General features: G+C 47.0%; 1 protein-coding gene across 1 annotated transcript; it reads right to left on the bottom strand.

Moving 5' to 3' along the window:
• Window positions 1-3,404: 3,404 nt before the first annotated feature.
• S1PR2 (sphingosine-1-phosphate receptor 2) lies at window positions 3,405-51,168 on the bottom strand. Its single transcript, XM_055003714.1, has 3 exons — window positions 51,107-51,168; window positions 20,932-21,041; window positions 3,405-6,901 (listed from the first exon to the last, which is right to left on the bottom strand). The coding sequence occupies exon 3, from the start codon at window positions 6,758-6,760 to the stop codon at window positions 5,708-5,710; it is 1,053 nt and encodes a 350-aa protein (XP_054859689.1). The 5' UTR covers window positions 6,761-6,901; window positions 20,932-21,041; window positions 51,107-51,168; the 3' UTR covers window positions 3,405-5,707.
• Between the last annotated feature and the right edge of the window lie 12,461 nt (window positions 51,169-63,629).

The raw sequence follows: 63,629 nt of genomic DNA, 5'->3' as shown, positions 1-63,629 counted from the left end.
CCCGCTCCCTGCTCATCTCTCATCAAGCGACTAGACCATGTTCATTGTCTAAATGCATTTTTTTAAATCCCATTTCTGGAGCAAAAGAGTTGCATCTTGTTGTGTCCTATGAAAAGCGTCAAAGCCCCTGGCTCCTGAGCCATTAGGAGAAAGGTGGGCTGGGGGGGGGGGGGCGGCAGATGAGCAGAAATATGTGAGAGTCCAGGTTGGGCCTACAGGTTCTCCAAGGCACGAAAACTAACAAGTGTTCTCTCACATGTTACAATCCGCACAAACTCATGGGCAAAGAAAGAATGGCACCGAGACTACATTTAGAAGCAAACATTTTAATACATACAAATCTCCATTAAAAGGGAGAATTATTTTTTTAAAAAAATTAACCAAAAAGTTATTAGTGTTTCCACAGGCAAGATTCTGCTGTGGTAGGGATAGCAGAAACTAATAGCCAAAGGCCGTACCGTTTGGCGTGTGCAAGAGAGAGACTGTAACAGGGTGGCAGTTGGCCCCGTTCCTACCTTCCAGGGTCTTTCTGCGATCCAGCTTGCCCCAGACTGACCCAGGGCTTCCTAAGGCCATGTTGGCTCTGCATATACTGGCAAGTCCACACCACAAACTTGTATCGGTTTTATTCCCCCTCCCACCACCATTACAATTCCTGGAATTTTCTGTGTCAAAGGAAGGAATAAGAAACCAGGAAGCCTGTGCCGTAGAGATGCCTTTTGGTTTGTTTCTTTTCTGCTCTGCTACATGCAGGAATGGGAGTGGAACGGCCAATTCCACTTCAGGGTAGCTTCCTGCACTCCTCACGTGGGGCTTGCATTCCTGTTCCCATTTTCCAATGCCAAAATGTTCTGCAGAATCAGAAAAGTTGGATAGAAGCTGTTTCTAAAACTGTCACCACTTAAGGTGTAGGAGGAGCTGTCTGCCTGGGGGAGCGGGGTCTGGGGGCAGGCCAATGCAGGCATGGAAAACGGCAAATGAACACTGTACAGATGTGCAACTTTGCTCACACCTGCATGACGACAGATACACACACAATGATACACTTCAGTGCCAGAAGCAGCAGCGCAAGTGCACACATCCTTCACAGGATCCATACGTTGGCTTCTACACACTGGACAATAAGATTTGGCTTTACATAAAAGAACATTCACAAGTATGAATTTTCCCTTCATAGTGTTGCTTGGCTGCTCGCGCCCATCTGCAAAACTGTGACTGCCAGTTCTGGGGGACAGGCGGTCCTTCCCCGGCTTACAAGCATGCCCATCTCCCCCACCCATCTTTTCTTTATGGGGTATGGTCAGTTAGCAAATAGTGCAGAAATCAACTGTATACTACTTTGGCAAGGCAAACTGTGCACAAACTGGATTTTTGACAAGCATCTTAGAATTTCCTTTATAACAGACAAGGTTCTCGGCAGCCAGGCTCTATACGAAATGGATGACTTCGCTGTGAGGGAAGGCTGGCTGCTCACAGCATGAATCTCTTCTGCCTGAGCAGAGAAACTGATCCCAGTCAAAGGCATTCATATCCCAGTTCACATGTTCTGGAGCCGAAACAGGCACCAGAACCCAAGTCAAACGATGGACAATTTTCCTGCATGCATTTTGCAAGCATCATGGGGCAGGGTGCCAACTTTCTGCCCTGTACACAATAGACCTTTGCATACTCCATGTGCAACCACTGCATCTCATATGAGATCGTGCACGGAACCCGTAGCTTTAATAACCAGGTTTTTTTCCAACTTAAATTTTTCCCTCTTGATTTTCAGCTAGGAGAACTCTAAAGGGATTTTTTTTAAAAAAAAAACAAGCAGAGTTTTGCTCTAAAATTCCTATGGCAATTCAAATCCCTGCAGGATGTTTTGTGGGGCGAAGTAAACAAGGAGGAGGAGGAGGGTTGGTTATTTAAAGCAATTACCCGCCTCCTCCAGCCCTGGGCTTCGTCACCCGTGCCCTAGGAGGAGGCATCATTCCCACGCCTGCATCTCATTCCCATTCACAGAAACATCCCCCACACTCTTTCCGTGGCATGTTCCTGCACATCACGCTGGGCAAATTATTGCACTGGGTGAATCTTTCAGCTGTAGGCCTCATGCCGGCAGGAAACACACCCACTCCTGGCTTTTTCCTTGAAGGAACATTCCCCCCCCCTTCACACACACACACACACACACACAGAGTGTGCCTCTCCTTTACCGATGCTCCCAGCCTGGCCCACCTTCTCAAACCCACAAGGAGTCTTTGTTCCCACACTGCAGAAGGAAATATTTAACTGAAAAGGGCTGGAAATTAAAGGGCTTCTATTGCAGACTGGAATTTCAGGTTGGGAAGGGGGGATGTATTCTCATGGAAAGTGCCTGGGTATACAAACCTAGCCTCCCCCCGCCCCCGCCCCCCATGCTTAGCGCTGGAAAGAGGGCTCTTCTGTTGGAAGAATGCTGCTGGAGTCTCGACTTTGCTCATCTGGCAGAATGATCCCATTACAACACGCACACACAAACACACAGTTCTAAGACTGCAGAGTCAGAAACAGCAGCCAAATGTAGCAACAGCTGGCCAGCCCTCCCTCCCCAAGCCAGCAGTTTTTGTGGGTCAGGCACAGGGAGGGGATAAACTGGGGTGGGCCAGAGCCCCACTGCTGTTCCTGAAGCGCACTGCTAGCAAACTCTTTTCCTCGCCACACACTTCTCTTACGTAAGTGGGGCCAGACGGCTCTGCTCAGAGTCTAGATTTAGCTATGTCGCCTTCAGCTGCCAACCCCTAAATCTAGCCCATTTTCGCTAACCCTCGCTGATGGGGGGAATACGGCTTTCCTTGGGCTTGCTAAGGCCCTAACAGAGATGCCAGGAATTGAATTCGGGGCACCTGCTCACTCCCTTGCTCCCAGAAGCCAATACCATGGGTGAGTGGGGATAGGGGGTGTAACGCCTATAGAGGGGTCAGACTTTGGTGCTTTACAGGTTTCAGACTCTGGATGAGCAAGCCCAAGTTGCAGGATGGAGGGGTCTCACACAAGCGAGCCCATCCACACCTTGGTATTGCTCCTATGCAAGGCCGCATGTGCAACAGGATTACCCACATGGGAAAACACAGTTTTGAATAACTGGTATAGTGCAATGGTAGTGCAACAGACAACGATGTGCAGAAGGAGCCCTGGTGCCTCCTTAACTCATGCTAACCTCGACATTTGGGAGAGGGGAGTGTTGCCAACCTCCAGGTGGGCCTGGTGCCCCCCCCCCCAGAATTACGGTTGCTCTCCAGATGACAGAGGTAGCACCCCTGGAGGAAATGGAATATTCTCCGGTGTCACATCCCCCACCTAACTCCCTCCCCTCCCTCAATTCTGCCCCTCCAGGGCACCGCCAACAAATCTGGAAGGAATACACAAGGAAACGCTCAACTCTGGACATTAATGAATAAGCCTAAGGGCGCTGCAGCACTTTCTGGACCGTCTAAAGAATGTGACTTTGGGACGCTGTTTATACTAACCCCTGACTGTATATTTACTTGCCAATTTGCACTTTATAATTGTTTACACTTATGCACTTTATGGAGGCTGGAATCTGCTTCTGGAGATTTCTGCTTGAGAATTGTTAAATTTGGCTGGTCATTTGGCTTGCGGGTTCCCCCCCCCCCGTAACAGAATGGTGGCTGGAATTGGGAAGGGTGGAGTGGGAAGCACTGGGGTATGTGGCAGGATAGGGAAGGAGTAAGTGTCAGGCATTTAATAAGGCCAGAATCACTCACACATTGCAACATGCCAGAACGCTTCTTGTACAGCCAGCCATTGATTCAGAAATGTGATACGAGCACCTGCAGAACTGACTGCTTTTCATCTCTGCACACTGGGGACTGGAACTGTGAGGGTTTTTTAAAAAAAAGTTTTATATACTGAATGCTTTTCACCGCTGCAAATGTTCCCTATAATCCTAAAAGGGATGCAGTCAAGCTTATTTACTTAGGGAAGTTCAAGATAATTTCTGAAACGCAACAGGAGTGACTTCAGCCCGCAACACAGTCTCTCTCTACACAAGATGCCTTGGTATGTGTTTGTCAAGTGTAGAGAGATGCAATGTTAGCTGGGAAGCGTAGTTGAAAAAGACAGAGCCAATGGAGATCGCTCCTCAGAGGGTTTGTTAATTTCATCTCCACCTCCCGGAAGGCTCTGGCAATTTCACCTCTCCAGTTTAAAACTGTGTGAAATTGCAACCAGAGGGCAGCGAGGAATGGAAACGGGCTGGAGCTGCCTTCCAGAGCCGGGCTTGGACCTGGAGAGGCTATCATGGGCTGAAGTTTCCCTTCTGGCATTTCGTAGCCCTTTCACACAGCTCCAGTGCCCCTACCACTGGCTCTTTCTAAACTACCCTTCCTAGGTATCATTGCCCGACACCGTTTGGTGTAGTGGTCAGAGCCAGTTTGGTGTAGTGGTTAAGAGCGCGGGACTCTAATCTGGAAAACCGGGTTTGATTCCCCACTCCTCCACTTGAAGCCAGCTGGGGGACCTTGGGCTAGTCACAGCTTCTAGCTCTCTCAGCCCCATATTGTGAGGATAATAACTGACATACTTTGTAAACTGCTCTGAGTGGGTGTTAAGTCATCCTGAAGGGCGGTATATAAATCAAATGTTGTTGTTGTTGTTATGTTCTTCATGTGTCAGATGTCTTGCGTAGAGAGACTCACAGGCAGCTGTTTCACTCAGAAAACAATGCCTTAGGGTGGAACGGGGAGGGGAGTGAGGGGTGGGCGCAGCAATGGAGGCACCTTTTAATTCGGATCCCAATTCCAATTTGAAGTTTGCAATTCAGAATGCTCTTATGCAGAGGCCTGTATAAGTAACTTTACTTCCATGAGAATTTTTCCCGGTGAAAATGAAAAGGCCCTTGAATTGCAGTGCCCTGTTGAGCAGGAGCCTTCTGACTTACCACGCTCGGGTTGCCAAATCTGGGCTGGAAAATCCCTGGAGATTTGGGGGTGGAACCTGGGGCACAGCAAGGACTGGGGAGGGGAGGGGCCTCAGTGGGGTACGATGCCAGAGTCTGCCCTCCAAAGCAGCCATTTTCTCCAGGGGAACTGACCTCTGCAGCCTGGAGATCAGTTCTAATTCCGACAGATCTCCTGGCTCCACCGGGAGGTTGGCAAGCCTGCCCTGAGTTTCCGATAGCTGGGTATTCCCACCTCTGATCTCTTTCCAAAAAAGCTAGACTGTGCCTCACGTCGAGGGAAAGGGGGGGCTGCTGGCCTTTGACCGTTTCCCTTTCAGGCACCTGACTATTTTGGGCGGGACTGGAGGGACCACCGTTACCAGCAAAGTCTCCCCCCTTGATACCTTCAGAGCAAACTGAAAAAGGGAGTGAATGACTCGATGGGGATGGAAGCAGGCGCACACGCTCTCAGAGGCAGGCGGGAAGGGAATGGGGGTGGACAGGCAGGTGAGGGCACCTTCTAGGAAGAAGAATCGTACCAAGTCAGGTATCCGTCGCTCCACTGCTACCTATTCCCCAAACACACCTGCTTTCAAACAGAGGAAGTTATAATACTGTGCAGGTCCAGTGACCAAATGGACACCATGCACCTCCACGGTAGGTGACTGACAATATGTTCACACCACGTACCGCGTCTTTATTGTACCGCTCTCTTGGGCCTACCAAACCCTTTCTCTCTGGGGGGGGTCTACCCACCCCCAAGGTCCCCCCCCTTGTGCCTCCTCAAACAAAAGTGGAACGTTCCTTCATGAAAGGAGCAGTGGTGAGGTCCTGTTTGGGGCTGCACCGTTCCAGGGAGCTGGAGCTGCGCAGCGGGATCATGCAGCGTTCCGCGGGTTTGCCCTGCCCCATCATGCCCCAACAGCAGAGCACTCGGAGGAACTCCTTCCGCATGTCCTTGCTGCGGAGGGTGTAGATGAGGGGGTTGATGGCGGAATTGAGGGTGGCAAAGGCAAAGAAATACTTTGACTGGTAAAGGATGGTGCATGACTTCCTGGGACACAAAGCATCTATCAAGAGGACGATGAAGGCCGGCAGCCAACACACAATGAAGGCCCCCAGGACGAAGGTCACAGTCCTCAGTAAGGCCATAGTCTGGGATCCGGCCATCTCGGCATGGCTGGAACGGACAATGCGGTAGATCCGGACATAAAGGACCACGATGGACAAAAGAATGAGGGTGAAGATGGTGACCACAAAGAAGACGTAGCGCTTGGAGTAGAGCGGCAGGACAGTGGAGCACGCCTCGAGGTTATTCATGCAGTTCCAACCCAGAACGGGCAGCCCCCCGACGATGGCCGAGATGACCCAGCACGCCCCGATCAGGAGCACCATCCGGCAGTTCTTGTCGCTGCTGTAGACCTTCACTTTGGTGATGGCCACATGCCTCTCGATGGCGATGGCCAACAGGCTGAAGACAGAGGCTGCCAAGGTGGCAAAGGCCGTCCCCTCCCGCACAAACCACTGCAGCGGGGTGAGGAGGAAGGTCGCCGGGCCTGACAGCACCACGTTGGCAATGAAGGCGGCGCCAGCCAAAAGGTCCGAGAAGGCCAGGTTGCCAATGAAGATGTACATGGCCGAATGGAACTTCTTGTTCCTCCAGACAGACACGAGTACCAGCAGGTTCTCCAGGATAATAAAACAGCAAAACACGATGATGACGACCGTGATGGGCCCCAGTGAAGGGACCCCGCCTTTCTCCAGCTTGTCCTTGGTGTAATTGTAGTGCTCCAAGATTTTGCAGGAGTTGAAGTAGTCCTTGTAGAAGCTCCCCATGGTTCTGAGACACTTCCACCTCCCCAGACTGGTTACACGGGTGCCTGCCTGGGGATACTTGCATGAGAGGGCACAGAACCGGACTGCGGCCAGGATACATCCATTGAGAGCAGAAGGAACAAAGGGGCAATGTGGCTAACCCTAGAAGTGGAGGAGACACAAAATCAACAGAGTTAGGAGCTTGGAGAAAAGACTGGGGAAAGGGACAACATTTTAGGGTTGGCGTTCTCCCTTAATTATGACATCTCCAGTCTACAGAGTTTAGTCCCCCTGAAAAAAAAGTAACTTTGAAGAGTAGACTATGGCATCACATCCCTGCTGAGCATCCTAAATCTTGCCCCTCTTGGGCTCTACCCCCAAATCTCCAGGAATTTCCCAACCTAGGCCGTTTCCAGACGGCTTACCTGCCTCCGGAACGTCGCGCCATGTTGTGGGGAAAATGTGAAATACCGCGTTTTCTTGTGCGACATCGCGCAAAACTCACGCAAGAAAACACGGTATTTCGCGTTTTCCCCGCGTGACGTTCCGGAGGCAGGTAAGCCATCTGGAAACAGCCCTAGAGTTGGCAACCCAGCCAGGAGCTATAGGAATATTCAGGCCTGTGCCCATTCAAAGCATTTCTTTTGGGGACCTGAACTTTCGTGTAAACAACATCTGGGACACAGCCAAAGAAACAGAAGCTAAAGGGGCCCCCCTCTCGGATATTGGAGGCTCCCTCTCTACATGTTTAGCCTTCATGAGGATTCAGTCTCCAGTCCTTTTATTTAAATCCCGCCCCCCCCCCCCCAAACAAGCAAGCAGACAACTGCCCACACATGACATTTACTTTATGGGAAAGAACAGTTTAATACACTTTTTAAAAGTAAGTAGATATGTTGGTCCAGGGGTCATTTCTTAGAAAAAGAACTGCAGGAACTCATTAGCATATGCCACACCCCCGGACATCACCGGAAGTGTGTCAGAAGGCCACACCCACCCCTCAGGCCCCTTTCCGCAAAAGTCTCCAGGTATTTCCTTAAAGCAGAATGAACTCAAAGCAGCTGACCCTCCTCTGGAGAGCCAGCCCTGCTTGCACCCGCTCACTCACTCACTCTCTCAAGTCACAAACGAAAATAAAGCAGCATGAATTCCAAGCAGCTTGCCTTCCTTTGGAGCCCAGCACCACTCGGCTTGCGCTAGGAGGAAAAGGAATCACGTGGGCAGGGCTGAAACCCACGTGACCTCTTTTTAGACCTACCAGAACACCGTTCCTGTGCGTTCCGGCTCCAAATGAGCCCTGTGTTGGTCCATAGCAAAATCAGATGAGCTGGGGCACTTCATTCCAACTTTTCATGGATTTTGCCTCCACAAAGCAAAAGCATTTTTGCCCTGCTTGGATTTGCATTTGATATTTAAGGATCCCGGTGGGACTGGGACGCAGAGAGGGAGGGGAAGGGAAGAAACCATGCTGGGGACAGGAAAGCTGTTCTCCCACCTCTGGCCTTCCAAGCACGGCGTCCCACAGGCGGATCATTTCCCCTTTGCTACTGTGTTTCCTGTCTGGCAGGCAGACCCCCCAGCCCTCCGAGCGTGAGTGCGCACGTGCGTGGGGGAGAGGGGTCCACAGTCTAATGGGTGCATATCCCATTTACAGCTTACTCCCCTTCCCCAGACATTCCTGAGCATAAGCTACAGACAAAACGCTATGCATGTTGAAAGCCATGTGTTGGCTCTTGAGCACAAGAGTCTATACACAAAGGAAGCGTCCACAAACAGGCACCCTTCTCATGACTGGGAACAGATTGAGACCGGTAGCCGTATTCGTCTGTTTGTAGTGGTAGAAAAGAGAAAGAGTCTAGAAGCACCTATAAGTCTAACAAAATTTGTGGTAGGGTATAAGCTTTTGTGAACCACAGCTCACTTCTTCAAATATCTATCTTCAGATACCTATCTGAAGAAGTGAGCTGTGGCTCACGAAAGCTCATACCCTACCACAAATGTTGTTAGTCTTATATCTGCTGCTGGACTCTCGCTCTTTTCTAATGATTGGGAGTGTTTGGGAAAAAATTATTTACTTCTTTTATACCTTGCTTTTCTCCCCAATAAGGGTACAAAGAGGCTTACATCCTTCTCCTCCATTCCATTTTATCCTTACAACAACCCCGTGAGGTAGGTGAGGCTGAGTGTGTGTGTGTGTGATTGGAGCAGAAGAAACCCATCAAGCTTCGATGTCAGACTGGAGAATCAAACCTGGGTTTCCTGTATCCTACCCAGACACCTTTACCTGGCTCTGGTTTCCCCAGTCAGGCGTGTAGGCTTCATGCTCATGTGCTGGCGCTAGCAAATAGTCAGGGCCAGTGCGCTTATGCCTCTATCCTCTCTGTGAGCACTGATTTCAATACATTTAATGTCAACTTAGAGAGCCACTGAAATATTCTAATGTGAAGCCAACCAGCACTCAGCCGTGGATACTTCCATCTTGCTAGACTAGAACCCCCTCCCCCATTTTTAGGATCCCAACAATGCCATTAGGTAGGTTAGTCTGAGACAGAAACTGGCCGGTGGGTGGGTGGGTCACCCAGCGAGCATCATGATATTTGGATCTCCCACATCTTAGTCTGACGCTCCAACTCAGTGATTGTTAATGGCAACCAGACTACAAATCTTGGCCAACATTTAGAACTTGAGGGGAGGCAACAGAGAGGCAGCCGATATTTTAGGCAGCTCCTTCTGCATTACCTTCTGTGTCAGCAGAAAAAGAGATTATTCATAATATTCATCTAGCCACAAGGATAACATCTCAGATTTCTCCTCAAAGGCGTTTAAAAATTGGCACATGGCAAATGGAAATCAAATTAGGGACTGGTGGAAGTCTAAGGCCCGGGGTGGGGGGAAGAGATTGGATTGGCATGCCTCTCTAGGAAATGCCAGAAACCGTATGGTTTTATTCTAGAGTTTCTCGTGATTCTAAAAGAGAGCACTGACCTCAGGTCCAGATTTCCCCAAGTGACATAACAGTGGCCATTTTCACACGCTTACTGGCCATGGAATATTGCGCCAAGCTCCCGTAACAACAGTGTCTTCCTGGCGCGATTTCGCGTAAGAACGGCGGTTCTTGCGCGAAATCGCACCAGGAAGACGCTGTCGTTTTGGGAGCTTGGCGCAATTTTCCGTGGCCAGTGAGCAGTGTGAAAATGACCAGTGTTGGTTTATTTTGCCAGTGGGAGGTCTCCCGCCATTGCAGAAGAGTTGGCAACCATGAGTCAAACTGAACACTGGCTGACTGCCGTTAGACACAAGGGGCGCATGGAATGGATGCCAGAGATCTATGGATCAGATCCAAACATTTTAAAAATACCTCTATGAAGTTGCCTTGCCTAGAGCGCAGTTTTTGTCTTGTAGGTCACTTGTGCAATTAGATATTAATGTGGTATACATAGTGGTGGTTGTGGTAGCGAGTTAAAATGTCGAGAACCACTGCTCTCACCACCACACCACACTGGCTTTCACTCTTCTCACAGTTTTGCAGCAGAGCTCAAAATGGTAGCCACTCTGCGGACTAGTAGCAGTTAAGTGGCTACTAGATGCAACTGTCAACAAATCCTCTCTTTTCCTACCCTTGCCCTGAGTAAGATCGGCCACGTAAAAGCCATCAATGAGCAATCCGGAGGGATTCTGTTTTCCGCATGGAGCACCCTCCATGCAGTGCGATATCTCAATGTACAACATCATAGGAAATTTCCATTTTTCAGAATTTAATTCAAGAAGTCTTATTGGTCCTCCCCACCCCACCCCACCGTTGACTCTTTATGACCCATCACACAATTGGTGCAAATGTCTCAGTTTACATCACGGGCAAAATCATCTGTCCAAGAAGTCTCCATAGATAAACGACAGTAATTCTTTACCTGACTGCTTTGTGTTGTTAGGTTAAAAAAATAAGGTCCTGCTTCTGCCCACGTACACATCCTATTTTCCCCAAACGATATAAAGAACCTCCTGCCCTTAGGCCCTGAGAGAGCCAAACTTCAGTTTCCCTCAGTGCAGCTGCAGGGTCTGACAATGTTCCAAGACTAATCTTTTCTCTCAGATGTTGGAATGTTTGTAAATATTCCAAGACATTACAGCAGGTCAAGCAAACAGATAAGGGTGTGGAGGGGCAGTGCTTGCCAAATACAGGAATCTTCCAGTAGGCTAGTAGGATTGTTAAAGGTGTTTTCAAGACTTTCAGGCTCCCTCCTATTGTTGCCAACCTCCCAGTGGGGCCTGGAGATCTCCTGGAATTACAAATGATTTCCAGATGACAGAGATGATGATGTTTAACCTTATTTATGGTCCACCTTTCTCTTCTTTTCAAGAGCAAGAGTCCAGTAGCACCTATAAGAGTTACAAAATTTGTCACAGGGTGTGAGCTTTTGTGAGCCATAACTCACTTCTTCAGATACCTGAAGCTCACGAAAGCTCATACCCTACCACAAATTTTGTTAGTCTTATAGGTACTGCAGGATTCTTGCTCTTTTCTACTGCTACAGACAGACTAACACGGCTACCTATTTTAATCTATCTTTTTTTCAAGTGAGTCAGGTTAGACTGCCAGGGAATAGCTAGCCGACGGCCAGTAAGTTTATACTTGGTCCAGATAACAGCTGGTAGTTGAGATATTGCGGCCAATTCCAAGTAGCACTGTGGGGTCAGGTTGTATTCCACATAAAGCATGCAGCAACTAGCTACTGCCACTGAAAACCAGCCTCTCTGTTTCATCTTCCAGTTTACACAAATCACCGCTTTGATATTTCTATAACATGCCGTTATAGAATATACAGTCTACTGGTAATGAGATCCTTATGTTTAGTTGAACATCCCTATAACAATTAAGGTGTGCCGCTTAACAACATAACATTACTGTCAGCAAAACACAACAAAGCATTCAAGTAACAGGGTTATTATTTTTTTTACTCCATTAAAACATATTACATTTCAACTGTTGCTTTAATACTAGGTTTGGAGCCCCACCTTCCCCTTCCAACAGAACTCTCCTGAAGACAGAGGTCTAGCTCTGGGGTAGGGTGGGGAGAAAAACAGGCTGCTGTGGCCCCTCCTCAGGTGGAGGGAAATGGGAGGAAAGGAACCAGCTTCCCACAAATGAGACGCGCACACACACTGACTGCCTGGACATCTCCTGCCCCCAATTCTTCGTTACGTTCTTGAGAAGTTGGCAAGTGTGAAACCCACCAAGGTCCCAGAAGTAAAGCTGAAGGCCAAGAGGATCGGTGGGGATCATGAAGGTATTTGGAGGGCAGCCCCCTGTCATGTTGTCATGTATACACTAAGCAACTGTTTAAGTACACACACAACAACACACAAAGCAGAATCCATTAATCAGAGCTGAGTAAAGCGCCTTTCCCTCCCACCCTCTGCAACCGAAGCATCGGGATGTGATTCCAGTTTGCTCGGCTGGGGTTGGGAAACGCCTGGCGATTTGTGGGTGGAGCCTGGAGAGGGCGGGTTTGGGGGAAGGGAGGGACCTCAGTGGGGCAGGGTACCCTACAGCCCATCCTCCAGACCAGCCATTTTCTCCAGGGGAACCCTCGGTGCATATGGACTGGGCTGCCAGCAATCCAACCGAAACCCCACCGGATGACTCGAGAGTGCAGGAGGTCTTGAATCTAGTCCAAGGATGCCAGGGAGCCATTTGGCCTAGACACCCTCATTAAACTCTTGCCAAAGAACAGACTTATAGGGCAACTACCCAGAACAGAAAGAAGCCCTTGAACAGCAACAGGCAAGGGTTCTTGCCACAGAATCACCTGCTCTATGCCTGCTGCACCATGTTTCAGTCCCAGGGCATCGCCGCCCTCAGCTTGGCAGGAGTCCTGCGTGCTTAAAGGGGCATTGGTCAAAATGCACTGGGAGTTCCTCAGGAGCCACAGCTTGGCTGAGAGGAAGGGCTTTCTTGCCACCAAATGGCAGTTGTGTGCCCTGGCACTAGAGAGAGTGCCCAGAGCATAAAACGAAAATGTGCAAACTGTTTATGAATGACCAGGGGCTGAGGAGGGAAAGCAAACACCCTGCGAACACTTTCGAGTTCCCAAGCCTCTGAAACAGTCACAAAAATATGTTTTTTAAGCAAACAACTTGTGTGTGTGGGTGGGTGGGTGGGGGTTTGCGCTACAGGGAATTGCCAGAGGGGATCTCCTGGAATTTCCACCCACCCAGATCTCCCCCTAGAAGATTCCCCAAGTTCTCAACAGGCCAATTTCTTGTCTCCAAACCTTCTTCTTTAGCTGGTTTTCAGTGTTATGAATCACGGAAAGCGTCCCTCAGGCCATTTTTGAGTGTTTGGGGTTTTTTTCCTAGTTAATTTATAACGTATTTCCCCCCCTGCATTACCAGGGCAGACCCTTAAGCAGGGTGGGGGAACGATAAGGAGGGAGAGTATACTTCCTCAAGTAACTAGAAGCCAACAAACGGAAAAAAGGAAGTATGCCAAAGCGTAACTCAGTACAATATTATTGTCTGTACCACAATACAATTATCAATGTATCTACATTGAGTTTACAATGATCTACAGCAGTTCAAAATACATGCATAGAGAGAGAATAAATTTCAATATAGTAAAGTTCTCTCAAAATTAACTTATAGCGCCCGAAGGTATACAGTTCCAAAAGAGCTGGTTGGTGACATCCAAGGTTGCAAAGTTTGCAAAAAACGGGTGGCAAAGCAGGTGGCAACGAGCTACACCGGTCTCATTCCTTCGGCTCGTTTCAGAAATGGTCCTTCGTCAGGCCACAGTTTTCCTACAATTCATATTAGAAGATGTCAATATCAAACCATTCAGGAGTATCCCGGTGGTTTCATATCTCCAGCCATACTTACTATTTCATCAGGCGAAATTCATGTAGAGAGTCAACCATCAGACAATATCAAATGCTGAAATCAGGTGACCAGGGCACGCACTTCATCAATTAAATACAAAAGCTCAAGGCTAATTAACAATTAACATTACATTATTTCATTTAAAGGGACTTGACTACCAGATCTATTGCACTTTTCCCAAACCCATTTCAATATTCCATTAATCTCAGCAAGGCCAACATGAATTGCACATCAACCCACAATCAGGAACTTGACCAATAAATACATTGCACTTTTTCCAGAACCGTTTCTATATTCAACTATCTCACACGCAACCAATATAGATTATGCAACAGGGTGGCTCTCAAAAAATCCGTGGGAGAGTAGCCTTTCGACCGATTACATCACCAAACTACACGAACTCACTGCATTTAAAGAGGTATATCTGATGAATATATTGCACTTTCCTCATTGCACATTCCCCATTGCAAGGTAGAAAACCAAAAATAATTTCAGCCAGAGGGAAACAATTAGGTGGGAGGGGGGGAGGGAAAAAACCCAAATTTAAAGAAACACCGAATAATCAATGTCATTATTCAAACCCTCTGGTATCATGGTGTGTAATTTGAAAATCCACCTGATTTCAGCCTGTAGGAGAAGGCGTTTGTTAAAACCAGTTCTCTTTACCACCTCCAAGACAGAGTACCTAAAAGTTCTATCAGGTCCATGTCTATTCCGCAGATGTTGATAGAGGGGCGTATCTTCACTCTGGTTTCTGACCCTCGATATATGTTCCTGTATGCGTAAACGCACTGGGCGGCTGGTACAGCCTACATATAGTAATGGGCAACTGCATTGCAAGAGATACACTACATTATTAGTGTTACATGTGGAGAAGTCCCTAGGTGTTATAGGGTGCCGTAGACTGGGGAGTTTCATCTTCCTGAGGTCTACACAGAAGGCACACACACTACAATGCCCGCATGGAAAGTGTCCAAGCGGTAAATTATTTTGTTTAATCGGACTCAAAAGATCTGAATGTACTAAGAGGTCCTTTAAACTCTTAGTCCGACGGTATCCTATTTTGGGCGGAGTTGCACAGCCTGGAATATCTAAAAGGACCCGCCAGTATTTTTTGATAATTCCCACTATCGATTCGGCCAGGGGAGAGTGGTCAATTGCCCAGGTGATACCCGTTCTCTCTGTATCGCGTTGCCTATAGGAAAGCAATTGTGAGCGGAGCGATCGATCTGCTCTTTGTTTGGCCCGGGAAATCACCCAAGATGGGTATCCCCGCGCCATAAAATCGTTTGCCATTCTACTAGCTTCTTCCTGATAATGACATTGAAAAGAAGCATTTCTTTTGATACGCAAGAATTGCCCCACCGGGATGTTCTTTTTGAGAACTGTTCGGTGGTAGGAATTATACTGTAGATAGGCTGCCCTGTCTGTGGGTTTCTTAAAGGGCCTCACTCCTAATGACGTGGCTGACCTCTTAAACACCACAACATCCAGGAAAGGGATGCTATCCCCACTGCCCTGATGTGTGAATCGTATATTTTCATCCAAGTTATTCAGCCATTCTACAAAGCTCTCCACTGCTGCAGGAGTGCGCATTATGCAAAAAATGTCATCTATGTATCTCTTTATGCAAATGATCTGTTCCAAAAATGGATTAATTTCCGGGTCATATAGGTACTTGTTTTCCAGAGACGCCATAAATAAAATTGCAATACTTGGGGCCGCGGGGCACCCCATCGCGACCCCTTTAATTTGAAAGAAAAATTGGTTCTCAAATCTAAAGTAGTTCTTTTCAGTTATGAGGTCCAAAAAATCCAAAAGAAAACTGGTCGGGGGAAAGAGGGTGGACCGCATATTTAATGTCCCTTCTATTACTGTCCTAGCCTCACAATGGGGAATGGAAGTGTAAAGTGACTGCACATCTAATGTTAGCAGGTAAGCCTCTGGTGGAACTTCCATATCCTCTATTAATTTAATGAAATCGGTGGTATCCTTTATAAAAGACTTAACTGTTGTCACGAAGGGTTGTAGGAAGCTATCCAAATAGATCGCCAGCGGTTCGAGGACCGAGTTACACGCAGAGATAATCGGGCGTCCGGGGGGAGGACGCCCAGGTTTATGAATTTTGGGCAGGCAATAGAAGACCGGCACCCGTGGGTCTTGGTTAAATAAAGCCTGATGTAACGATTGGGATATAACATTATTAGCCAATCCATTATCCAGTAATATTTTAATAATTCTTTGGATCTCAATCGTAGGATCGTGATCGATCGGGGTATAATACTCCCGGTCTGAAAGTTGTCGTAGGACCTCCTGTCGGTAGTCCTCTCTATCCAACAGGACAATCCCTCCCCCTTTGTCTGCCGGTTTTATGATAATTCCCTCGTCTTTTTGTAAAGATTGTAAAGCTGTCCACTCAAGTCTAGTCAAGTTCTGCCGCGTTCTTTCAGGCTGGCTCTCCACCTTTGCTACCTCCTTAAGTACTAGTCTCTCAAATGTCTCTAGTTGGGTATCTGTCACTTGTGGGGTAAAGGTGGATCTACTCTTCAACCCAACACATGAAGAGCCCAAGGGAGTGTTGCCAAAAAACTTTTTTAATTTTAACTGTCGAAAAAGTTTATACAAATCAATCCTAGTATTAAGAGCATTATATCTAGGACGAGGAACGAAGCCCAATCCTTTGTTCAAAACCTGCACTTCTAAATCCGTGAGTGGCCGACTGGATAAATTAAAGACTATGTTCTGAATCTGCCTCTGCGCGGGAGGCGGCCCCTCGCTAAAAAAGCGCGTCTTGAGGACTGATTAGGTATCGTTCGGTTCCTAAGGGTCCGTCCCTCGTCACTCGATTGGTCTGTATCTGAGGGATCAGTGGTATCAAAATCAGTCGTTCCTTCCCAAGATTGGGACTTGTACTTGGAACAACGCACTAAAATTACCAAACTGACCCTCCATGCTTCCTCCCTGATAGAATATAGTAAAGAAAATATCATCCCAAGAGGTTTACGATTACATAAACCACCAGGGATGTATACCAATGACGAGCCCTTTAAGAAAAAGTGGGCTCAAATTTTGAATAAGTGCTCGTTTGATCTCATGTTATTGTTAATTGAGCGTATCGCACAAGAAAAAGATGAAGTGGGATTGAATATCGAGCAGGTAGAGACTGAACTTAAAACTAAATTTTCTGAGGAGGAGTTCAAGGCTAGATCTAATGAAATAGGGAGACTTATAAAGGAATGTGAAACTAAGCTCAAGGATTTGAAGTTAAAGAAACTTAATAGGGACAGACATGACTATTCCAATGGGAACATTTATAATTGGAAGGAACGGACCCCTAAAAAACGTGTTACTTGGGCCCCTTCGGTTCCAGGAACGACTGATTTTGATACCACTGATCCCTCAGATACAGACCAATCGAGTGACGAGGGACGGACCCTTAGGAACCGAACGATACCTAATCAGTCCTCAAGACGCGCTTTTTTAGCGAGGGGCCGCCTCCCGCGCAGAGGCAGATTCAGAACATAGTCTTTAATTTATCCAGTCGGCCACTCACGGATTTAGAAGTGCAGGTTTTGAACAAAGGATTGGGCTTCGTTCCTCGTCCTAGATATAATGCTCTTAATACTAGGATTGATTTGTATAAACTTTTTCGACAGTTAAAATTAAAAAAGTTTTTTGGCAACACTCCCTTGGGCTCTTCATGTGTTGGGTTGAAGAGTAGATCCACCTTTACCCCACAAGTGACAGATACCCAACTAGAGACATTTGAGAGACTAGTACTTAAGGAGGTAGCAAAGGTGGAGAGCCAGCCTGAAAGAACGCGGCAGAACTTGACTAGACTTGAGTGGACAGCTTTACAATCTTTACAAAAAGACGAGGGAATTATCATAAAACCGGCAGACAAAGGGGGAGGGATTGTCCTGTTGGATAGAGAGGACTACCGACAGGAGGTCCTACGACAACTTTCAGACCGGGAGTATTATACCCCGATCGATCACGATCCTACGATTGAGATCCAAAGAATTATTAAAATATTACTGGATAATGGATTGGCTAATAATGTTATATCCCAATCGTTACATCAGGCTTTATTTAACCAAGACCCACGGGTGCCGGTCTTCTATTGCCTGCCCAAAATTCATAAACCTGGGCGTCCTCCCCCCGGACGCCCGATTATCTCTGCGTGTAACTCGGTCCTCGAACCGCTGGCGATCTATTTGGATAGCTTCCTACAACCCTTCGTGACAACAGTTAAGTCTTTTATAAAGGATACCACCGATTTCATTAAATTAATAGAGGATATGGAAGTTCCACCAGAGGCTTACCTGCTAACATTAGATGTGCAGTCACTTTACACTTCCATTCCCCATTGTGAGGCTAGGACAGTAATAGAAGGGACATTAAATATGCGGTCCACCCTCTTTCCCCCGACCAGTTTTCTTTTGGATTTTTTGGACCTCATAACTGAAAAGAACTACTTTAGATTTGAGAACCAATTTTTCTTTCAAATTAAAGGGGTCGCGATGGGGTGCCCCGCGGCCCCAAGTATTGCAATTTTATTTATGGCGTCTCTGGAAAACAAGTACCTATATGACCCGGAAATTAATCCATTTTTGGAACAGATCATTTGCATAAAGAGATACATAGATGACATTTTTTGCATAATGCGCACTCCTGCAGCAGTGGAGAGCTTTGTAGAATGGCTGAATAACTTGGATGAAAATATACGATTCACACATCAGGGCAGTGGGGATAGCATCCCTTTCCTGGATGTTGTGGTGTTTAAGAGGTCAGCCACGTCATTAGGAGTGAGGCCCTTTAAGAAACCCACAGACAGGGCAGCCTATCTACAGTATAATTCCTACCACCGAACAGTTCTCAAAAAGAACATCCCGGTGGGGCAATTCTTGCGTATCAAAAGAAATGCTTCTTTTCAATGTCATTATCAGGAAGAAGCTAGTAGAATGGCAAACGATTTTATGGCGCGGGGATACCCATCTTGGGTGATTTCCCGGGCCAAACAAAGAGCAGATCGATCGCTCCGCTCACAATTGCTTTCCTATAGGCAACGCGATACAGAGAGAACGGGTATCACCTGGGCAATTGACCACTCTCCCCTGGCCGAATCGATAGTGGGAATTATCAAAAAATACTGGCGGGTCCTTTTAGATATTCCAGGCTGTGCAACTCCGCCCAAAATAGGATACCGTCGGACTAAGAGTTTAAAGGACCTCTTAGTACATTCAGATCTTTTGAGTCCGATTAAACAAAATAATTTACCGCTTGGACACTTTCCATGCGGGCATTGTAGTGTGTGTGCCTTCTGTGTAGACCTCAGGAAGATGAAACTCCCCAGTCTACGGCACCCTATAACACCTAGGGACTTCTCCACATGTAACACTAATAATGTAGTGTATCTCTTGCAATGCAGTTGCCCATTACTATATGTAGGCTGTACCAGCCGCCCAGTGCGTTTACGCATACAGGAACATATATCGAGGGTCAGAAACCAGAGTGAAGATACGCCCCTCTATCAACATCTGCGGAATAGACATGGACCTGATAGAACTTTTAGGTACTCTGTCTTGGAGGTGGTAAAGAGAACTGGTTTTAACAAACGCCTTCTCCTACAGGCTGAAATCAGGTGGATTTTCAAATTACACACCATGATACCAGAGGGTTTGAATAATGACATTGATTATTCGGTGTTTCTTTAAATTTGGGTTTTTTCCCTCCCCCCCTCCCACCTAATTGTTTCCCTCTGGCTGAAATTATTTTTGGTTTTCTACCTTGCAATGGGGAATGTGCAATGAGGAAAGTGCAATATATTCATCAGATATACCTCTTTAAATGCAGTGAGTTCGTGTAGTTTGGTGATGTAATCGGTCGAAAGGCTACTCTCCCACGGATTTTTTGAGAGCCACCCTGTTGCATAATCTATATTGGTTGCGTGTGAGATAGTTGAATATAGAAACGGTTCTGGAAAAAGTGCAATGTATTTATTGGTCAAGTTCCTGATTGTGGGTTGATGTGCAATTCATGTTGGCCTTGCTGAGATTAATGGAATATTGAAATGGGTTTGGGAAAAGTGCAATAGATCTGGTAGTCAAGTCCCTTTAAATGAAATAATGTAATGTTAATTGTTAATTAGCCTTGAGCTTTTGTATTTAATTGATGAAGTGCGTGCCCTGGTCACCTGATTTCAGCATTTGATATTGTCTGATGGTTGACTCTCTACATGAATTTCGCCTGATGAAATAGTAAGTATGGCTGGAGATATGAAACCACCGGGATACTCCTGAATGGTTTGATATTGACATCTTCTAATATGAATTGTAGGAAAACTGTGGCCTGACGAAGGACCATTTCTGAAACGAGCCGAAGGAATGAGACCGGTGTAGCTCGTTGCCACCTGCTTTGCCACCCGTTTTTTGCAAACTTTGCAACCTTGGATGTCACCAACCAGCTCTTTTGGAACTGTATACCTTCGGGCGCTATAAGTTAATTTTGAGAGAACTTTACTATATTGAAATTTATTCTCTCTCTATGCATGTATTTTGAACTGCTGTAGATCATTGTAAACTCAATGTAGATACATTGATAATTGTATTGTGGTACAGACAATAATATTGTACTGAGTTACGCTTTGGCATACTTCCTTTTTTCCGTTTGTTGGCTTCCAGACCCTTAAGCAGGCAAAGATCCCTATCACATCTGCGGGTGGCCTTGCTGCCCAGCTTTCATCATACACACAAAGGCCAGCCTCTTTATTATTAGAGACAGCAATTTGTTCAGCTGTTCTTTGGGGGCGCAGTGTTTGCTAATTGTGTAACGGACAAAAGCAACAAGAGCGTACACTTTTCTCCAAGCTGCAATGTTTCCTAGCAGCCAAATAATGCCGTGCAATGCATTTTTAGGGGGAAGGAAGGGGGAAATTGCTTGCCGTTCCGTACACTTACTGGGTACAGTTGCATATTTATAGCGCAGCGGAACAGCTCCCTGCAACAGGTTTTCCCAGCCACGCTGGTCTCTGCGGACGCACCCTGCTGGGGGTCAGGAAATGGGCTGCGCTGTCTCTGGTGTGGGAAGGCCCCCCTCCCCCAACCCTTGGAGCGATTCAGCTGACAGATGGGCCAAGCTAGAAGGGACGAATGACACTTGAACGGCAAGTGAACAGACTCGTGTGTATTCCTCCCTGTTCACTTGCGCTCCACTCGACCATGATTGAGGGAAGAATCCACGCGAGTCTGTTCACTTGCCATTCAAGTGTCATTCGTCCCTTCTAGCTTGGCCCAGAGGAAATGCAGTTTACCTACCGAGGCTCAGCTCCTTACGGCTGCTCAGGAAAGACTTGCCAGACTGGCTCAGGAGATGCTCGATACAGTCCAGAATTCCTGTCTTCAGCACCAGTCAGGATCAGGCTCTTCTGAAGGAATGCACCAAACAATAAAAAAGGAACTTGGTGTTAAGGGTGCAACATTTGCTCACTGATATACACAATCAAAATTTAAGGATACTCGAAGTATAAGAGCTTTTGAATATCTGGGAGCACACCAACCAACAGCAGACCACCAGAATCACTGTGGAGGGCACGGCATGCAGTTTCTTAAGGCCCAAACTACACAGGGTGGCAGCGGACTAGGATTGCTAATTCCAGGTTGGGAAATTTCTGGAGATTTGGAGGTGCATACCCCACCATATTCAATCACACCTGCCTTTGTCATTCTCCGGCTCTTATCATTTGGCTTCTGCAATCACTCCACTCTCTAAGAGATGGACTCACATTCTAGCTGTATCTGAAGAAGTGAGCTGTGGCTCGCGAAAGCTCAAACTCTACCACCAATCCAGAGGATTTAGCCGTGTTAGTCTGTAGTAGCAACTGTTAGAGTCCAGTAGCACCTTTAAGACTAACCAACTTTACTATAGCATAAGCTTTTGAGAACCACAGCTCTCTTTGTCAGATGTATCATCAGCTTTCAAGAACCACAGCTCTCTTTGTCAGATGCACTGTCAGAAGAGAGCTGTGGTTCTCGAAAGCTTATGCTACAGTAAAGTTGGTTAGTCTTAAAGGTGCTACTGGACTCTTTACTGTCCTGAAAGAAATGAGGGCTTCAAAGTGTGGACTCTGTAGCATCACATTCCCACTGAACTCCCTTCCCTCCACAGACTCCATCTTCCCCAGACACCATCCCCTGATCTCCAGAAAGGTCTCAAGCCAGAATTGGCACCTCTGTGAGTCACAGAAGAACAACAACACCCAGCCCTTTCACCTTTCCAGACCTTTCATCAGACTTTTTCCTGTCTAGGCCAGGGACGAATGAGAACACAGAGAACACCAAAGGTTCCGGGGTGGATCCCACGTGTTTTTCAAAGGACTTGCAGTTACCCTCCTGTAGGAGCCTGAAACACCCCTGGAAACCTGTCACTGGGGGCTCCTCTTCCTCCCTGGGTAAGATTGGGGGGGAAGCATTTCAGGCTGCTGTAGGAAGAGGGAACTACAAAAATTGTACCCTGCAGCCCGAAATTCTTGCACCTGCAGAAACCCGCCACTGGATCCAGCACCATATCAGACATGAAAAAAAGACCTTGAAACATGTATGATACCAAGCGGCCCCCATGGCTTGGAGCACTATTGGGGGGTAGGTGGGAAGGGTTAAAGTAACCTCCTTCCTACTGTAATGCTTGGCCCTCTGGGTGCCTGCAGCAATGGGGGACGGCATTTCTGCTGCAAAGGTGGGCTCTGCTTTCCCCTGCCTCGGGGTCTAAGCTGTTGCACACTGTTGCGCACCCCATTCAAAGTTCCCAGCAATGTCTTAATTTTCAGGTGTGTGCCCCCTACAGGTAGGGTTGCCAGCCTCCAGGTAGTAGCTGGAGATCTCCCAGTATTACAACTGATCTTCAGGTCACAGGCATCAGTTCCCCTGGAGAAAATGTCAGCTTTGGAGGGTGGAGTCTATGGCATTATACCCTGCTGAGGCCCCTCCCCTCCCCAAACTCCACCCTCTCCAGGCTCCACTCCCAAAATCTCCAGGAATTTCCCAACCCAGAGCTGGCAACCGTACCTACAGGTGCTCCTGAAAATCAAAATTTTAACACACTGCTTGGGGCTTCAAACCTGAAATTCCCAGGAGACATCCAGTTAAGCCCTCAGATCTGATTGCTGCTTTTTAACCCTGCCTCTTTCCCTGGAAAGGCTGTTGGCTTTTCGTTTTTCAAGTTACCCTTTTTTCAGGCACTCAGCATGTTTATTCAACGCTTTTAATTAGAGTTTAGTTTGTCTGGGAGGCTTTTTGTCAATTGTTACGTGGAACGTTGCTGGGAGCAACTTCAGGGCTCTGCACCACTGGGGCTGGGGCGGAAAGTGGCGCTGCGATGGGCTTGGTCCTTGCGTCCGTCAACACTCTGCACAGGCTGCTTGTGCTGGACGCAGGAAGAACCTGCCACTCGGGATCTCCACTTGTAGTTTGCATGCCTGTCCCAAAGCCGGTAAGAGCAAATTCATGGGAGGTTCATTATGCAACACACGCTCACTTATACGCAGCCTTAGGGGAAATTCACACATGATCAAGTCATAAACTGATAAAGTCCTTGTATTCCCCACACGCCCAGCTGACAGACATGGTCTGGGAGTTCTGTGCCCAGAACTTAATTCCCCGTCCCCCTGGGTTCAATCTGTACCAGGACTCTGGCATGTGGGGAGGGGCTTTAAACACGGCTGTGAGCCCTCAACTTGCAGCCCCTTGGAGCAATTCAGGGTGGAGCCTGGGGAGGACTGCACCCCAAATGCTGAGACATCATTTCTGGTTGAATGGGCGGAAGTGCCATTGCAGCACCAGTGATGCTCTAGGACCTCCCCTAATAAATACCACTGAGGTTAGGGAAATTCCTAGACTGTCGCTGATGCTGTGATGTCACTTCCCTCCACTTAACTGGAAGTGATGTCACAGCATCACGCTGCCCCCTCATTTTTCTTCCCAATGCTCCACAGAGCAGGGCGGAAGCTGGAATGTGTGTGTGTGTGTGGGGGGGGCAATTACTTAAGGCTTGGCTTGGCTTAAGCCTTCCCCACTGCACTGTTTTTGTAGTTTTAAACAGCCCCAAGGAGGCACTATTTGCTCTCTTGGGAAAAGTTTCATGTATCGGTATAAGAGCACCAGGGAATTAAATCCTCATGGCAGCCAGGAGGAGCATCCAATGTGCAATTTAGCCCTCCGAGGCCGGCTAGCCATTCCTCCTGTATGACCACCGAGGGCTGTTAAATCGGGACCAGAGGGACCCACACCCAGTCCTAGAAATTCTGCTCTCCAACTCAGGTTTGCTGAGGTCCAGCGGCTTGAGCGGGAGAAACAAAACCATGACGAATTAACTGTATGTGGCCATAGGCCTTTACAAGTTAAAAACGTATTTACAACTCTAACATTTTAAAATTTCTAAAATTACATCTCTCTCTAAAAGCTCACATCCAGACGCATCACCGAGAAACAAAATGTGGCCTGCTTTTCCGAACCAGGGAAGACAGAAAGTATTTATAACACCCTCAGCCTGCGCATGACAGGGGTCAATGTGGCAACCCCTTACTCTGTTCACTTGCCATTCAAGAGTAATTCGTCACTTCTAGCTTGGCCCTCAGGCCCTCGAACAACTGGGATAATTTCACTATCCTTCACAAATGACAGAGACTTTGGGGGGTGCAGGGCATATTCAAGGGGAGAACTGGCCGGCTGCAATCGCTCACCTCACGATGCCAAGCCAAGGAACCGTCTCTCCCCCGGCTACAACTAATACACTGTCAGCAAAAGCTTTTTGTTAAAACAGAAAGTTCAAGTAAACAACCATTTCCGTGCACTTAATTTAAAAAAACAGCATTGTCTCATTTAGGCCGAACCAAATGGGGGCACTGCAGATTTTAAGCAACGAAACAGATTGGAGGTGCTGATCTCAGCACAACTCCAGCCAAGCAAGCCCACGTATGTCCCACAGCCAAAGGTGTGTGTGTGTACATGGAGAAAGAGAGAAAGTTAATAACTTGAAGTATTTTCAAGCAGTGAAGGTGAAGACATCTGTTTCTTTTAACACATAAAAAATTATGAACTTAGTTAATAGGTCATGCTAATAAGGGAGGAAAAGCTGCTTTTAATTTAGAATTGACACTCCCTAGAAATGTGGCTGTTGTGAAAACAAGAACATTGTGTATGTATTAACAGTTGCCAGTTTCTAGCCATAGGCCCCAAGCTACAATTTCTCCTTTGCAACTTTTCTTGCTGATCAGGGTTTGAGGAGTGCATTCTTTACTTTAGGTTTTATATTTATTTACTTGCTTTTAGTAAACCGTCTCTTTTGCTGAGACTCAAGGCGGGTGACAGATTAAATGCAACGTTCTCACACAGTTTATGAAATCCAAGGAACAATGTGACAGTACAGAATTAAAACACAATGCAACCAACCAGTTGCCTAAGGCAAAATATGCTTCAAACAGTATAGTAAGTGGAGCGACAAAGGCAGAGGACAAGACAGTAAAAGTAGAATAATACTCAGTAAAGTACATCCCTATTCCATTTTTAAGGTGCCCTCCCAGACTGGTCCATTCTGCTGCAGTTCAAATCCCTTCCAAATATGTCCTCATGAACATCTCTCATAGATTGCATATTTGGAATGAATGAAAGAAGGTGCTTCCCTGACCTCTGGAAAGTGGGAGCCACCACTGAGAAGGCAGAATGCACAACTGCCCATTTACCCAACTTGTATGGTGGTGGTACTTTCAAAAGGCTCTGCTCAGATTAATCAAAACATCAAAGGTGCCTATTTATAAATTTTCTGTGCCATCTCACCCGTGTCCTGCTCAAGATGGTCACAAACTAAAAAAATAAAACAATAAAAAATATGAACAGCAATAAAATACGCCAGGGATATAAAAGCCAGCATTCAAGAGAAGAGCCTGAAAGGATATCCAGAAGACAGGCTAAGAGCAGATCGTAACAACAGGCAAAAGACAGAACACACGAAAAAGTAGGGCCACCAACTCCAGGTTGGAAAATCCCTGAAGATTTGGGGGACGAAGCTTGAGAATGGCAGGGTTTGAGGAAGGGACGGGCCTCAGTGGGTATAATATACCATGGAGTTCACCCTCCAAAGCTGTCATTTCAGCCACAGGAATGGATCTCCCATAGCATGGAGATAAACTGTAATTCTGGGAGACCTCCACTCGTCCTCACCTGGTAACCATCCCTAAAAGACTGGGTGAAAATAAATGTTTGGTCAAGTGGGACCCAGCGATGGCCCCAAATCACATCTCCCTTCCTGAAACAGCTTGTAAAATAATATAAAATAAACCATGCTTTTTAAAAAAATGGATAAATGTACATTGAATTTGGTAATAATATTAATAACATTTGATTTATATACCGCCCTTCAGGAAAACTTAACGCCCATTCAGAGTGGTTTACAATGTGTGTTATTATTATCCTCATGACAATCCCCTGTGAGGTGGGCGGAGCTGAGAGAGCTCTGAGAGAGCTGCGACTGACCCAAGGTCACCCAGCTGGCTTCAAGCGGAGGAGTGGGGAATCAAACCTGGCTCTCCAGATTAGAGTCCTGCCGCTCTTAACCACAACACCAAACATCCATGCAGTGACAGACAGCCCCCCGTTCAGTATCGAGACAGTTATAAGACAGAATCACTAGAAAAGAGCAAGAGTCCAGTAGCAGCTCTAAGACTAACAAAATTTGTGGTAGGGTAGGAGCTTTTGTGAGCTCATACCCTTCTTCAGATAGGTATCTGAAGAAGTCAGCTGTGGCTCACGAAAGCTCCTACCCCACCACAAATTTTGTTAGTCTTAGAGGTGCTACTGGACTCTTGCTCTTGTCTATTGCCACAGACAGACTAACATGGCTACCCATCTTGATCTATCTGACAGAATCACTATTTGATTCCCTGATTTGTATGTCTGTCATTTGAACTCTGAAAAGAGGAAGAAGCCAGTTTCACCCTGCTGGGGGGGAAGTGTCCTGCAATGCCTAAAAGACACAGCAACAGCTGTCTGCACCCACTTTTTTCTTTATGTGAGGGGCCATTTTCACACTGCTTACTGACCACGGAACATCGCGAGAAGCTCCCGGAATGCCAGCATCTTCCTGGCGCGATTCCGCACGAGAACGGCTGTTGGCACGATGTTGTGTGGCCGGTAAGCAGCGTGAAAATGGCCAGGGACAGAACATTGTCCAGTGCTTTATTTTTCTATATAAAAATGTTTCATTTTGAAAGATTTATTTTTTCATAAAACTATCAACAATAAATGGCTGCTACTGCCAAGCTTGGCCCTTTCAAAGTTGTAATAAATGATTTCCAGCTACTTATCCCAAAGAATTGCATGAAAGGCTGTAAGCAGGGCTTTTTTTCCGGGAAAAGAGGTGATGGAACTCAGTGGGTTGCCTTCGGAGAAAATGGTCACATGGCCGGTGGCCCCGCCCCCTGATCTCCAGACAGAGGGGAGTTGAGATTGCCCTCCGCCGGAGGGCAATCTCAACTCCCCTCTGTCTGGAGATCAGGGGGCGGGGCCACCAGCCATGTGACCATTTTCAAGAGGTTCCGGAACTCCATTCCACCGCATTCCGGCTGAAAAAAAGCCCTGGCTGTAAGTATGTTTTATGTATCGGTAAATCTGGGGTGAGGGAGGATAAAAACAAAAATCTATATATAGTCCAAATTTTAAAAAAATAAAGGTATGAAGTCACCTGACCGGGTGTTCAAGTTAAATCGAAACCAATGCTAAATTTTCCCTTCTCTCTTTGCACATAGTGGAAGGGCTATTGAAATCCTCAATCCGCTATGAAACCAACAAGTAAAGTTAGAGAGAGTGACAGTGAAATTGAGGTGACTAGAGTTAAATACTTTTCCAATAGGGGAAGGGGCAAGCAAACCACTGCCTATCAGGCATAGTTCTTTCAACGCAGTAAAATCAGTGTGTCAACAGTTTTCAGAGCAAGATTCAGATCCAGTAGCACTTTCAAGACCGACGAGATTTCCAGGGTATGAGCTTTCGAGAGTCACAGCTCTCAAAACTCATACCCTGGAAATCTAGTCGGTCTTAAGGATGCTACCAGACCTGAATCTTGCTCTTCTATTACAGACCAACAAGGCTACCCACTTGAAAGAGTTTTCAGCTACTTTGGTTTTCAGTCTGCTAAATTTTACAGAACAGGTCCCGGGAACATGACATGGAGTTGCCAGTTTTGACAGCAACCTCGTCTTTTCAGATCACATCACTTCACCTTCTGAGACCAGTGTTTAAAACATTTAAGAGGACTTAATGCTCACTTTAATTAGCTGCAATCTTGCACCCCACAATCACTTATTTAAAGGTCCATCCGGATACATACCAACGGAAGTCACCGTGTCACATCAACAGCCGGAAAAAAATAAGCTATGGTTTAATCGACAGGAACTTCCCTGTAAATTCCTTAAGGGTCGCCCTGGGGAACTGGCTGGCTACAGATTTAAGACAGGGAGAAGAACTACTTGTGTTCAATTAGTGGAACATTGCCCTGAGATGTGATGATGGCCGCTGACTGGCGTAGCCAGGATACCCACTCTAGCACTCCAGCTGGTGGAGCGAAGAAATTGGAGAGGAGGAACAAGTGTTGTTCGATGCCATGACATCCCTTGCAGGTACACAACTGGAAGTGGCCCAACACATGGCACCACCTTCTACAGTCCCCACCCCCACCCCGCGATGTTCCTGGGGGTGGAGACTCCACTGGTTTAGATGGATTTTGCAGGGGAGATGAGGATAGATGAATGGAGGGCAGGTTTATTGCTCAAGATGGGCAGCCGTGTCTGTAGCAGTAGAAAAGAGCAAGAGTCCAGTAGCACCTCTAAGACTAACAAAATTGGTGGTTGGCTATGAGCTTTCATGAAGAAGTGAGCTGTGACTCACAAAAGCTCATAGCCTACCACCAATGTCGTTAGTCTTACAGGTGCTACTGGACTCTTGCTCTTTTCTACCGGTTTATTGCTGGCTATCCGGCCATCGCAGGGGAACGGGGCCTTTGGTTTCAGAGGCCGAATGTCTCTGCTTGGCAACGGTCGGCAAGGGGGGAGGAGCATTTCCTGCAAGCAGGCTGCTGGGAAGAGGGTGTCAGACTAGATGAATCTCTGCTCTGATCCCTGCTTAGTTGCCTGCACACAATTATTGCTTGTCTAGGCAAGTAAATATTTTCTTACCACCATTCCTAACTTTTAAGCCACGCAAAAGGATTTCACAGAGCTCTTCCAGCCTTGCGAGTCACCACATCTGAAGGGCCAAAGAGGCCTCCCACTATACAGGACCCATTCAGCCCCTTCCCCCAGCTCACTGGCAGCTCCAGGGGACTCCTGTCCTTGCTGCTCCCCAGAGCTTCTTTAGCCTACTGAGCCCCGGCACAAAACTCAGACATGATCACTCTGGCTCAGTTTCATATCTGACAGGCTGGAAAACTCCATGGGTGCTGTCCCTCCCCTTGCGTGCCTTGGCTTGACACATGGGGCCAACCTCTAGAGCTTCAGATGCTACACTGCCCACCCCTCTTTGTGTGGGAGAAGGAAAAAGCAACCACAGATCAAGAGATACTCGCTTCTCGGTTTGAGCACCCATGTCTGGAAGCCACTGGCAGGATTAAAACAAAAATTAAGAGACTTCAATACATCCAGCCTATAATGAGCAACTTAGAAGTGGGAAGGATGAGTGGGCTATTTCCCCTCTGGGTGATACATACAGCACTCTCTCTCTCTGCCTACCAAGCAGGCCTGCAGTGTGTCTGATTTCAGAGCTAAAGAAAGAAAGAAAGAAAGAAAGAAAGAAAGAAAGAAAGAAAGAAAGAAAGAAAGAAAGAAAGAAAGAAAGAAAGAAAGAAAGAAAGAAAGAAAGAAAGAAAGAAAGAAGTAAAACTCTTGAAGGATCCCACTTATTTCTTACCAAAAAGCTAAAGCCTTTGCCTGGACTTCATTCACAATAGGTCACATATGATGGAATGCTGGCTTTCTACATGCAAGGATTTTTTTTTAAAGCAGAGGACTCCTCCATTCCATGACTCCCCACCTGAAAGCAGAAGTGTAGCCTTTCAGTGAGAACCAGGTCAAAGACCCTTGCACTGGAGAGAGGTTCTCTTTTAAAGCCGTTTCTTCCTTCCCTAGCCTTTCCATGTTTTTAGCCTGGGATTTACTCCAGAAGGGAGCAGACATTCAAAACAAAATAAACAGCTAAAGAATTTGTCTTCATCAAATGGAAGCGGGGCTCTCAGTATCTGCTTGGAGGGGAACCGGGCCCTCTGACTAACGCAATTGAGCTCCTTGGCCTATGAACTGTTAAAAAGGGCTGAACCTGGAGTTATACCTAAAAGCCCCATCCTTTCTACATCACGGTCCAGGTGAGCATGGCCAATTCTTCAGCCAAGCTACCCAACGGAGGGGGGCACAGACACTTGGCTGTCTCCCCGCTATCAGGGGCCTAGCCGAGGCCTCGCATCACCTCTGGGGTCCCACCACAAGTGGTGCCGGGGGCTGGCTTGGGCCGGGATGGCTGAGCAGCACAAGGCGAGATACATGACAGACATTCCAGGTTTAGGTTGACAAAATACCTTTTACCTAAGAGTAGTGACTAGTTTATCCGATTTATCTGATTTATACCCCGTCTTTCCTCTGGCTTACACTGTTTGCCTCTCCTCCATTTTATCCTCACAAGAACGCTGAGTGAGTGTGACTGGTCAAAGGTCACTCAACAAGCTTCGGTGGCAGAGCGGATTCAAACGAGGGCTGTTTCCTCCCGTCTTAAAAATAGCGCCCCACTCACGGGACACTGGCAGCTTCTTTGCACGATTTCTGAAGTCCTAGTTTCCAAAATGGATACAGGCAGTTATGATTCCGTTTTTGGAGCGCAAAAATGAAATGGCGTAATTTCGTTTTCGAAATGAGCTTTCGATTCCATGAAACCACGAAAATGGAATCGTAACTGTGTGCCTCCGTTTTGGAAACGGGAATATCAGAAATCGCGTGAAGAAGCTGCCAGCGTTCCCGAGTGAGGCGCTATTTTTAGAACGTGGGGAAATGGTACAGGTCTCCCAGTGGGGCCCCAAGGCCCAAATTGGGGGGGGGGGACAGGGCAGAGGAGTCGCTGAGGAGGAATTTTTACCCAATCCTCATAGCACCAGAAATGACATCATTCCCGGTGGGAAGCGGAAACAGCCTGGCAGGGGGCGTAGGCTGAGAGTGGGAGCTTCTTTGCCCCCCAAGGGGAGTGGGATCCCTATCTACCAGATCCTAGTACAACACTCTTAACCGCTATGCCATACTGGTGCAGTTTTACTAAACCAGCATACATAGGTTTAATGTCATCTTTTTAAAAAAGTAACTGGAGCTTTTATAAAGTTGTGCAGAAAATTATTTAGCATCCTGCTACATGTAAGCCATACAACTTTCCCTTAGGGTGTGAGGGCCAAAAAGAGGGGAGGTTAACCTGAAATAAGGTTGCCAACCTTCAGAAGGGGCCTGGAGTTCTTCCAGAATTACAGCTGGGTCGTTTCCACACGGCTTACCTGCTTGCGTTATGTCCCGGGAGATCGCACAAAAAACACGGAAGATCGCGTTTTTTCGCGCGAGATTTGCGCGACGTCACGTGACGTTGTGCAAATCTCACACGAAAAAACGCGATCTTCCACGTTTTTTGCGCGATCTCCTGGGACATAATGCAAGCAGGTAAGCCGTGTGGAAACGGCCCTGATCTCCAGACTTCAGAGATCTGTTCCTCTGGAGAAAACGGCTGCTTTGGAGGGTAAACCCCATGGCACCATACCACACCGAGGTCCCTCCTCTGCCCAAACCCCACTCTTCCTCAGCTCCGCCTCCAAAGAGCTAGGAATTTTCCGATCTGGAACTAGCAACCTTAACTGCAATGTGGGGATAATACTGGATCACTTCACGGAGCTGCATCTGGATCACTTCACGGAGCTGCATCTGGATCACTTCACGGAGCTGCATCTATGCTGCAATTCAGCAGGAATTCCACGCAGAAAAAGCATGGAATCTGATGCCCCATGCAGCTCCCCAAGAAGCTCGGCTTTTCTTTCAAAAAAAAATTAAAAGCAAATCTCATGGATGCTCGGATATGCTTCGACGTAAGTGACTGTGCCTGCTGGAATTTCGGAACCCCTGGGGCGGGGCGGGGCGGGGTGGCTGAACAAAAAGGGAAAGGGGGGGGGCCTTGAGTGTTCTGCACAGGCCCTGTCTCATAGGTAGCAAAAGACAAATTATGCAAAATAAAAAATAACAGTGTTACGTATGTATTTTTTTCATTTGCATAGATGAAAAACCTAAATGTGCTGGATTTTAAATATTTTGTCTTCATTAGCACAGAATACACAGGCAGCCCCAGGACCAAATGAGAACTCTGGACACTTCAACAAAGCCCTTTTCATTGGTTTGGGCACAAAAGCTTGGCGAATCAAATCACCTTCTAGGGAGCCACGTGGCACAAAACCTTTTTTAATCTGGATGAAATACCCAGTCAGAATCAGTACAAACTGTCGCAGCGGGATATTGATACCTGGGCTGCGGGGAGGTACGCAGGCCAGCCATTAACAAGGAACATTTGCATGGAACAGATGGATATCTGAATTAGGGTTGTATTTGGAACTGGAAACATTCCCAGTGCTAGACAGTTCACTGTTGCCCTATTCTAGATAAATTCTGGAATGGCTCCAAATTAGGACGTCAAGATGCAGTACTCAAAATACTTCACCACTTAAAATCCACCACTTAAAATCCATGGGGGTGTCAGCCAGAATGGCTGTAGCCCAATCTACAGGGTGGGAAAGCCAGGCATTTGCTGGCAACCCCAAGACAAGCCAAAGTCCAAGGTGAGAAGCAGCTCAAAATAGGGTTCCCAACCTCCAGGACAGGCCTGGAGTTCTCCTAGAAAGACAACTGATCTCCAGACTACAGAGATCAGTTCTCCTGGAGAAAATGGCTGCTTTGGTGGATGGATTCTATAGCACCACTTCCCTGTTGAGCTCTTTCCTTCCCTCCCCAAACTCCACTCTCCCCAGGAACACCCCCAAATCTCCAGGAATTTTCCAAGTCAAAGTTGGCAACCCTCGCTCAAAATGGTTTGCACGTCCAACCTTAAAAGGGCTCAAGTCCTGCACTTTACACAGCAATTTTTTGCTCTATGGGTAGCATTACAATTATTTACTTATAGTCTACATCTGCCTTTCTCCCCTAGATCTGAGGCCGATTAAGCACTGCAAGTGAATACAATATAATCAATAGCTAGGACATTTGCAGAGCAAATATGATCAACTGTTAGGGCATTCAATGAATTTACCCTTTACCTCCGCAGGCATTGATCAGTCTATGGTTACTACCACAAATACTGGAGTCGATCTTCCCACATATGGGGAAATCTCAGGGGTCAGCAATGAGTGGAAGTGCAATGGGTGAGCCTCATCTTGCTGATCATGGGAGAATTTCCCCTGCTAGGTACATGGGTACTTTCCCACAGATCAGGTACTCTCTGCCTCCCGCCGTCTGGATTTTATGTAGCTTCCTGATTGAAAATTGTTTTTATCGGGAACTGTATTTTGAACAGAGAAAGGTCTGAAAGAGCCACCTGATTGAGTCAGAGGGTCGAGTCACTCAGTCTCTGAAAGCTGAGAAGGGGGCAAAGGGTTCTTCAATTCCCTGCTTACTTCACTCTGGCTGGCTGCTCAGTCCTATTTGCCAGAGTCAGCCAGCATTTCAACGCAAGACAAGGACACCTTTGTAGAAAAACATTAGCTCAGTTGGGAACACCCCCCCCCCCACACACACTTGCAATTAGTTTGGCCATTATTTTTCTTCTCTAGTTTGTTTTTTAGCATAAAAAGAATGTCATCTTTGCCAGCAGGTACATGTGATGCCCAAATAAAATAACTAAGGATATTACTCTTTCACAAGTTTGCAGACAGCCGTTGTCTACAAAGGGGTCCAGTGTTTTAGGGCTCTCCAGTTCCCCTAGAGAAAATGACTGCTTTGGGGGGGGGTGTATGGAGTCTATGGCACTGCATCCTCTGGAGGTCTGTCCCCTCCTAAACTCTAGCCTCCCCTGGCTCCACCCTCAAAATTTTGCAACTGAGGGCCAAACTATAAGTGACGAATGACACAGGTTGGACACTTGCCAGCTTCCCTCAAGTTTTGATGGGAAATGTAGGCAGCTTGGTGGAATGTTGGACAAGTGACAGTTGAAAAGTCCACTGGACAGCAGTCAGAGAGCCAAGCTGCAAGACCAGGATGCCTACATTTCCCAAGTGTCCAACCCGTGTCATTCGTCACTTGTAGCTTGGCCCTTAGAGATGGCGACCCCGTTGCTTATCCAGAGCAGGCAGAGAAGGCAAAATGGCAGTGCCATCCCCCCTTCTGTTTGTATGTAGTTTATGCCAAGAACCAAACATTTCCCAGTGCAGAGTGTCAGGGCCAAGCTACAAGTGACGAATTACACTTGAATGGCAAGTGAACAGACTCGCGTGTATTCCTCCCTGTTCACTTGCGCTCCACTTGCACTTAGTGATCACGTGGAGCGCAAGTGAACAGGGAGGAATACACTTGTAGCTTGGCCCTCAGTCTGCTTCCCAAGAATTTTGATCCCACAGAAACGCAACATAGGCAGCCTCTGGCCACGTCTGAGAGACGCTTCCCAGTGCTTCCACTTCGCATCCCCTTTCTCAGGGCCTAACTATAAGTTATGTTTTCCTTGCACCTCCCTGGGTCCTGACAATCAGAGATGTGCTGTGAGTCCCATGCTCAGAACTCAATTTCCAGGCACCTGGGGGTCGATTTGACAGGGAGGGGGCGTTTAAATCCCCCCTGGGCTGTTTTCCTTGCCTGAGGTGGTATTTGTTCCATTGGGGAAGCTTACATGCTGTGATGAGCTATGTGCAAGTTTCCCAAGGGGGTGGGGGCAATAAGAGATCCTAGATCAGGAAAACAATCCAGAGTAGAAGGCTTCAAAGCCCCCTCCCAATCTGGGAACAGAGTTCCAAGCACAGAAATCACAGGGCACGCTGACTGCTGGGGGCATGAGGGAAACATCATGTGTAGCCCTTGGGAATCCTTCCTGCAGAGTTGGATTAGGACTATTATATTGTGGGCTAAGCAAGAGACTTGCTTAAAGCTACCTGGGGAGTTTGGGGTCAAAGCGAGATTACACTAGACCAGTTCTTTAGCAGCATCTGGACTGGTGGAAAATAGAAAAGCGTCGGGTGGCATCTGACGAAGAGAGCTGTGGTTCTTGAAAGCTTATGCTGCAATAAAGTTGCTTAGTCTTAAAGATGCTACTGGATTCCTTAATATTTTGCAACTACAGAATAACACAGCTAACTCCTCTGGAGCAGTGGAGGCACCCTGGGGTTCTTCCCTTTCTGTCCACTTCTCGCTGCGCCAGTCTTCCTGCCTCTTCCTCATTAATACCCTGATCCGGGATTATGCCAAAACATTTATGTCACTAGCCGTTGAGCAAAGGCACCCATTCATATCACCTCAGACCAATGAAATTCGAACTGGGGACTTCCAGCTCACACATTATTAAAATCAACATTGCATTTAAGCTTTCATTACAGTTCACAACACCTCCCCTCCTTCCATCCCATAACCCCCCCCCCCCCCCGGTACTGCACCAGTAGCAGAAAAATTCATGCTACAGACCTAGTGGGCAGAATCAAACACCCAATTCAAGAATCAAATACCCAATTCAAAACTTAAATCCAGCAACGAACACACACTCATTCTTCTCAGTCCGACAGCATCCCTGCCAAGTTCGTTTCAGTATTAGGCTCCTAGTTTCCCAGATGAAGGGGGGAAAAGGACACCCCCCCCCACTCCACATACACACACCAGCAAAAAACTGCCAAGTTTCCATGCCTGATCCAAACCATCAGGGTAACTATTGAGAAAGTCTCTCAGGACCGGCACACTGCAAGCTATTGAGCCTCTATGCTTTCAGCCGCCGTCCCTTAGGAAAAGTACTGTCCGGCCTCCCCCCTCTCTCCATGGCCCGCCTTCTAGCGAAGCCACGGACTCCAACTCTTGCCTGCGCTGGCCTCGGCTGAAGCCCGGGGCCACCTAGGCCCTCTTCCCTGCCCCAAGCAGCTCCAGGGGCCATAATACAGAAGGAGGCTTGTTTGGCTTCTCCAGAGGCAGGAACTCAGGAGGGCTCTTCGAAGGAGCTCACGGCGCACACAGGAGGCGGCCTTGTTCTCAACCCGAGTCTTCATCGCAAAGGCGCAATTCATCCGTCACCCAGACAGAGAAGCGCTTCCTCCCACGGCACCCCACGCGCCATGTGCCCTGAGGACAGCTGGGTGGATACAAATTGGATCAGTGCCTCGTCACACGTAATGGGATTAAAAACAGGAATAGAAAGCCCGGGGGGAGGGTGTGAGCATGAGCTTGATGGAAGGTACCAGAGTTAGACGGAAGGCACCAGGTATTTCGGGGGTGGGAAGGATGAAGGGGAAGAGAGCGAACAGAAGAAGAAGAAGACGCAAAGCCTACCACGAAGCGGCAGGGCAGCTTTGCACGCCACGAAGAGCGTCAGAACGGCGACGCACAACCGTGCAAAGCCAGCTCATACTGGCCTCAGGCCTTTACTCTGCCAAGCTCAAGAACGGACTGTTCTGACCAGCCACAAGTCTCCCAAGTATCAGGCAGTCCTGCTGCGGAAAACTGCTGTTTTACTTTGAAATACCAATAGTCAGTATTGGACAGTGAGATAATGTGGTGCGGTGGCTAGAGGGACAGACGAGGGTCTGTAGCAGTAGAAAAGAGCAAGAGTCCAAGAGCAGCTATGAGACTAACAATATTTGTGGTAGGCTATGAGCTTTCGTGACCTGTCACAGCTCCCTGCTTCAGATAGGGGTCTGGGCCCCAGGTTTAATACGGCTGCTCTGCTGTAGAAGCTACCTGGATGGCCCTGGGCCAGTCGTGTACTCTCTGCCTAACCTACCTCACAGGGTTGATGTGAGGACAAAATGGAGGAGTATGATGTAAGCCACTTTGGGTCCTCACTTGAGAGAAAGGTGGGGTATAAATGAACTAAAATAAATAAAAAATAAACAGAGTGGAGGTTAAATCCCTCCCCTTTCCCTGCCTCTTGAAGTTGCAATTTGCATTTTACAGGCAGGCCAAAAAGATGCAGTAGCTTCCCCTCTCCTCTTTTTGGAGCCCCTAGGTTAATCCTAGCCAAGGTACTGGAAGGTGGGTGCCCAGATCCCACCCAGCATTTTAAAATGATAACAGAAGTCACAAGGGGTCCTGCACTGGATTGGGGCCCTGCAGCCAGGGAAGAAAGGGAGAGCTTTCCATCTTTTGCCTGTCCCTTTTCTTTTGAAAGCCAACACAACATAATGGAAGGGAGGTTGTCGCTGTTGCTTATTAGTCCACCTTTCTCATTGAGATCCAAGGTGGAGGACATACTGCAAGTGAATACAATAGGATCAATTGCTAAGACATTCACAGAGCAAAAATACAGTATGGTGAACAGCCAGGACATTCAATGGAAACAGATACAGTAGGGTGTGGTAGCTGCAAATTCGAAAACTAGCAGAAAGCCAAACACATTGATGAAATGAAAGCAAAAGTAATAAACATGACAACTTTAGCAACAAAGAACTACCCAGCAGGAATGTATTTACATTAGTAGACAGTATCCAACAGCCTAGTCTATAGTCCCTGTCCATTACCAAAGTATCTCTTGGTTTTAAGCAGTGAAAGTGAAATGTTTGGGGGGAATTCAACTCCCCTCTTCCTCCCTGCATGGTGCACGCGCGCGCGCGCGCGCGCGCGCGCGTGCACGCACACACACACACTGAATACACATCTATTTGCACGTTTAACACTTTTGTCAGTTTGGGCCCTTTTCGCCTGAAGTGGTTGGGATAAAAATCTGAAATCTTATGTCTAAAACATCCACTCTGCTTTTGAGCTCAACGTGCTTTCAAAAATCTGGCCTGTGCCGCACAAACCTCCTTGGAAGTCCTCCTACACAGGCCCCACTGAAATGAACGGGAGCATCGGAAGGGAGATACAAAGCAGAGCTTCTAACTCCCACACTCCCAGTACAACACAATGCGGCACAAAATCCTGTGGGAAGCTTCAGTGTCTTCCACAGAGAGCGTGCAGAAGTGCGTACACACGGTGCCCACGTACACATATCTGGGAAATCACGGTTTACCAAATGAATGCACTCATGTATGTTTTTGCTTCCACACTTTCCTGTGGCAAACGCACAAATAATGGTGTGACATGCAGCAGTGTCCTTTGCCACTGCACCATATGATTTATTTATAGCGCACCTTTCTAGCTGAGATTTCAGGCAGATACTATGCTAGCTCCCTGCAGCAATACAAGAGCCATATTGTGCGCATGGATTTTAAGAGACTGGGAAGGTGCATGTACAAGCCAAGCCCTAGACTGATGAACGATCTTCACATCAGGGCTAAAACAAATAAGATTAGCAAACATTAAAAATTAAAGTGAGGTATCTATACATGATGCCTATCTGCAGACTGGTACATGGTACATTTGATGTACCAATGCCAAAGAAAAGACTGAAAGGTTAGGCTCAGCACAGGAAGAAGATAAATCTTACGCCATTGTTATGAAAACAATGGTAGGAGGAAGGGGGATGTATTCCTGAAACAGGGAATGGTGCAATGAAAAAAAAAAAAACCTGAGTTGTTCTGACAAGCGCACAGGCAAAGCAAGCAAGGCATTTTATTGAAGAGTTTAGGCCCCTGGTACAACAAGGCGGGACAGGAACGGATCAAACCTTTGACATTACACTGGACAGAGTTTACACCAGACATTTTAGTTCCTAAATTGCTAACAGACTAAAGAGTGGAAAATTTACGTATTTTAGCCCAATTCTGGAAACGAGAATTCAGGTAGCTGTAAGAAATCAACCTTTTTTGTAGTTTACAGACTAACTTTCTCTGGCCTGAATTCTTCATTTCTTCCTCATATTTCCAGTTACTACTTAAGACCTATAGGTCAGAAGGAAGGAAGGAAGGAAGGTTTAGGCTGTGGAGGTAGACAGCTTTTCTCTTTTTAAGAGTTGGAAGTGATTTTGAGAGAAGCCTCTCTTCACAGAGTGCACACCTACTTCTTTTATCCTATTGTTGCATCTGGACAAACATGTTTTGCAGGTTTTTGAAATACAAAAACCTGCCAAATCACTTTTACCAAACGCACAAAAGAGGGTGGGGGGAAGACCATGCACACTACGAGCATAGCTCGTTCTTTCAAACTACCTTCCACTCTGCAGAAGTACTCTTGTCTCTTAATTGCTTCAGAGCTGCAACATAAGCTTCATGGGAAGAGACAAGAAATCTGCCCTCTTCACTGATCTGTCTGTGCCAAAGGTGTGTGTTGCTGGCCACTTCCAACAAGCACTGACCTTCAAAGGTTGGGGGAGGGCTGTGTGTGTGTGTGTGTGTGTGTGTGTGTGTGTGTGTGTGTGTGTGTGTGTGTGTGAGAGAGAGAGAGAGAGAGAGAGAGAGAGAGAGAGAGAGAGAGAGAGAGAGAGAGAGAGAGAGAGAGAATCTGCAGTTTCCATAGCATGGAAGGAAAAGAATCCCAGCATGGGAAAGGACACCTCCTTTCCAGGAAGCATGCCAGGACACCCATTGGAACCAAATTCTCTAAATACTTACATTGCCCTAAATCAAGCCCTTTTGTGTCTCTGGGGCTGCTGCTGTAGCAGGAAACAGCGACATACACAGCAAGCCGGCAAACTGAAGGGCAGCTCTTGATTCCCCACCCAAACTCCGGGGAATTATGTCATTGGCCAACAAGCAAAGAACCAAGTGCTTCGGTACACATCAGTGGCAGATCAAAGATACAATGGGTTGCTAGGTGCCCAGAGATCCAGACAAAGAGGGGCTGAGGACTTCTGTTCAGTGCTGAGAAATGATCGGTCCTCTGCTCAGGAACCGTTTGCAGGATTAGTGTGCTAACGTTATGGTGAAATTTCTCTCATAGCAATGAAATATCATCATTCATGCCAGCAAAAATATCCCAGCCCCTTCTGAGACACTTTAAAAGCACCCACAAAACAGTTCTGTGGACTAGGGAGGGGGGGGGAGTTGTTGACATCACCGGTGCTAGCCAATTAGTGCCACCCATAGCAAAATTTAACTACTCTGGAAAGTGGCAGAACAAGTTAGTCCAGAGCTTAATATGGCAGAGGAAAAAAGGGCAGATTTGCACTGAACACAACAAAGGAGTTTCCTCCAGATGCCACAATAGTTGCGCTTGACTTTACTCCTAGAGATCCTTTACAAACAAAGATAAGAAGAGAGACAGAGCCAAAACTCACTGGGGAAATGTAACATTTGGGTCCAGAAGCACCTTAAAGACCAGCCAGATTTCCAGAGTGAGCATCAGCTGATGACTCAACTCTGGGAAGAGGGACTCTGACTCTCGAAAGCTCCTGCCCTGAAAATCAAGTTGGTCTTTAAGACTGGACCCAAATCTGGTTCTGCTGCTACAGACTAAAGTGCATATCCACCCGGCGAAATATACAGGACGGTTTTTAAAAAAACAAGACTGCACTTGCCTACAAATTATAATTGGTTGCCCTCATCTAGCCGTCGGAGGCAGGGTGCCTTAGCAGAATATAGCCCCCAAACCTCTCTATTTTGAACCGCTCTATTTTGAACCTCTCTAACCGCTGAACACATATTGTAGAACACCCGACATACACTTCAGCATCTTAGGCACGATATAAAATTAACAATATTGTTACCTAAGTTACAGTTAAATGTTACCTGTAATTTTTTCCCATCAAGTCACAGCTGAGTTATGGTGACCCCTCCAAGGGTTTTCAAGGCAAGAGACCGGCAGAGGTTTGCCATTGCTTGCCTCTGTGGAGCAACCGTGGCCTGCCTTGCTGGTCTCCCATCCAAGCACAGACCAGGCCAACCCTGCTTAGCTTTCAAGTTCTGACAAGATCAGGCTCGCCTGGGTCATCCAGAAGGTCAGAGCTGTTGCCTGCAATACCCTGCACAAATATGCTAATGGTGTTTCACCTACTTATCCAAAGCACTTTGCACATATTAACTTAATACATCTTGCAATGGCCTTGTAAGATAGGCACATGTTTCTCATATTGCAGATGGGGCCTTAAGGATGGGAGAAGAGTTGTTTGACTGAGAGCAGAACCACAAGTGACAAAAGGCACAGATTGGACACTTGTCAGCTTCCCTCAAGTTTTGATGGGAAATGTAGTCATCCTGGTCTCGCAGCTTCGCTCTCCGACTGCTGTCCAATGGACTTTCAACTGTCACTTGTCCAACATTCCACCAAGCTGCCTGCATTTCCCATCAAAACTTGAGGGAAGCTGACAAGTGTCCAATCTGTGCCTTTTGTCACTTGTGGTTCTGCTCTGAGGCTCACAGAATCACAGAGCTGGAAGGGGCCATACAGACCTTCTAGTCCAACCCCCTGCCCAATGCAGGATGAGCCTAAAGCATCTCTGACAAGTATTCATCCAGCCTCTTCTTGAAAACTGCCAGTGAGGGGGAGCTCACCACCTCCCTAGGCAGCTGATTCCACCTTTGAACTACTCTGACTGTGAAAAAGTTTTTCCTAATATCCAGCTGTTACCTTTCTGCTGTAATTTAAGCCCATTGCTTCGGGTCCTACCCTCTGCTGCCAACTGGAACAGCTCCTTGCCCTCCTCCAAATGACAGCCTTTCAAATATTTAAAGAGAGCAATCATACCCCCCCTCAATCTCCTCTTCTCCAAACTAAACATTCCAAAGGTCCTCAGCCTTTCCTCGTAGGGCTCAGTCTCCAGACCCCTGATCATCCTCGTCGCTCTCTTCTGCACCCTCTTGATTTTGTCCGCATCCTTTTTGTAGTGAGGCCTCCAGAACTGCACACAGGACTCCAGGTGCGGCCTGACCAAGGCAGTATAGACTATGACCTCCTGCGATTTTGATGCAATGGCCATTTTGATACAATCCAAGACTGAGTTTGCCTTTTTTGCCACCGCATCACACTGACAGCTCATATTTAGTTTACAGTCCACTCTTACCCCAAGATCTCTTTTGCGTACATCACTGCCCAGAAGCGTATCCCCCATCCTGTATCTGTGCTTTGCATTTTTGTGGCCCAGATGTAATCGTGTGCACTTATCTATGTTGAATTGCATCCTGTTCACAACCGCCCACTTCTCCAGTGTGTTCAGGGCTTGTTGAATTTTAACTCTATCTTCTTTGGTGTTTGCCACTCCTCCCAATTTGGAATCATCAGCAAATTTAATGAGTAGCCCATTTATTCCTTCATCCAGATCATTGATAAAAATATTGAAAAGTACCGGGCCCAAAACTGAGCCCTGCAGCGCCCCACTGGTCACCTCCCTCCCTAGTGAATTCATGGGAGACGTGGAATTCGAACCAGCAGCTCACCCTTTTAGAGTATGCTCTCAACAATCATACTATTATGGTTTTCTAAGCTATGAAACCCCCACAGCTGCTTGCAGGATTTAGAGTAACAGATCAGACTTGGATTTCCCCCCCCAGTACACAGGTTTAGCCTTAGATTATGTAACGTAATAAATAAAAGGGGGCATCTAAACATGAACCAAAAGTTATCCACACACCATTTAGTAATCCAAGCCAGTGTTTCCCAGTCTTTTTTGGGTGACCCACAAGTCCAAATTTACTTTGTATGGTGATCCATCCAGGACTGCCCCGAGAGATTTAGAAGGAGCTGGGGAGGGAGCAGTTGAGGAGGTGTGAGAAGGTGGTAAACGTTGGCAAAGAGAGAGATGGCGAGTGATTCAGTGCAGTACATTTTCCCACAGCAGGAAGGGGACAAGAAGTACCTGCAGGGGGCCAGGCAAGAGGCTGGGATGCTGAAGGAGCATCTACAGAGTGCCAAGACAAAGCCTGTGCTTGTACATGCCACTTTACCTCACATGTTTCCATGTGCTGAACAGCCCCTGCCTACTCTCCAATCTTTTCCTTCCTTCTTCAAGCTACTATTGTAAAATAAAGAGCTCCCTCCTCCTCATTATTCTCACAAAACAGGAGGGCGAGGCCAAAATGGGAGAAGCTGGCAAGGATGAAGAGGAAAGAAAGAGAAGGGTGGAGAGGGCAGAAGCCACCATTAGGGATGGCCGGCCTGGGGCCACTTCCAGAGGCTTTCAGAGAAATCCTAAGTGGAGTTACTCTAGTCTAAGCCCACTGAAATCAATGGGCTTAGACTGGAGTAATGCTGCCTATGATTTCATTGTTAGTGACCCACTTTTGGGTCCCAGTCCACAGATCGGGAATCACTGATCTAAGCCAACCTGCACGTATCAATATCATCACCCGAGAAGCCATTTTGAGTGTGATTGTATCAACAAGTTTGCCTCAATGGCAAAACTTACTTCACTGATCGGAGAAAAGACATTAGCTACATTTTTGGTTGAATGGAAACCATTTATAGACTTTTTACATGACAGAAAACAATGATTTGATGATATATGGATTTATGGATTAAGAATAATGAACAATCGAAAAAAGAAGGCTCTTATGTTTGACACAGAATAAGTGAGACTTTGAAAATGATATATATTTGTCATGGAGAAAATCGGAATGCAACTTGTAGTTTAGTTCCCCTCACCCTCTTTTTCCTATCTTTCTAAATTGTATTTTCTTTTTATTATTATTAGTTGCTTGTCTTGTTTGTTATTTCATGTTTATTTTATTTATTTATTTATAGTCTGCCTTTCTCACTGAGACTCAAGGCAGATCACACAGTATGTGATTAGTACAATCAGTCTCAAGTACATTTCAATACAGTATCAAGGACAATTTCATAAACAATGCCACAGGGCAAATAGATACAAGTTTAAAAGACATAGTATTAGCAAAAATCCAATACAGAGTAGAAAAAATACTGAAGCAGAACATAATCAATTCTAGGACTAACATTAGACAACATGGAGCACAGGTGGAACATAGGAATACATATGTAAAGCAGCAGATAATACGTAAGGCAATATAGTGATCAAGTCTATGGTCCCTAACTCATTAGCGAAGCGCCTGAGACCCCTTCTCTACAATACAGCCCTCCCATTCGAGTAAAAGGCCTTTTTGAATAGTTCAGTTTTGCATTGTTTATGAAAAGCCAGGAGAGTGGGGGCTCTTCTGACTTCCTCAGGCAGGTCACTCCACAGGATAGGGGCCACCACAGAGAAAGCCTGTGTATGGGCTGCTGTGTGCTGTACTGTTAGTGTGGTTTTTTAAGATTGTTGTGTTTCTTCTTATCTTTTATGTTTACTGTTCATTACTTAAATAAAAATTTATAACTAGAACAAGTTGCACGGAACTGTTTTATTCCACTCTTCAGTTTCCTGTAACAATATTTTATAAAGTTTGCAGCAAGTAATATTATGTTGCATCAGAAGATTAAATGAAATAAAACAGTGAAGCAAAATATAGGACAGTTAAAGCCTCTGAGAAAGTTAGATAAAATGCTGTTGAGAACCAGAGAGAGAAGAAAACAAAAATTTGAATTGTGCAACCTTAGAAGTGGGGCTGCACCGAAAGACGAGAAGCTTCAATCAGCTCAATTTCTTCATGTAGCAGGCAAAGAAGCAAGACAGATATTCAATGCTTTTCAGTCTGAAGATAATGCAGATAAGGAAAACATTCATGTTTCAATTAACACATTTGACGTATACAGTGTAGTGCAAAGAAATATTAAATATGAAAAGACCATTTTTTTCACTATGACTCTAAAAGAAGCAAAGATGCCTATGCAAGTCAGCAAGAACTTGGAAATCTGAAGAGGTGTATGAATCACTTAAACATCGCGTTGCGTGTGGCAGACAGACAGGTTACTGAAACTGATTTAAGTGCCGCGTGAAGTGGGCAAAAACACATGGATGCCCTACAGGGCAAAAATAGCTTTTAAATGCTAAAAGGCAGGCAGCCTCAGGAAAAGGGAAGCCCTAGCAGTAACAAAAGGCTCAAACAGTAACAAGTTCTACAAAGCAAAGCCTGCTATTAGTGGCCTATCAGTCACGGAATAAATTCTTGTGCTACAGAAACTGTGTAAAATGCACTCATTTTGATAAGATGTGTAAAACTAGAGGGAAAAATATGGCAGGTGCATACACCAGCTTTATTCATTGGTACACTCAGATCTTTAACTCTGGACAATGATTAGAGATGCTCACAAAACACTAAATTTTAAAATTCACTGAAATGTGCTAATTATTAGAATGTAAGTATAGCGTCCAAATCACACACAATGATGGCATCGCTTTGCTCTGCTCCGGTTAGACCTCACTTGTGTTCAGTATTGGGCACCAGAGTTTAAGAAGGATGTTGACAAACTGGAAGGTGTCCAAAGGAGGGCAACAAAGATGGTGAAGGGTCTGGAGACCAAGACTTATGAGGAAAGGTGGAAGGAACTGGGTATGTTTAGCCTGGAGAGGAGGCAACTGAGAGGTGATATGATACCCTTTGCAAGAATTTGAAGGGCTGTCACATTGAGGATGGAGCGAAATTGTTTTCTGTTGCCCCACAGGGTCAGGCCAGAACCAATGGGTTAAAATTAAATCAAAAGAGTTTTTGGCTAAACATCAGGAAGAACTTCTTGACAGAGCAGTCCTTCAGCAGAACAAGCTTCCTTGGGAGGTGGTGGGCTCTCCTCCTTTGGAGGTTTTTAAGCAGAGGCTAGACGGCCACCCGACTGCAAAGATGATTCTCTGACTTGGTTGGACTAGATGACCCTTTAGGTCCCTTCCAGCTCTATGTTTCTGTTTCTAAGAAAGATTTACAAAGCACTGCAAGCGGAAAGATTTCAGCATCCAAATATATTAGCCAGGAAAAAAACTGCCAATGAGCATAAAGGCAAGGCAGCTTACATGGAATTCCAGACAGGAAATGCTGGTGCCCATTCTAGGTTTAAAGATTCTGTACCAATTTAAGTGAGCTGGGTTCAAAGAGCTGCTTTAATAAAAACTGGCCCAGGAGAACAACTAGACACTGTTACAAAAATTCATTTCAAGGCCAAAGTTGTTTAGCAGAGCCACAGTTCAAACATAAAGCCAAAGGGACTATCCGAAATACATGGTCTTTGGAAGGCTTTGAGGCACAGAGTCCCAAGGGAGCAGAAGAATACAGAAATAGGGAAACTGATAAGCTGCGTCCTCCCCGACAGAGTTATTCAACCCAACAACTGCTAGCAGGGCTGCCAGATCCCCTTAGGGGACCTGGCTCTTACCTCCTTCCTCCCCTATTTATTTTTTACTTGCACGACCCCACAGCTACATGATGATGTCACTTCCAGTGACATGACTGCGAGGGAGCGGGAGGGCATGCGCGCTTCACATCATCGCACTGCCCTGAGGCTCTCCTATGCTTCGCCGCAAGCCAGACTGGGCCAGTTTGAGGCCCAAATCAGCCTGCTGTGAAGCACACATGCACTTCCGCGCCTGTGCAGTGATGTCACTATATAAAAAAAACACTGTTAAATTAGCAGGAGCAGAATTCTTTCCAATTCTTGATGTGAGTAAATATAGTCCTTGACAAACTCTGCCGCATGACAAGAGAGCGAGACTGTGCCTATTCAATACATTTTGAGACAGATACAGATTCACAGAATATCCGTCTAATAGATAGATGATCCAACTGTTTGGCCTGGATGATTCCGTATTTTATATGGATGATATCCGTACATGGAGACAGGCTAGACAAACATTATGAGAGGCTGAAGTGAGTTTCAGAAAAACACCCAGAAAAGAAACTGAAACCTAAGAAAGGAAAATGCAGATTTGCTTGACATGTTACTCATCTGCCCAACTGTCTGCAATTCCAAGAAGTCAAAACCAACAAGAGTGTACGCACCAACTTGCCATTCACAAAATTCATCCTGGCGCCGTTTGTTAGCAGGGACATCATGAGTGAGTATTTCTCGTCTCCTTCTCCTGCAGCAGTCCGGGGGGGGGGGGGGGGGGGCGCTAGCAACTTTGCCAAGATTCTTGTACTGGCGACATGCTGAAATCGCAGGCATCTCCAACCCAAACTGACTTTTAATAGCTGCTGTTTATTTTCCCTTATTTTTGTTTTAATTCCACTGTTTTAACATTTTTTAAACATAGTCAGACCCTGGTGTTCTAGAAGAACTTCACACAACGTTGTTTAAAATTACAATAATCCCACAGTTTCTCAACAACAGCTAATTTGCTATTGTTACTGTTGTTATTTATTAAATTTATGACCCCGCAAGCAGGCTCAGAGCAGCTAACATCAATTAATAAAAACACATTAAAACAAATTAAAACCTAAAAATCAGTATCAGAGGCAGCAACTCTACCAGCGGCCCATAAACTGAACCCAAAACTAAATACATTGGATGGGAGATGGTGGCACATATTAGGTGAGTTGGCAGACAATCGAGGGGAGGGGGATACATTCCCCCTCAACAGGAGACCAGCATAAGCATAAAACCTGTCAATGTTTAAGACCCCTTTTTATCATTTCACAAAATCAATACTTAAAAAAAAAATACTTGACCTATGTGGCCATCTGGCCTGCTCTAAAACTTGCAATGTCAAAGATACCTAGGACATGTGTCTTAACCACAAACAGGCTAAAACCTGATGCGAATGAAAAGGCCACGGATGAAATGCCTAGTTAGACAATAAGGCAGCTCTGGAAACGGTCACTTATTTAGCACGAGTCATTCCAAACCCATCAACGGCAGTATTGCCAGGAATTGGCTAGAGAAGTTTGTCGGGTGCCAGTTCATGAATTCAAGCAGTTAGAGGTGCTACTAACAAAAACATCGGAATTGCAATATTATTCAAAGCCAACAGATGCCGGTTCTACGGGCTCAGCTACTGCACTGTTTCAGTTTGCAGCATTTATAGATATTTTTGCAAATCCTACAAATACAGAGAGAAACATGTAGCTGGAAGGGGAATTCACAGCTACTCTCCCCCCCTCCCCTGGTGACCCCTGCTCTAAGCCCAGAGGAAGGCAAAACGCTCATGCTCATGTGTGTACACATACAGCTTTGCAAGGATAGCTGGATAACAGCAGTATATCCGTGCTCATTAGAACCAGGGAGATTAAAGGTATTTTATATTTCATTACGTGACGCGTGTGATGAGAGCTGGGTGGCTTGGGGCACCCCTGGCCCGCAGTCATAAGTATCACTGCGGACTCACCCTGAAAAGAGCTGTGGGGCCTGACTCTGCTCTGGAGTGCACAATGATGGAGGAGGGGCGTCAGCCTTCCCCCAACACCATTTTTGCAAGCAAAAGCTGTCCCTTTATAATCCCATGACACACAGAGCCTGGCAGAGGCATGAACAGGCCAGGCCCCCTGTGGTTAGGGCGGCCAGCTCCAGACTGAAAAATTCTTGGCAATTTGGGGGGCAGAACCTGGAGGGGCGGGGAGGGACCGCAGCAGGGTATAACGCCATAGAGCCCACCCTCCAAAGCAGCCATTTTCTCCAGGGGAACTGATCTCTACGGTCATTTTTGCACGTGGAAATGGTGTGGGTGGGAAGGCTGAACCACCTCCGGAGTAGGTGTAACATGCTCCGGAGTACAGTTGGGCCCCAGGGCACATTCTGAAGGGAATCCTCCATCGTCCATGTGACTGTGACTCAGGGGGACCTCCGACCTAACTTGTGTCAGACATCTTGTGGAATCAGAACCTCATTTTAAAAACTGACAGAATCCGAATACTGCAAGACCTAAGGAGAGAAATACTGGGCGGCACACCCCAGTGTAAGCTGGAAACCAAGCTGTGTAAAAGTGGAAGGCTTAAAAACCCATTAGCCAGACAAGCCTGTGTGGAAACTGAAGACTTGCTACAGCCATTACCAGGTGCCAAACCTTCCAGAATAAAAACCAAGAACCTCCAGTAACCATCCATCAGAATGAATGTGGAAATCTGCAAACATGACATAGCAATGCAAGACCCAAAAGGTCATGTTTAGTTCAGGGTGTCTCCAGGAGGGAGAGAAGAGAACTGTAAAGCAGTACTGAAAGGTCTGAGCCGACGATGGGGGATTTCTTGAAAGACAGAAAATGGAACTGCAAAGTATCTTTGAGAGTGTTTTGGAAACAGAAGAGCTTGTGACTCCTGCAAGCTGCATATGTTATAAAATCTATCAGAGAAAGCAGTATTTTCTTTAAAACTGCAGAGGGTAAAGATTCTAGGAACCCAAGTCCCCCAGCAAATGTGTGCAAGGAGGGAAGCTGTTTTGTGGAACACCAGCAGAAATATGAAAAGATAAGCTGCCATTTTGAAAGACAGGATTTGCACCCTATTAAGAAAATGGGTTCTTTCTCACACTTCAGTCTCCTGTAGCAGTAGAAAAGAGCAAGAGTCCAGTAGCACCTATAAGACTAACAAAATCTGTGGTAGGGTATGAGCTTTTGTGAGCCACAGCTCAGTTCTTCAGATACCAAGAGCTGTGAATCACGAAAGCTCCTAACCTACCAGAAATTTTGTTATAGGTGCTACTGGACTCTTGCTCTTTTCTAGTGCTACAGACAAAGGCTAAATCCACACGTCCCAGTGTCATGGTAAACGTTTGCTAAACTTCCGGAAGTATAGCGTCTTTCTAGCACGATTTCTGAATCTTTGCACGAGTCAGAAATCGCACTAGAAAGACGCTATACTTCCAGAAGTTTAGCAAATGTGTACCATGACATGGGGACACGCGGATTTGCCCAAACTGAAGAAGTGAGCTGTGACTTATGAAAGCTCATAATCTACCACAAATTTTGTTAGTTTTATAGATGCTCCTGGACTCTTGCTCTTTCCTACTGCTGCAGACAGACTAACATGGCTACCCATCTTGTTCAGTCTCCTGTGGCATCAGTTTATAAAGTTTTCTTCCTCTTGGCTCTGCATTTATTTCTGAACAGCAGTTTTACTGCAGACTGGTCGAGTTCCACCTCTGCTCAGGTGACAAGAGCCCCTCCTCCCCGGAAGGAGATGCTCAGCCACTCATTCGTTGCATTGGAGGAAATTAGCTCTACTCTGCAATTGTTTATGCAGAAATAAAATTGTGCTGGTCTTTAAGGTGCCACAAGATCCCAGTTTATTTTTCCTGGAGAAAAATTATACGGGGAAGATTTTGCCCTCTCAAATCTTCTCTTTCAAGGTCACGTGATCAAACGTGCGCTAACCCCAAAGGAAGGCCAATGTTCTTGTCCCACACTACTGGTGGTACAAGCCACAGAGACAGGGAAGGGCATTTGGAGCACTCACACACAAAAGGGCTAAAGACCAACAACCACACACGTTGTCTGCAGTCAGAACCAGACCGGACATCTCTGGACACAAGAGGCTCAGCGAAAGCTGCTAGGGAAGACCGGGGTTCAGTACCAGCTGGGTTCAGTACCACAAGCTGCTGTCCAGTCCAAACTGTTTAGGGCTACAGAACTTTAGAAATGGGACAGGAATGTGATAAAACTGAATTTGGCATGTGTATGTGTCATTTTTTGTACAGGGAATAGGCTTGTATTTTTAATGGTCTGTGAAATTTTAAGTAGCCCCTCTTCACACCTTCATACTGCATTGTTTATCGAATATATTATATTTCATTTGTTTCATTATCCTACAATTATACATAACCCAATTTATGGGATGTATTATACTGTTTTTCTCCTCTGCTTTTAATCGGCATAATCCAGTTTTATTCACATTGTTTATTGTGTGTATTTACCGCTCTTTGTTACAGTGTTTTATAATTTGGCAAGCTGCCTTGAATCTCAGTAAAAAAAGGCAGATGATAAAGGAAGCACAATAAAAACAAAATAAAAACAAAATAAAAACAGACGGAACCGTGTAGATAAAGCAGCTTCGTGAATTCGCAGTCAGATGCGTCTCTTGCTCATGCGACAATACATGTTTGCCTTTAAGCTGCCATGGAACTTTTTTTGTTTTTATACATACAAACACACACACAAACACACACAGAGAGCAATTTCAAGATGGGCACTCTAGTGACTCTCAGCATTGTGAGCAGCGCCACATCAAGCAGCCACACAAAACGACTGCCCGGACAGGCTTCAAAGAGCGAGTCGCACAGTCAGCTCATCCTACAGACAAGAAGCCCAGCCTTGCACATGTGCCTGTGATTGCACTGGAGAAGCACAAAAGGGGCTTTACGCAGGCAGCGCTGCAGCAACTGGAAGAGTTTTGCAGCTTTGTGCCTCACACAGGGACTGTGGAAACAGCTGCCAGCTATTTATCTGCATGCAGCCCAGGCAGCACAAACATTTCTTTCCAGAGCCGCAGGCATGCATATGGGGTGGGATCACTAGGGCTTCCCATTCACAGAGGAAGCCGCCCGTGTGAGCCGTCCATAACCCATAAAAGCAAGGGCCAGGCACCCAGCGACCAAGCCATAGTCTCTCCCCTCCCTGTCCACGCCCTTGAACCGACTCAACATCCCACCTGCGTTTTGCTGAGGCCCCTCGGAGACTTCTCCCATCCTGGCCAAGCAGTACTCCTTCCTGCCCCAACAGAGAAGCCGCTTACGCAGCAAAGAAGCCAGAGGGGCACCTGCAGTGTGACCCGGCAGGACTCCAGCACTCACCCAGCATGCTAAGAAGCACCCGTACAGCCAGCCCGAAAATCATATCCAGGCACGTCCCGGCCTATGGCTTAGGGCTGTTGAGTCATTCGCAGCAGCAAGAGGGAAGACTCGTTTGGAAGCAGGGAATTAATAAGTGAGAAGCCGGGGAAGAGGAGAGCGGCACGTTGCAGAAACAGCCGTAATAATCTGATAGCAAAAGGGGCTGCCGTTGTGCCACCGAGCAGGAGGAGATCCGCAGGTGAAGCAAGACACGCTGTGGGGTGAATGAGAGCTCAGGAGAACAAGAGCATGGAGAAGTTTGCAACAGGCAGCAAGCCAAGCCAAGACGGCCACAATGTGAGGGCAAGAGAGGCCATGTGAGCACGCTAGGACACCGCGAAAATTACAGTGGCTGGTTAGGAAGCTGGCTGGAGATGCGCATGGTGTACAACGAGGACAGGGAAGTGCTGTCATTGCTCCAACGGAACAGGCAGCCGTTAATGGCTTACACAACCCTCGCACCAGAGAGGAAGGCGGATGGGGAAATCCAGCTGTATATAACCAGCACAAGGAGTGCTTGCCAGCAAAAAGTACAGCCGAAGCAGGCCGGCTTGGCCAAGAAACAAAATGACACACGCGCACTGCATACAATACAAACACATCATTAGAGAGAGAGAGAGAGAGAGAGAGAGAGAGAGAGAGAGAGAGAGAGAGAGAGAGAGAGAGAGAGAGAGAGAGAGAGAGAGAGTAGACTTGTGTACTCTGCCATCCAAGTTTGTTTTGCAACCTTTAAAATTATGCAAATTGAATCACATTTTGCATAATTTATCCTGCTTTGCTAGTGAAAGGGAAGGGAAAAGAAGGTCCACCAACAGCTGCTGGAAATTGTACCCAGCAGTTCCTTTTGCTTTTGAGATGCAACCAGGCACGGCCCAGACATAAGGACATCTTTGCAACCCATTATGGGTAGAATCTTGTTCTCTCCCACTTTTAATGGAAGTTGAGAAGCTCAGTAAATAGAATTCTACACCCAGTACTGCATTCCGTACTCTTTCTTGTCTCCCACAGAAACGCAGCCCAAGTACAGCCCTGTGCGTAATGCATCCATCCAGGGCCGTTTCCACACGTCTTACCTGCCTGCGGAACATTGCAAAATCGCGCAAAACTCCCAGATAACGACGTCTTCCTGGTGCGATTTTGCGCGACGTTCCACAGGCAAGTAAGACGTATGGAAACGGCCCAGGACCTGTCCTCAGGAGATAACTTTAAGGTGCCATTGAAAGAAGAGAGACCTCTCCTGCAGAAGCCCCAGTAAAGCAAAGGGGTGCTGGAGGGCTTTTCAGTGGAGCCTGCACATCTGATGGATTGTATTGCTTGTGGAATCAGCCTTGAGCCCCAAATAACGTAATATAATGTTAACTGCGCAGGGGAACTAGCTGTGTCCCATGTTAAACTACCATTTGGATTTTCTGCCTTTGGTGCAGAGAGGTCTTCAACCCCCCCCCCCCCGCACAAAGTGTGAACCCAACTGAAAGGGGAGGGATAATCACTGGCCTTTTCCACACTGCTTAGACGCTAGCAGCCTTGCTTTGCAGGGATGCTATGAGGATGAACAAAAAAATAAGATATAAATATCAGAAGCCACACAGGAATTGATAGCACCAATCTCGTTCCTTGTCTGAGCACAACATACTGCTCTGATCAGCTGACAAAGCAGAAGTTTTGTATACTGTTAGAAATCAGATATGCAGCTGATAAGGCACATACAATGGCAAAGCAGGAGACCCACTCAGGCAGAAACCTTTAACTAGACGTCTTCTAATCTAACCCCAAATTCTTGTGGTCTAAACAGGCTGTGTTGCAGAAACCTCAACAGAGGCCCCATGAAATCTTTGCAGCCTTTTAAAACCGTGCTGGAACGCACAATGTTTGACTCCGGTAAGTACACTGCAGGGCTAGACCATGCCACAGATTATTCCCTTCAAATCTCTTTCCTGTGGCTTTTACAACAACCCTGAGAAGTAGCTTAAGATGAAAGAACCAAGACCCTACCAAGACCCTATATGGCATTTAAAGAAATAACAGCCGCAGTCCCATTTTATTTACAGCTACAGCAAAGAGCGGTAAAGGCTGACTTATCCACACCCTTCCAAGACCGATGTATGCAGGAAGCAGATAAGTCTATTCAACATGAGCAACTGAGCGCAGAAACGGAGTTTATAAATTATTTTGGATTAATTAATGAGAACTTGCAAGGGTAGAATCCTCCTTCTGAGGAGTTTGTGAACGCAGAACCCGAGGGTGATTGTTAATTGAAGCAGAACAGATATGGTTGCCAACTCTGGGTTGGAACATTCCTGGAGATTTGGTGGTAGAGCCTGCAGAGGGAGGAGCTTGGGGAGAGTTCAGAAGGAATTTAATGCCACAGAGTCCACCCTCCAAAGCAACCATTTTCTCTGAGGGAGCTGACCTGTGTAGTCTGGAGATCAGCTGTCATTCTGGGAGAACTCCAGGCCCCACCTGGAGGTTGGCAACCCTAAGAACACAAGAGGAGTCCTCTTATAAAGGTGCCCAGTTTGCAATTTGAAAATGGAAAGAGTTCTGTGCAGGGGGCCAAATGCGCTGGCCAAATGTTTACTTGCTGGTCCCAAAACAGCTCAAGAATAAACAAGCTAAAACAAAACCACCATCTTCCAAGCTGGAGACGTGCAGGGACTCACAGGGGGAGGGAAAACGGCAACAGGAGCTGACAAACTTATTCTCCACCATGAATTTGTCTATGCCCCCCCCCCCGCCCCGAAGCTATCTAAAGCAGAGGCTGTTGACAGTATGGTAGCAAATTCCAGAAAAGAGTGTCTTGCGTGCCCACAATCCAATTTCAACAGGTGATGCCAAGTGCCAGTGTTAAGGACGGAAGAGGTTTTCTCTGCTTTCTCTACCCTATGAATAATGTTATGGGCATCTGTCATGCTCCCACTTAATGATCTTTCTTCTCTAAAATGTCCTGGCTTCCCCTCACAGAAAAAAGGTGCTCCAACTCCTGGATCATTTTGGCTGCTGTTTTCTAGGTCTATGACACCCTTTTGGAGACAGCCTGCAATAGAGTTGCCAACTCCAGGTTGGGAAATCAGATATCTCGGGGTAGAGCCGGTGTGTGTGTGTGTGTTAAGAGTTTGGGGAGGGAGGGAGATCAGTAAGGACATGATGTCATACCAGCTGGGTGACCTTGGGTCAGTCATACCTCTTCCAGAGCTCTCTCAGACCCACCTACCTCACAGGGTGATTGTTGGAGGGATAATAATAACACTTTGTAAACTGCTCTGAGTGAGCGTTACGTTATCCTGAAGAGCAGTATACAAATCTGGGTGACCTTGGGTCAGTCACAGCTCTCTGGAGCGCTCTCAGCCCCACAACCACAGGGTGATTGTCGTAAGGATAACAACAACACACTTTGTAAACCGCTGAGTGCGCGTTAAGTTGTCCTTAAGGACAGCATATAAATCGAACTTTACCATTATTATTATACAGCCCACCCTGGGTCCTCTAAAGCTCAAAGCAGGGGGGGGGGGAGAGGATGGTTGCTGGGGCTCTACATGGGCCGATTTGGTAAAAATTGGCCCCCAATCTAGTGCTAAGGCTGACTTTTATTAAATCAGCCCCTGGTGTGACTCCATGCTTCGGCATCACACTGGGAATGATACTCCCTGTGTAATGTGGAAGCATTCCGGAGTGCACAGGAGCACTCTCCGGGGGTTTCTTGGCCTCTTCCTGCACCCTTCCCCTACCAGCCAGGTGAGAGACGGCGGAGGGCAGTGGCTGGGAGCAGGGGATCCCCCACCCTCACCGGGGGGGCTAGTAACCCCAATTCATTTCCTTCAAGGAGAACTGATCTCTGTAGTCTTCAGATCCATTGTCATTCCAGGAGAACTACAGCCCCCCCCCCCCCCGGGAGGTTGGCAACCCTAGCCTACCATCATTGTTCCAAACGGGTAGTTTTATTTTCAGCCCTTTTCCTAATAATCCCTAGAACAGAATTTGCCTTTTTTAGCACCGTGAGTTCATGTTCTCATTGACCTACCCAATCCACCATGTTTTTTTCTTGGTTAGTCCCTTGCTTCACACTCCCCATCAGCATATAAATAACAAAAATTATCTTCAGAGGCGAGGCTAGGAACAGGGCTTTCTCAGCTGTGGCACCGCAATTTTAGAATGGATTCCCTTTTGAGGCTCACCTGGCACCAGATTTGTTGTCTTGCTGCTGCGTGATAGTTATTCTCCCAGCGGGCTGGTTCTCCTTCTTTCTCCAAATTCTAGATGGGTTCCCATTTCAGCCTACTGTTTTTATCATTGCTGCTGTTTCGTTGGTGTTGAATGATCTTGCTGTTTGCATTTTATTCTTGACTGGTTAGTTTTTGGGTTTTTAAAAATGAATTTATTATTGTAAGTTTTAGTTGTTCAAATTATGCTTTTAGCCAATCGGGGAATCAGTTGTTTGGTAGAGGGCAGAGTAAAAATATTTAAAGTAAGTAAATGTGAAGTCCAAAGTTTTGCCCCAGGGTTTTTGCCCAGTATGCACCCCTTTTTCAGAACCTCATTCATCATCCCGTTTGGAGAGATCCACCTGGATGTGTCGTCAGCTTTGACTCCATGCAATTCGCAATCGTGGGCATCTTCCAGCTTCCCCATGACTCACAATCCTTTATGAACAAGTAAAATCGCTTTGGTCCCAATAATGATGGGGGGGGGGGGGTTGGGGGGGGGTACTGCTTTTGTTTGCCTCCACTGTGACAACAGTCCATTTACTCCCATCATTTGCTTTCTGTTCTTTAACCGGTTACCAGTCCCTCCTATTATCCCATGACTGCTAAGTTTACTTGGGAGCATTTGGTGAGGGACTTTGTCAAAAGCTATTTGGATCACCCTTATCTTCATGCCTACTGATAATCTCCAGCGATTCTCCTGGGGAAGACTGCTATTTTTATTTGCTTTGGGGGTTGCTCACGCAGCCCAGCTGGTCCCATCTATCTCATTCTAAGAAAGAAGGTACCTCTGGTTATCTCACCCCCTGCAGCACCCCTGGGGTTTTTGTTTTTCCCAGTCCCAGGGCCAGGGAGAGTTGTTATGCTGTTCTATAAAAGGCACAAGAACAGGGAAGAAGTTTGTGAGACAGAGAGAAATGCAGAAGGGGGGAGATGAGAGAAGACGAGGCTGGAAGAGGATGAGGTCATCTTGGGAAGTCACGGGTTTAGGTCATGCCTCAGAGGAGCAACCTTTGCAAGCAAGCAAGCAAGCAGGTAGCAAGTTCCCACATTTCTGGGGTGTGTGTGTGTGTGTGTGTGTGTGTGTGTGTGTGTGTGTGTGTGTGTGTGTGTGTGTGTGTGTGTGTGTGTGTGTGTGTGTGTGTGTGTGTGTGTGTGTGTGTGTGTGTGTGTGTGTGTGTGTGTGTGTGTGTGTGTGTGTGTGTGTGTGTGTGTGTGTGTGTGTGTGTGTGTGTGTGTGTGTGTGTGTGTGTGTGTGTGTGTGTGTGTGTGTGTGTGTGTGTGTGTGTGTCCCTCTCACACAGAAACAGAAAGAAAAGCAAATACATCCCCCCCCCCCCCCCAGTCTCACTTCACCTCATCTTTGGTTCCCAAGATATTAACCCCCAGAGGTCACTCAGTCTGGTTCAACCACTTCCAACTTTGGCTCAAGAGACAACTTGCCCCAATCGTGGAACTGACACAAGAAGTTTCCATTTCAACATGCCCCACTTGTGTTGCCAACCTCCAGGTGGGACCTAAAGACCTCCCTGAATTACAACTGATCTCCAGACAACAGAGATTGGGTCCCCTGGAGATAATGGCTGCTTTGAAGGGTGGGCTATATAGCATTATACCCCACTGAGGAACTGGAAATCTCCCCAAACCATTCCCTCTCCAGAAATTCCCCAACTAGGATTTGGAAGCCACAAGCCCCTCCTGGTCTGAGTTCAGCCAGTTACGTAACAAGACTCAGGCAAGTCCCTTTGCAGAAGGGATTGAGGTCAGACAGGAAAATTTTAAATTCTAAATTAAACCTGTATCTTGGGATCTTATCTCTGTTCTTTTATCAATTTTAACTTCACCATTTAAGATATGGTCAATTGTAATCAATAACACTTATTTCTCAAATTCCTTTTTCACAAAAAAGGGGTATTTATTTTTATGGTGAACTGTGGAAACCTCACGTGACAGTGAAGTTGGTAAAATCTACTACAGATGCAAAACCAAGGGAAGTGTGAAGGGGCCCCATCCCGAGACTCTGGGCTCTATATTGTTGAGATCTTCAGGTCTGGAAGTTATGCTTTTTTGAGATTTGTGATTTTATTCCTTTATTCCTTGTATTTCTATTATTGTTGTAACCCGCCCTGAGCCCGCTTGTAGGGAGGGCGGGCTAAAACTAAACTAAACATAATCCAGTCGGCTGCAGCTCTCCTTCCACAAGCAAAAGACAATCAGTGACCCCTGGCTTTCACTCCCGTAGCTGCGGATCGGCCTGCCTCTCGAGGAGGACCACTGCCGGCAGGGGAAGGGCACGGAAGATGCAGGGGCCAACTGAGGGACTGCAAAGCGAAAGGCTCTTCCCAGAAGGTGAAGGCACGGGTATCCTTTGAGCCAGGGGTCCCCAGCCTTCTTGAGCTTGTGGGCTCCTTTGGAACTGACACAGGGTAGCGGGGCACAAGAGTGAGAGGCTAAAACCAACACTGCGGTTAGTTTAACCTACACAGCCAATCAGGGCCGTTGCCAGACAGCTTACCTGCCCCCGGAACGTTGCGGGGAAAACGCGAAATATCGCGTTTTCCCCGCAACATGGCGCAACGTTCCGGGGGCAGGTAAGCCGTCTGGCAACGGCCCAGCTCGCCCTGCTGGGCACAGCCCAACCCGGCCCCACCCACTTGGCAGGCAGCAGGAAAGGTGCTGCTGGCCAAGGCTATGAGTGGGGGGCCGTGTTTTAAGCACGCTCCCCCCAGAGGGTCCTCTGCCTGCCTTCCAAGTCTGGCTTTACAATTTGCACTGGAGGGACATTCATTCCAGCAAGCTGAATCCTGGGTCAGCCAGCAGCCTAGACGGGGCTTGCCACTGCCAGGTCCCCGCACCGTCCTGGCGGGCGTGGGGAGCTAGCACTGACCTCGTGTTGCTCGAGTGGTCATTTTTCGCGTGCACACCTGGGCACTTGTGCGATGACATCACTTCCAGAAGTGAGGTCATCACGCCGGCCATGGGAATCCACTGGCGCTTTGCGTGGGCGAATTTGGCCCATTTGAGGCCCAAATTGGCCCCCAAACGAAACCCGGGAATGCTCCCGCAAGCAAGACGACGATATCCCTTCAGGAGGTGACATTGCTGTGTCCCCCGGGAATGCGCACACCACGTGTGTTCCTGGGGTGCCTGCCGGTGGCAACATCCGGCAGATTGGCGGGCACGTGGGAACCTTAGCTTTGGCCCTCTCCTCATGATTTGGAACGAGGAGCTAAGACTCCAGTTCAACATGCCCCTATTAGGCTTGCCAGTCTCCAAGTGGGAACAGGAGATCTGGAATTTCAACTGTTCTCCAGACTACAAAGATCAGCTTCTCTGGAGAAAATGGATGCTATCCTCCCCCCTCCCCAAACTCCCCCCCCCCCCAGGCTCCAACCCAAATCTCTAGGAATTTCCAAAGCCAGAGCTGGCAACCCTAGCCTCCCCCGCTGGCCCCCACCCCCCGCCCAGTAGCATGTTATTACTTCTTCATTTATGTGACCATCTTTTTTACCTTGCAAGGCAAAGGTAAGTCCCCAGTGCAAGCACCGAGTCATAACTGACCCGTGGGGGAACATCACATCACGATGTTTTCTTGGCAGACTTTTTGTTACAGGGTGGTTTGCCACCCCATAACAAAAGGCAAGGTATTTTGTATTATAAATATTGTAAGTCAGCTGGAAAGCTGCTCTGGGAGTTGGGGGAGAACGACAACATCTGGGGCACTTGCCAAACGTGCTTCCAGCTGGTGAACAGCAACCTGCTACCTGGTCAGGGCCCTGTGGGTGTGGCCAGATCCAACGGATAACGTTGAACGCTCTGTGCTTACAGTCCTTTGCCACCAACCAACACTTCCACTGACGGCCAGCCCAGACTGTCATCATTGCAAAAATCATGACTGCCGTTACCGAAAGTGACTGGTTAGGAGTGTCTGTACAGCACACGGGCAGCACTGAGGCCACACAAGGCACAGTGAAGGTGAGACAGCAGCCATTTCCTCCTCTGAGTTTTTACACGCTTGACAGTGTGTGCCTGCTCCCCTCCTCCCACTTCTGGAGGCCTCTTGCTCCCACTATGTACAGGAATGCTCGGTCCAAAAACAAATGAGGAAGGCAAACCTCTCCCATATAGAACTGTCTGCATGAAGTGCCTGGCGACTGTGGACACGCCGGTAAGGAGACAAAACAGTTGGAGGGAAACTCTGACTCACAAAAGCTCATGCTGGAATGAACATTCTTACAGTGAAATCCTAAGCAGAGTTACTCCAGTCTATGCCCATTAAAATCTATTTAGGATTTCACTGTTTGTCTTTCAGGTGCCACTGGACTTCCACTGTGGAGGGAAAATGGCCACTTGGCAACTCCCTTAGCCAACAGCAGAGTCCAGTAGCACCTTTAAGACTAACCAACTTTATTGTAGCATAAGCTTACGAGAGTCACAGCTCTCTTCGTCAGATGTACATTTATCGTAGCATAAGCTTTTGAGAACCACAGCTCTCTTAGTCATCTGACGAAGACAGTTGTGGTTCTCAAAAGCTTATGCTACTATAAAGTTGGTTAGTCTTAAAGATGCTTCTGGACTCTTTGCTATTTTGCTACTGCAGACTAACATGGCTAACGCCTCTGGATCCTTAGCCAACAGTAACCCTTTGTGACCCACTTCTCTTCACTTCAAAATAAGCATGCTGTGAAAAAGACCTCACCCTGGGATAGGAAAAGGGCACCATTGTATTGAACACAGTGAGGTTGCTTGTAGCCTCTTCCAGAATTGCAGCACGAGGTAGCCAGCCACCCTGCACTCTGGCTCAGTGATGAAAAGGAACCAAATTTCTATGGCACTGGTGGAGGCATGGGGTGTGCATACCAGTATCACAGGCTTTAGCATTTAGAAAGTATTATGGGATACACTGAGGGCACTGCACGGGTGGAGGCTCTTTCAACCTCAGCTTACCTTGAGACATGCTTCAACTTGCATTTTCACAGTCAATCAGGTTCTGCTTAAAGCTGCCTCTAGCCCATCACTTTAAAAATAGCCCTCTTCCAGCTTCTAGCCTGCATTAGCAACGTTTGCATACGGAACAAACTCCTTGCAAGGAGGGCCAGAAGTACTTTTTTAGTATCATTTGAAAACTGCCTTGAAAGATGTATCTAAGAGACCGGACGGTGTTTGGCAGACAGATTTGGGGAGCCCTGCTTTCCAGATCCATTTCAGTAAGACCACCCATCCAGAGACTAGATGATGCTTCTAGCTAGAGATGTGCAATTCAGTATACCCGAGCTGAAACCTTATTTGGTATTTTTTTGAGTATATTCAGGAAACTGGAATAAATATGTGATTCTTGGGTATGCCAATAAAGCTGTTCCCAAATACATCCAGATTTGGGAATCTTCAGGAACTACAAGGGGCTTATTCCCCCTTCCCTTTTGCAGGATTCCCAGGCGACAGGAGGGAGGGGGGAGGGATCTGGTTTTAGGGAGACCTCTAAGTGGAACTCAGGACTGCACAATGATGTCACTTTGGGTCAGCTGGAACAAGGGGGGAGTTTTTAAAATCACCCTCGGTGAAAATGGTCACATGGCTGGTGGCCCCACCCCCTGATCTCCAGACAGAGGGGAGTTTAGATTGCCCTCCGTGCCGCTGAGCGGCGTGGAGGGCAATCTCAACTCCCCTCTGTCTGGAGATCAGGGGGCGGGGCCACCAGCCATGTGACCATTTTCTCCGAGGGCAACCCACTGAGTTCCCCCACCTCTTTCCCCAGAAAAAAAAGCCCAGGTTCTGAGTCTTTTACCAATTCTGCGGCCCTGGGACTCTGGAACCGGCTTTCTAAATGTATCCTATTAATAAAATTGACAGCAGTTTGGAAATTGGGTTCCACCAGCCGCACATTCAGGGTCAGCTACACTCAACCATATCCAATCTAACTGATCCTCCGGAGAGCTCTCCTCTCTTAGACTTCTACACTGGGATCCCCTTTCATGGACGGCTCTTCCACCTTGTACTGCCGTAATGCTAAATTTTCAAAGTCACTTAGATCTTTTTAAGGCTTCAACCTGTCCCCTGAAATTACGGCGGCTTTTAAGCCACATGCCTAGGACGCCTGGGCTCACCCACCAGAAACCGCTACTATGGACCTTCCCCCTACAGAGCCCAGCTTCCCGTGAATGGGGAGGTATGGGGAAACTGAGGCAGAAAGGATTTCTGGAAGGCAGGAACTGTTTCTCTGAACTGCCTGGCTATCCCACTAAATTTTATGATCTGTAGATTATTATTATTTTTTGCTGCATTGGAGCCTGCAGGGTTTTTTTGTCTCGGTGTGTCTGATCACTCCAGTAACGGCTCTTCCTTCATACCCAATTCAACAGTCTTTTTTAGGTATCTGAAAACCTACTAAGCCTCCCATTACATTTTGTTGTTGTTGCTTTACAGAGAGACTCTGGGGAAGCGGGTTGCCTTCTCCCCATATTCCAGACCACATGAGATTATGGATGCTGTTGAAGAGTATTTTTGGTTGACTAATTCACTCCACATGCTAAACAACGACAGTTAAGTACAATAAACTGGGCCTATAAAATCCAGTATGCTTGCCGAAAGCACCAATTGCTTTTCTACATGCATAGAGAAAGCGGAGGGAATATTGCTGCATTCTTCTGAAGTAGTTAAAAATCGTGCAACAAATGCTCTTAAATAATGAGTATGTTTTAAAATCTCCTTTCTGGAAATCTAAATTGGCCCTTCTCCCTAAACAACAGTGTCGTTTTCTTTCAGCCCTTCAGGATACAATCCATGTGGTGTATTATAGTGAGTTTCTCACAGTAAGCAGAATGTACAGCCTGTGTGTGTACGCACACACACCAACCTGAGCGAAAGGGACATCACTTCTGCCCTAGAGATGATCCGGAGGCTATTTCCACTATGGGGCAGGAGATTTGGGGGGTGGAGCCTGGAGGGAGTGAGGTTTGCGGAGGGGCCTCAGAATGGTGTAATGCCGTAGAGTCCACCCTCCAAGGCAGCCATTTTCTCCAGGTGAACTGGAGATCAGTTGCAAATCCGGGAGATCTCCAGCCACCAGCTGGAGGCTGGCAACCCTGGGGGGATGTATCAAGTACCCTGGGAACTTGCAAACATAAAAGCCACTCATATTTGCATTGCAAAATGCAGTGCTGAGAAGGGGGATTTTATTGCTTCTAGTAAGCAACTACACATGGCTGTAGCAAGGATTCTGTCTCATTTCTTTCTGCCCACAAGAAAAACTCCAGGTGGGCTCACTTCGACTTGAAGGCCGGCATCTGCTCTACGGCTGGGCCATAAAAGTGGACACTGAAGAGCCCTGCTGGGCTTTGCCTTCTGCATTAACTTAATTCCATTTCTTCAGGGCCGATGCTGATCCAAGCCACACCACGGGGCACTGACCCCTCTTGCCCACTCACTCTTGACAACTTGTGTCTCCCCACAAGGAAGCAAGAAAGGCCGCTTTGTTAAGGAGCTAAATTCCACGAAGACACTTCCGATCCCATAGAGGGGGAGGGAGTTGAGAAAGACTGTAGGAATAATAGGGTGGAGCTGACAGATTTCTCATTAGGATGAGCTCATCTTAGCTGGAGAGAGTTTCCCCCAGGTTCCTAAATAGCTCGCGTGGGCGGAAAACAGCTATTTCTATTCCCTTCCCAGTCTAATTTTCAGTGATGAACGTCCTGCCGTCCATCACTTGATCTGTCTCCCTTAGGAACATCTTGCAGTACATGGAGGGAGGGCGATCTCCACCCGTACCCGACAGCTGCAATTACTTAATCCGAAAAAGCCCCCCAAACCTCCCCAGAGCATCCGAGGCCAGAAGCTGGGAAATGCGGTTGCGCTGACCACAGATAACAACAGATGGCTTTTCTTGCTGGGCTGAGATTTGGCAAGAGGCTTTGGGAAAGGGAACAGCAGTGGGAGGAGGTGTGTGTGTGTGAGAGAAAAGGCGCGCTCTCTCTCCCCTCTTTCTCCCATTGCAGTATAGCGTAGGTTAAGAGGCCCGTTGTGTTGAATCAGAAAGTATGGTCAACTGTCACTGCCCCACAAAAGCTTGGCAAAAGGACTGTGAGAATACTAAACAAGACGAACATTGGAATCACATTCGGTAATCTAATTTATTTATCTCTAAATC

This window comes from Eublepharis macularius, chromosome 19 (genome assembly GCF_028583425.1).
Source record: "Eublepharis macularius isolate TG4126 chromosome 19, MPM_Emac_v1.0, whole genome shotgun sequence".
NCBI lineage: Eukaryota > Metazoa > Chordata > Lepidosauria > Squamata > Eublepharidae > Eublepharis > Eublepharis macularius.
Note: the sequence above shows the minus strand (reverse complement) of the source record. Positions and strands in the feature narration are given on the sequence as shown.

Bases quoted from the DNA above. Each gene is read 5' to 3' on its own strand.
- S1PR2 (XM_055003714.1), bottom strand. From the start codon at position 6,760: ATGGGGAGCTTCTACAAGGACTACTTCAACTCCTGCAAAATCTTGGAG.